Source organism: Sycon ciliatum, chromosome 13 (assembly GCF_964019385.1).
Source record: "Sycon ciliatum chromosome 13, ocSycCili1.1, whole genome shotgun sequence".
Taxonomy (NCBI): Eukaryota; Metazoa; Porifera; class Calcarea; order Leucosolenida; family Sycettidae; genus Sycon; species Sycon ciliatum.
In genome coordinates this window covers 2,369,152-2,440,746 of record NC_088655.1, presented here as the reverse complement: position 1 = coordinate 2,440,746, position 71,595 = coordinate 2,369,152, and the positions used below count along the sequence as shown (strand labels likewise).

The window sequence follows — 71,595 nt, the reverse complement described above, 5'->3', positions numbered from 1 at the left end:
TGTGACTCATGATGCTCTGGTCTATATGCCTATAACTCTTCGCTTGGCGAGTTTTTCGTACTTCAAAAACGAAGTAGTAAAGCATGGTTCCTGAAGCCTAGCAAATGCTGAAGCTGCCGATGCCTTAGTTTTCTGCCTTATTCCGATGTATTGCTGACAATAAGTTCGGGCTACAGCGCTGGCTCTCTTCCAAGGCGCATAGCGCCATTATCTAGCTATGGCAAGAAGTCTTGTGCAGCAGGTCTGCATTCACCGCATGTTCAAATGGCTGCTGTGTGTAATAGAGCTGTGTGTAATAGAGCTGGGTGTGCATGCTGATGCTCGTGCAAACAAATTTGGAGCAGAGAATGTACTAGTCTAGGAGACTGTACTAGTCTAGGAGACTGTACTAGTCTAGGAGACTGTACTAGTCTAGGAGACTGTACTAGTCTAGGAGACTGTACTAGTCTAGGAGACTGTACTAGTCTAGGAGACTGTACTAGTCTAGGAGACTGTACTAGTCTAGGAGACTGTACTAGTCTAGGAGACTGTACTAGTCTAGGAGACTGTACTAGTCTAGGAGACTGTACTAGTCTAGGAGACTGTACTAGTCTAGGAGACTGTACTAGTCTAGGAGACTGTACTAGTCTAGGAGACTGTACTAGTCTAGGAGACTGTACTAGTCTAGGAGACTGTACTAGTCTAGGAGACTGTACTAGTCTAGGAGACTGTACTAGTCTAGGAGACTGTACTAGTCTAGGAGACTGTACTAGTCTAGGAGACTGTACTAGTCTAGGAGACTGTACTAGTCTAGGAGACTGTACTAGTCTAGGAGACGTGTACTTTCATAGTTTCTGGAAAGATTGATTGCCTTGGTTGGGTGGCAAACAACTTGTGATTATCATACTGTAAGGCTGTACATGCATACCATCATTGTGAGAAACAGTGTACAACTGCCTGCACAAGTCCATTCACTAGTATATAAATGAATAATCATTTTCACTGTTAGGAGATCTCCCCGATAGGCTATGCCTTTGAGAAATCCTTTAAATAATTAATACAAATACAAAGACACAAAGAAAAACGAAGTAGGGTGAACGCTGGCATCTGTAGAGGGGACGGTTTGAAATAGGAACGGTTTGACAGCAATTTTGTGTAAACCCAAACCGATCATCAGCGTGAATTGTTCACTCGAAATATGTGTGTGGAAGGAAACTGGCATGTTGAAGTTTACTCTGAGGCCATAGTCGATTGGCCTGAGCCACTCCTTTGTGTTGGTCCGTTGCCTCCCCCCCCCCCCCGAGAAAGTTGCCCTAAAACGTTGGTGTTACAGAGGTGGCTCCAAACCGGAAAGGTGTTGGAGGGCATGTCAAGTTCACTCTGGGTTCTGAAATTAGGTAATTGCTATGGCCCCATGACGGCCGGTACAGAGAACCAATAAGCCCTGTGCGTGCTTCCATTACTTTTCATTGGTATACGGTGCTTTACTGGCGAGAGACGAGCCGCTGTTTTAATACCTGCCACAAGAAGTTGATTTTTCGAAAGACGTAAAACTCAAGTCGCGGTGCGAAGCAACATGTCAAAAACTCACCTGCTTGGTATGGCGTTTCTGGTCATCGCATGCCATTTAACATTTTTTTGCCCGGAGTAAAACAAATCATAGTCTCACTTTGACATAATTATTATGTGTTCTAATCAAAATACCAAGAGGGAAAGTGAATATTAGAGTGTTTAGACCGTTCCGGTTTGCAACCTATTTCCTATTTGAAACAGTCTCCTGTACCCAGTAAAGTCCATCACATCATTCCGGCATGCAACGGTACTATCACTACTAAAGACGTACTGTAGTTTGATATTGTTAGATGCACTCTGAACATGTACTACATTTGCACACGTACTACAGTACTGGAAACTGAAATCCGACCCCCTGACTGAGCAGTGCGCTCACATCGCAAAGACCCAACACGGGCCGGGATGGTAAAACTACGAAACAGAGGCCGCTAGAATGTGAACTCACCACTCAGGTGGTCGGATTTCAGTTGTCAGTACTGTAGTACATTTAGAGGAGACGTGTACGTTTAATAATAGAGAAAATGAAGTATATGCAGGAAAGCTGCCTTGTACAAGGGTTCGCGCCGTGCCTGAAAGGATTGAGCAGCTTTCTAGGCTTGGCCTTTTAGTTCCTAGTCTGAAGAGGGCCTTAGAACACCCTGCATGTACCTCATACCCAACAATGAAGTGGTCACTTTGCACTAAAGAGATCATCACTTCATTTTGTGTTGATGATCATGATATACATTGTATACATGACCAGTCAGTAGAGTTTCTGTGGTATGAAATAATTACTACTTGCTGCCGCCAGTTGAGCTTTCACGCCTTATGACTTGCTTCAGTGGTGTCCGTCGCTTGTTTCAAAAGCGCTCAAACGCGAAGAATAATAAAAATACAAGCCATTTGTCCAATACAATAAATATTATTACAGTGTCCACAAACCCCTCTGGTTGTAACAGCTGGTCATTCAGTGCCTGAGCTGTGCACTTCGCTTTCCGTCTTCAAGCACAGGCGAGTAAGACTCGGAGTCCAAGCTCGGGGGAAAGAGTGAGAGTCTATGTGAAAGAAATTCACTGAAGAATAAGATGGGGAACAAGACAGGAGCTGGGCCCTCAGCTCAACAAACATCGATCCTTGGCGCACTAGCGAAAGCAAAGAAAAAGCTACGTGAGTTGGCAGAAGAGTCTGGATTGCAAATCAGTGGTGGACTGGCTGGCGATGCAGTAATTCCATTACAAGAGATATTCGTCAATTTGGCATTGGTATCCGAGAAGGAATTGAAGTCGGAATTTGAAGAGACGTTGTCTTTCTCCACGTACGCCGAGAGACGTGAGCACGCAATGCAATTTAGCAAAGCAGATCGAATTGAATTGAAGAACCTGTTTCGTGCCGGAAGGTCGAGTGTTGATGCCGTTTCCCATTCAACAGGAAAGTCTGCACTACCAGCAGCAGCAGAAGCTACCGCCACCGACTCGAGACAGCTGTGTGGCAAGGTGTTACGGAATGTACTGGCGTACGGATCTGCTGGTAGTGGCAAGACCACAGTGTTTCTGCTCATGATTCTATACCTGTGGAGCAGAGGCGAACTATGGCAAGAGGAATTCGATCTGGTCTTGGGACTGGAGCTTCGTGAAAAAGAGGTGAGAGCTGCCACTAGTCTTGCTGAGCTGTTTGCTGTGAAATTGGCCAGCCAGGGCCTATCGCAGGCTGAGATATTGGGGCTAGCAAACTACTTCGAAGACTCTCCAAGCCGTCTATGTGTCGTCATGGACGGCTTGGACGAATGTGACTTCGCCAGCTGCAGTAAGTTCATGAGAGACTTGCTGAAACGTGAGGGCATGGTGAAGACACACGTGATCGTCACAAGCCGTCCATGCCAAGATGCATATCAACTATCGCAGTGTGGCAAATATCAGCAGAAGATCCAAGTACTGGGTTTCTCACCGGAGAACGTGAGAGAGTACGCAGAGAAGATTCTCGGCAAACAACGCGCTGATATTCTGCTGGAAGAGTTGCAGAGCAAGCAGGATGTGTCATATCTTATGGCAACTCCCATGTTCGCAGCCCTAACATGTGAGCTTTTCAAGAGCAGCAATGCCGGGTGGAAGTGCAGCGCATCCCTGTTCGAATCGTTACTACGTCGAGTCGTAGAGCGTGCTGGTGGTGCGGTTTGCGAGTCGATTTCACTGGCACCCAGCAAAGTGGTCCAGCCGCTACAGGAACTGGGGCGTTTTGCGTTTCGCATGCTACTGGTGAAAAGGATGGTGTTCAAAACGTCCGACATCACCAACTCCCAATTGAGCACGGATGCAATGAGCTTGGGTCTTCTGCAAACATACCAAGGCACAATGTCTACGGACGCTCGGCAATACCGCTTCTGTCATCTGTCACTGCAGGAGTTCCTGGCGGCATGGTTTCAGGCAGAATGCGTTGTGCAAGAAAGACATCACGCCATTGCCCTGGTACGGCGACTGGGCGCGTACGATGGCCATATGGCAATGTTCTGGAAGTTTCTCATTGCTCTATGCCCGGAAGACGTGTCGCTGACCATCATGGAGGAACTATGGCGTGTGCAGTGTGCGGATCCCATACCGCTGGATCCTAGCGGTGAGGCCGAACGATACATAGGTGCGACTTCCGACAAACATGCTGCTACTGTCGCTATACGTGCTGCCACCGCCGCTAAGCTAGCCGAGGACATGCGCAACGACTCAAGTGTCCTGACCGGTGAGATGGAGATGGCAAAAGTCCACAACCGTCTTTGTCAGATACTGAAGGCTGAGCACATGACAGTCCTCGCCGACATTCTCCTCATTCCTCGGCATGACCGTGGCAAGGGCCATGGTGGGCAACGTGTGCGCCGTTCCATGCCCATCAGCCGAGAGCCCACAGACGCGCTATTCCTAAAGACTCTCCTGACGGTGTGGATGGAGAACGGCAGTGTTGCAAATGGCACTGTGCTGCTGGAAGCGCTATCCCAGGTGGATGCCGAGCTGGCCCGGCTGTGCGAGAGTCTCCTTCATCCCGCTGCTATGCTGCTGAGTCATGAATCCCTGCAAGTTCCTCCTTCTCGCATTGTAAGTCTAGCTGATGCTGCTGTTGCTGCTGCTGAATCTTCTCCTATACGTAGGTTGTTTGTTCATCTTGTGGTGGCATATCATGAGCATGCAGAGTATCACCGTGTGTCCTGCAACTGGACACACCCCTTCTTTCGTTCTATGCTTGCATCAAAGCTCAATCTCCTTGGCATTTCTCTTTCTTCTCATGAAGTTGTTGCTCTCAGTTCTTTACTGTGTGGCTATACATGTTGCGATTTGCAGGGAGTCGGCTTTAATAGTTGTAGCATTGGTGATGAGTCATTTCACAACTTATCAGCAGGCTTACAGAGGTGTAGCAATGTACGTGTACTAGATCTACGTGTGAATGGTATTCACAATGGTCAGGCATTGTCCTCCGTGATCTCAGCCATGTCTGCTTGTCTTGTTGAGGTAGATTTCAGTCGTAACCATGTTGGTGTGAGTGGTTTTGTGTCGGTGTGCCGTGCACTTAGTCAGTGTAAGAATGTACACACTGTCTATGTCCAGTACATGTGTAGTGATGGTGCTGCACCGTTGTCTGTACTCTGTGATATGTTGGAGCAATGTACACAGCTGGAAGAGTTGTGGGTGGGTGGGAATGTGTTTGTGGGTAGTGAGGATGATGAATTGAGATTCATTGAAGCAGTGAAGGTGTGTACACAGTTACGTACACTGTGGGTGCATGGCTGTGGCTTAAGTGAGAATGTTTGTTCTCAACTTGTTACTGTGTTCTCAGGGAGGAAGTGCGGAGATGGATTGCGGGGTGTTAGGTAGATTGGCTGTGTGAGTGTAAGTTTGTCACAATGTATGTCGTGTCTTCACTGTTACTTGATCGTACAGTAAACGCACTAAATCGTTGTGACGTCTTGAGACAATGACTTGTAAAGTTTTGTATTGTTTTGTTCCCCTGTATACCCCTACCCCTAAACCCTGACCATGGATATGTTTTTTTGCCTGCTTTTCTTCTTGTACATATTATGTTTTTGCTTGCTGCTTGCCTGCTTACTACTCTAATGTTGAGGACTGTTGTGAATAGATTTCTGATGTTTTCATGCCTATAATCATATCTGCTGCTACTGCTATGCTATGTTGTTTTTCATCATTGATTTATGAACTGATAGTAATTTCTATGTGTGTTTATAATGTTGTGTGTGTATGTGTATAGTGTTGTGACCATGGAGAATAAGATGTGATGACGAGAATTGAAGTTACCCTGATGGTTATGTGTGTGCTCGGGTGTGTGTATGTGTGCTTGTGTGTGTATTTCTCTGTGTATGTGAGTGTTTGTGTGTGTTTGTACACGTGTGTGTGTGTGTGTGTTTATGTGTGTGTGTGCGTGTTTCGCAAGTTTGCATTTTCCAGGAAAGCTACTTTCCATTACTAGCGGTTTCATGAGTGTGCCTGTGGACGTGGGTGTTCTTTGATGTGTGTGTATGGGGGGGGGGGGGGGGGGGGGGCGGGCAGTGGGTTACATAAGTTTGCAAACTCTGGCAACCGGATATTTGTATGGGTTGGTGTTTGCCTCAGTCAACACTCAGTGTGTTTGACTGTGCGTGTATGCATACTTGCCAACTCCTGCTGTGTGTGTGTATATGTGTGGTGTTTGTGTCTTCTCGATTGCTCCCTGTAGGAGCAATTCTTGTACAGTCGACCTACCCTTATAACGATATTTGCATCACACCAAGAAATATTGTTATAAGGGTAATATTGTTATAAGGGTAACTGGTTCATTTCATACACATACATCAAAATGCATGAACTCTGTTCATTTTTTACACTCTTCATAGCATAAAAAACTGACGTACATGCACATTATGTGCACAGCAAGGTGCCCACTGGTGCCCCCATTTCACTTCGTCATGTCCCAGCGACGTATCAAGTGAAGCTTGCCCTACCTGGATCGTGGGCTCTACATGTTGCCTGCTAGCTATTGTTATAAAATGGAAAATGTCGATTGGTCAGCCCATTTTATATCGTTATAGGGGTAATATCGTTTTAGCAATATTGTTATAGAGGTAATTGTTGTTGTTGCTCTTTTCCGTTATCTCTGCTCACGCTGTATTAGGCCTCGACCATGTATGCTCGCGCATATTTCCGCAGATTTTTATGAGGCAGTTCATATTGAGCGACAAAGGGAATATTGGAATGAAGCCAGCATATAATTCAAATATTCTGAAGAAAATGAGAACAAAACATTCTTATTATGGCCAAAATGCGTTCAAAAATGCCTTTTATGGATGAATTTGGACTGGTTGAGTCCTTTGCTATATTTCCCCATGGATGAAAACTATCGCTACGGTTGTTGCTGGAGACACACCCCAGCCATACTTCATGTACTCCGCATGTGTTTTGATTTGCACCATAAGCATGATAGCAGTGAAGCCAATGAACATGCCACGAGGTGCAGAAATAAATAAATAAATAAATAAATAAAATAAATATTCCAAGGTTGTAAATTTACTGAAATGATCTACACCTTCTGCTTATGTCGAGCATATTTTGTCATATTTTGTCATATCTTTTGGCATATCTTGCTAAGCCTTTGGCATAATATGGACGTTTTCCCTGATATGCAATGAGCATAATAATTAGGCTCTTTCTAGAGCATATTTGGTCGAGGCCTACGCTGTATCCTATGATATCACGTACATGCAACTGCTGCTGCTGCCGGTCCTGGAAAGCATAACTACATACTCGTGATTGTCATGTAGACTACTGTAAGCAAGATCAAGAGCCTTGTCAAAGTGTTGGCAAAGAGAGGAGAGCTGCAAAGTGCAATGTCGTATTCACATCATACTATAGATTGGTATATACACAGTGCTAGCCACTACTGGCACTAGGCTTCAAGCAAGCAACACTCGGGCTTGGCAAAGTGGCCCCAGAGAGACTGGTGAGCTGGTATGCACGGTGTAAGATACTCTTGAGTCTTGACTGTCAGACAAGAGCAAGCAACTAGCAAGCAAGAGCAAGATACTTGGTTAATAAAGTTGTTTTCAAAGAGAGGTGAGCTGGAACAACATGACGTCCTGGTAGTGTAACTATCACTAGTACTAGCAGATTGCAGGAGAACAACCACTTTGCCTTTGACCAAGCACACTCTGCTACTACTACTTCTACTACTGCTACTACTAGTAGATGTACGAGCGCACATTCACCTCTAGCATGATCCACTGACAAACGTAGAGTCTGCTAATCTCCCATCCTGAACCCAGCCTCCTCGGCCCCTCGGTCTAGTCCACATCCTGTTGTTACTGTCCAGTGTATGACAGCAAGTAAAGAGTATTACATTTTGTATTTGTATCTTAATATATTTAAGAGAGCATGTCTGAGAAAACCAGAACATATGTGCAAGTCGATCTCTCAGATTTCGCTCAAATTTTGCAGGTAGGTTTGCTTTGGGGTGTAGATCGACATTCCAAAGCCCGCACAAAATCTTTTGAGGGGAACCATGAAATTGGCATACCCCTCAATATTGGCCCAATATTGGCACGATTTATGGGTCTACAAACGAGCCACGGCACAGCGTACAAGAACAAGCTACGAACAAAACTCCATCAAGCCAACATTACCTCACCTTAGAAGAGTTCTTGGGGCAGCACCACTTAGCCACGCCAGCATCCCAGAAGACGAGGGCAATCATCCCTTGACGCCACAAATGATCGTCTTGAAATTAGCCAAATTACAAGCGCTGATAAAACAGCGAGCTACGTCCTCAATTAGCAAACACTATACACCGGCAGATAGTAGAACACCTCTTCTAGCACTGAGGACATGTCCCCCATCATCCTTTTTGGGTTTTCTTGAAATAAACAATTTTGAATTTTTCCACTCGACCATTCTGAAATACGTCCAAACTCATACCTGCGCAGGAAAGCTCGCCCCTCCGCGACGTCTAGTCAGCAATTTCTACTCCAACACCACTCCCATCGCTGCAGAACAAAGTGTATTGTTGACTCTGACAAGGAAAAGCAGCGGTGATCACTTGTCATTCCAAACGACAAGCTTCTCCTTGCGCCACCAACATTTTTCAGTGCAACAGTTGATGCAAAAGTGACTGAATTTTTGCGTGTAGTTTTTGGATTTTACTGCAAGAGGAATGAAGAAATCACGTGGATCGTGACGTAGAATAATGCTTTCTGGTGCACGACACAATGCACACGATCACGATCGTTCCTGAGGCGCTATTCGAAACGGACCATGAGGGCGGAGGTAAGATGCATCATATGTCTTGCATGCTCTGCTCAGAACATGCAGAAACTATCGTTATAGCGCTAGCATTATTGCATTGGCAAGAATTCTTTGAGATATTTCCTCGTGCAGTACGAACAGGGATGCATTTTTTCACACTAACCTCGCTCATCCCGAACATGGTTCAACAGGAACTACGGCTAGTTTACATGCTGATGATCCACGTAGATCTGCAACAGCAAGGAATGAGCGTGGTCCATGCCATCAACTTCATCAAGGTCGCTTGGAGTTGACCAGCGCGCGGCGCGGCCTACACTGGTTACATGGGGTATGTGGCGCGCCCACATGGCAGATTTCTTACGTCATGAACAACGTGATTTGACCCTATTCGCCCTAGTCTCTGTGCTGCATGGTGAGGGAAAGTCCCGGCGGGAAGGCCTACAACACGACATGCGTGCTCTTGAGCTGGACATCAAGATGCACTTGATCCGATCCAGATCAACGGATGATCCATGTAAGTGCAGGTGCGCTTGATCAAGGTGACTCGGAACAACTGCTGAACCGTGATCTACGAGACCTGGCATTCTTGTGTCACGAGGCACGTGATTTCATCATTCCTCTTGCAGTAAAATCCAAAAACTACACGCAAAAATTCAGTCATTTTTGCATCAACTGTTGCACTGAAAAATGTTGGTGGCGCAAGTAGAAGCTTGTCGTTTGGAGTGACAAGTGATCACCGCTGCTTTTTCCTTGTCAGAGTCAACAATACACTTTGTTCTGCAGCGTCAGGAGTGGTGTTGGAGTAGAAATTGCTCGACTAGACGTCGCGGAGGGGCGAGCTTTCCTGCGCAGGTATGAGTTTGGACGTATTTCAGAATGGTCGAGTGGAAAAATTCAAAATTGTTTATTTCAAGAAAACCCAAAAAGGATGATGGGGGACATGTCCTCAGTGCTAGAAGAGGTGTTCTACTATCTGCCGGTGTATAGTGTTTGCTAATTGAGGACGTAGCTCGCTGTTTTATCAGCGCTTGTAATTTGGCTAATTTCAAGACGATCATTTGTGGCGTCAAGGGATGATTGCCCTCGTCTTCTGGGATGCTGGCATGGCTAAGTGGTGCTGCCCCAAGAACTCTCCTTAGGTGAGGTAATGTTGGCATGATGGAGTTTTGTTCGTAGCTTGTTCTTGTACGCTGTGCCGTAGCTCGTTTGTAGACCCATAAATCGTGCCAATATTGGTCCAATATTGAGGGGTATGCCGATTTCATGGTTCCCTTCAAAAGATTTTGTGCGGGCTTTGGAATGTCGATCTACACCCCAAAGCAAACCTACCTGCAAAATTTGAGCGAAATCTGAGAGATCGAGAGGTCGATCTCTCAGATTTCGCTCAAATTTTGCAGGTAGGTTTGCTTTGGGGTGTAGATCGACATTCCAAAGCCCGCACAAAATCTTTTAAAGGGAACCATGAAATTGGCATACCCCTCAATATTGGCCCAATATTGGCACGATTTATTGGTCTACAAACGAGCTACGGCACAGCGTACAAGAACAAGCTACGAACAAAACTCCATCAAGTCAACATTACCTCACCTTAGAAGAGTTCTTGGGGCAGCACCACTTAGCCACGCCAGCATCCCAGAAGACGAGGGCAATCATCCCTTGACGCCACAAATGATCGTCTTGAAAATAGCCAAATTACAAGCGCTGATAAAACTGCGAGCTACGTCCTCAATTAGCAAACACTAAACACCGGCAGATAGTAGAACACCTCTTCTAGCACTGAGGACATGTCCCCCATCATCCTTTTTGGGTTTTCTTGAAATAAACAATTTTGAATTTTTCCACTCGACCATTCTGAAATACGTCCAAACTCATACCTGCGCAGGAAAGCTCGCCCCTCCGCGACGTCTAGTCAGCAATTTCTACTCCAACACCACTCCCAACGCTGCAGAACAAAGTGTATTGTTGACTCTGACAAGGAAAAGCAGCGGTGATCACTTGTCACTCCAAACGACAAGCTTCTCCTTGCGCCACCAACATAATTCGGTACAACAGTTGATGCAAAAGTGACTGAATTTTTGCGTGTAGATTTTGGATTTTACTGCAAGAGGAATGAAGAAATCACGTGCATCGTGACGTAGAATAATGCTTTCTGGTGCACGACACAATGCACATGATCACGATCGTTCCCGAGGCGCTATTCGAAACGGACCATGAGGGAGGAGGTAAGATGCATTATATTTCTTGCATGCTCTGCTCAGAACATTCAGAAACTATCGTTATAGCACTAGCAGTATTGCATTGGCAAGAATTCTTTGAGATATTTCCTCTTGCAGTAAGAACAGGGATGCATTTTTTCACACTAACCTCGCTCATCCCGAACATGGTTCAACAGGAACTACGCGTATACGGCTAGTTTACATGCTGATGATCCACGTAGATCTGCAACAGCAAGGAATGACCGTTGTCCATGCCATCAAGGTCGCTGGGAGTTGACCAGCGCGCGGCCTACACTGGTTGCATGGGGTATGTGGCGCGCGCACATGGCAGATTTCTTACGTCATGAACAACGTGATTTGACCCTACTCGCCCTAGTCTGTGTGCTGCATGTTGAGGGAAAGTCCCGGCTGGAAGGCCTACAACACGACATGCGTGCTCTTGAGCTGGACATCAAGATGCACTTGATCCGATCTTGATCAACGGGTGATCCATGTAAGTGCAGGTGCGCTTGATCAACGTGACTCGGAACAACTGCTGAACCGTGATCTACGAGACCTGGCATTCTTGTGTCACGAAGCACGTGATTTCATCATTCCTCTTGCAGTAAAATCCAAAAACTACACGCAAAAATTCAGTCACTTTTGCATCAACTGTTGCACCGAAAAATGTTGGTGGCGCAAGGAGAAGCTTGTCGTTTGGAGTGACAAGTGATCACCGCTGCTTTTCCTTGTCAGAGTCAACAATACACTTTGTTCTGCAGCGTTGGGAGTGGTGTTGGAGTAGAAATTGCTGACTAGACGTCGCGGAGGGGCGAGCTTTCCTGCGCAGGTATGAGTTTGGACGTATTTCAGAATGGTCGAGTGGAAAAATTCAAAATTGTTTATTTCAAGAAAACCCAAAAAGGATGATGGGGGACATGTCCTCAGTGCTAGAAGAGGTGTTCTACTATCTGCCGGTGTTTAGTGTTTGCTAATTGAGGACGTAGCTCGCTGTTTTATCAGCACTTGTAATTTGGCTATTTTCAAGACGATCATTTGTGGCGTCAAGGGATGATTGCCCTCGTCTTCTGGGATGCTGGCGTGGCTAAGTGGTGCTGCCCCAAGAACTCTTCTAAGGTGAGGTAATGTTGGCTTGATGGAGTTTTGTTCGTAGCTTGTTCTTGTACGCTGTGCCGTGGCTCGTTTGTAGACCCATAAATCGTGCCAATATTGGGCCAATATTGAGGGGTATGCCAATGTCATGGTTCCCTTCAAAAGATTTTGCGCGGGCTTTGGAATGTCGATCTACACCCCAAAGCAAACCTACCTGCAAAATTTGAGCGAAATCTGAGAGATCGACTTGCACATATGTTCTGGTTTTCTCAGACATGCTCTCTTAAGGATTTCCAAAGGGCTTTGGGCCTGTCGAGGGGATCTCCTGCAAGAAGAGCGCAATGACAACTTTATGTAGAGGGAGCAGGTAATCGAGGATAGGCTAAGGGAATAAATCGAGGCATACACAGTCTGGTAATTAATGAGTTGAGTGTGATTGTGCAGCTGCCTGCTTGAGTTCTGAGGGTGCGGGGCTGTGCCACGCAGTCTGTATGTATGACCCTGGCCACAGGCACATGATGTGTGACTGCACTATCTGTACATCTACCGCACAAATACATAAACATGGTCCATGTGCCTTTTTGCCAGCTGTTCCACACAATGAATGTGACTGTGCCGCGTGTGCCTGTGTGACTGCACCGCACAGTCGCAGTACAACTGATAGGTTATGCACTCTTCCCGTATGTCACGTGATTGTCGCCTTGGAGTTGACCGATGACAGATCAAACAGCGCGGGCTGGAAAGCGCGGTCCTGCCTGCTCAAAGGTGATGGAACTGGATCCACTTGCACTGACGACGGGCAGGAACGGATTCCACTGCCCGTCGTCACTTGACGACGGGCAGTAGCCACTGGACTGAGTGTCTACTTCATGGTCTTTCATTGGTTACTAAAAAAATAACTACAAAAGTCTAAAGCAGAAGAGCGATTGTTTGCAACCACAACTGTCATCATGGCGCTCCAACATTTCATCTGGAACTGGGAGAAAAGAAGCCACTTTGTTGAACGATATACGGCGATGTGAATGAGCTCCTCCGAAAAGTTGAGGAAGAGACTGAAACTTTTATTGCGGAGTCGCTCGCGAAGGAGATCTTGGGCCTCAACCAAAGCGCGCAATGCTCAGCAACCTGCAGGACCCGTGCAATTTGTCGAGGTTTCCGATCAAGATGTGGGAAAAATCCGTAGGAACAGAACAGCCAGAATACCCGATGCCAAGTCGACAATGTCAATGGTACTTACGAGAAAAAAAGCACTACGACGTATGGACTACTACAAAAAACTGTAGATGTACCAGAAAACAATCACAAAACACAATGCAGGTGTGTGTCTGTCATGATCTCTTCATTTGGCTTGGGTGCACACGGGAAACACGTTCCAGTCAATCATACTCGGCCAGTAGATCTACCGCTGTTGTTGTTGTTGTTGTTGTTTATTTATTTTACATCGCAAGGCAAACGGGCAGTTCTGCCCAATATTATGGAAGCGATGACAACCAGTAAGAAGAGTCAGAAATGAAGAGAAAAATAAATGAAAATAAAAATACGAAAATGGAAGTAGCAATCAGGGGAGGCAGGGTCAAGACGAGCAGAAAAAAATGGATCTCAAATTTACAAGTCGGGTCATCGTAGCATGATTCTATCGAGCCTCATCAGCAGGTTACGAAAGCCATTACAAATTTACATTTAACCGAAGTAAAATACGCGTAGCATGCGTTTGAATTCACGGACAGATACTATGGACTTCATACAGTCGGGCAGGCCATTCCAGAGTCGGCAGCTAGCTAGAAGCGGTCGGCATGCGCCAGAAGCACTGTGGGCCAGGGGGAGGGGAAGGTTGCGTCCCAATTGACCTCGAGTGGTCATGCCTGTCGGCGGGCCTTGCAATACAATTCGGGACGACAACAGCTCACTGACGATTCCAGAACGGATTCTAAATGTCAGGAGTCGGAGCTTGCATTCTCCTCGTTCCAGCACTGGGCAGACACCCAGCCTGGTGTACAGGGGAAGAGTGTGGGCCAATGGGTGCTCATCGGCCACGCAAAAGTTCATCCAGCCCTTGCCGCTATCGCCGCGCGAGCTGGAGTCCGCGGTACTGCCCTCGTACTCGTACAGGAACCTGTACTTGCTACTACCGGAGTACAATCATTGGGTAGTCAGAGTGTTGCATGCACAGCTGTATGACAGACGTTACAGATAAGAGTCAGAGTGAGCGTTGCACGCATCATGTAACACTGAACTGAGAAACTGCACTGAACAGTAGTAGGTCTACGGAGAAACTGCACTGAACTGACAAAGTAGGTTTTCGCTTTTCACGCACGAAGATCTACCTTGCTCAGTGCAGTTGTTGTTGTTGTTTTTATTTTTAAAATTCGCAAACCACCTGTTGTGCTGTCGAAGCTTATGGCTGAGGGGCCTGGTGCAAAGCCCAGGGCTCTGCTGCCTTCACTGGTGAAAGCTAAAAAGAAGTTGTTGGAACAGGCCGAAGAGTCGGGAGTTCAGCTGAGCGGCGGCCTCGCTTCTGATGATCACATTCCGCTCGAACAGCTATTCGTGAGTTTGGCCTTTGTGTCTGAAAAGGAATTGAAAAGAGACTTTGATGAAGCGTTCTCAACGTATGCTGAGAGACGTGAACACGCAGTGCACTTTGGCAAAGCCGATCGAATTGAATTGAAGAACCTGTTTCGTGCCGCAGGTTCGAGTGTTGACGACGTTTCCCATTCAAAAGGAAAATCTGAACCAGCAGCTACAGCGACCGAGCGACCGAATCTCTGTGGCAAGGTGTTACGGAATGTACTGACATACGGATCTGCTGGTAGTGGCAAGACCACAGTGTTTCTGCTCATGGTTCTATACCTGTGGAGCAGAGGCGAACTATGGCAGGAGGAATTCGATCTTGTCGTAGGACTGGAGCTTCGTAAAAAAGAGGTGAGAGCTGCCACTAGTCTTGCTGAGCTGTTGACAGTGAAACTGGACACCCTGGGCCTGTCGCAGACTGAGATATTGGAGCTGGCAAACTATTTCGAAGATTCTCCAAGCCGTCTATGTGTCATCATGGACGGCTTGGATGAATGTGATTTCGCCAGCTGCAGTAAGTTCATGAGACATTTGCTGAAACGTGAGGGCATGGTGAAGACACACGTGATCGTCACAAGCCGTCCATGCCAGGATGCATATCAACTATCGCAGTGCGGCAAATATCAGCAGAAGATCCAAGTACTGGGTTTCTCACCGGAGAACGTGAGGGAGTATGCAGAGAAGGTTCTCGGTAGACAGCGCGCTGAAATTCTGCTGGCAGAGCTGCAGAGCAAGCCGGATGTGTCATGTCTTATGGCAACTCCCATGTTTGCAGCCCTAACATGTGAGCTTTTCAAGAGCAGCAATGCCGTGTGGAAGTGCAGCGCTTCCCTGTACGAATCGTTACTGCGTCGAGTCGTAGAGCGTGCTGGTGGTGCTGTTTGCGAGTCGATTTCACTGGCACCCAGCAAAGTGGTTCAGTCGCTACAGGAACTGGGGCGTTTTGCGTTTCGCATGCTGCTTGTGAAAAGGATGGTGTTCAACACATCCGATATCCTCGATTCCCACTTGAGCAAGGATGTCATGAGCTTGGGTCTTCTGCAAACATGCCAGGGCACAATGTCTACGGACGCTCGGCAATACCGCTTCTGCCATCTGTCAATGCAGGAGTTCCTGGCGGCATGGTTCCAGGCAGAATGCGTTGTGCAAGAAAGACATCACGGCATTGCACTGGTACGGCGACTGGGCGCGTACGATTTCCATATGGCAATGTTCTGGAAGTTTCTCATTGCTCTATGCCCGGAAGACGTGTCGCTGACCATCATGGAGGAACTATGGCGTGTGCAGTGTGCGGATCCCATACCACTGGATCCTAGCAATGAGGCCGACAAATCCACCAAAGAAGCAAACAAATGGGCCAGCCAAGGGCGAGAGGAGTGGGCTTCCGAAGCGAATACGAAGGCTACCAAACATGCTGCTACTGCCGCTAGACGTGCTGCAACCGCTGCTAAGCTAGCCGAGGACATGCGCAACGACTCAAGTGTCCTGACCGGTGAGATGGAGATGGCAAAAGTCCACAACCGTCTTTGTCAGATACTGAAGGCTGAGCACATGACAGTCCTCGCCGACATTCTCCTCATTCCTCGGTATGACCGTGGCAAGGGCCATGGTGGGCAACGTGTGCGCCGTTCCATGCCCATCAGCCGAGAGCCCACAGACGCGCTATTCCTAAAGACTCTCCTGACTGTGTGGATGGAGAACGGCAGTGTTGCAAATGGCACTGTGCTGCTGGAAGCGCTATCCCAGGTGGATGCCGAGCTGGCGCGGCTGTGTGAGAGTCTCCTTCATCCCGCTGCTATGCTGCTGAGTCATGAATCCCTTCAAGCTGCTCCTTCTCGCATTGTAAGTCTAGCTGCTGCTGTTGGTGAAGCTGCACATTCTCCTATGCGTAGGTTGTTTATTCATCTTGTGGTGGCATATCATGAGCATGCAGAGTATCACGGTGTGTCCTGCAACTGGGCACACCCTTTCTTTCGTTCTATGCTTGCATCAAAGCTCGATATCTATGGCGTTTCTCTTTCTTCTCATGAATGTGTTGCTCTCAGTTCTTTACTGTGTGGCTATACGTGTAGTGATTTGGAGGAAGTCGACCTCGCATATTGTAGCATTGGCAATGAGTCATTTCACAGCTTATCAGCAGGCTTACAGAGGTGTAGCAGTGTACATGTACTAGATCTAGAGTATAATGCTATGCATGATGGTCAGGCATTGTCCTCCGTGATTTCAGCCATGTCTGCTAGTCTTGAGAATGTGAGTGTCAGTGGTAACCCTGTTGGTGTGAGTGGTTTTGTGTCGGTGTGCCGTGCACTTAGTCAGTGTAAGAATGTACACGATGTCCATGTCATGTACATCTATAGTGATGTTGCTGCATCGTTGTCTGTACTCTGTGATATGTTGGAGCAATGTACACAGCTGGAATGGTTGGTGTTGAATGGGAATGTGTTTGTGGGTAGTGAGGATGATGAATTGAGATTCATTGAAGCAGTGAAGGTGTGTACACAGTTATGTGTACTGGGGGTGGATGGCTGTGGCTTGAGTGAGAATGTTTGTTCTCAACTTGTCACTGTGTTCACAGAGAGGGAGTGTCGGCATAGCTTGTATGGTGTGTGAGTATGTGGACTGGTTGTGTGAGTGTAATGTGATTGTGACAATGTATGTTGTGTTGTAATTTGACCACACAGTCATGTAAACTCAGTAAATTTGTTGTAAATTCTTGAGACGATGTAAAGTTTTGTATTGTTTTGTTCCCCTGTATACCCCCTACCCCTAAACCCTGACCATGGATATGTTGTTTTTGCCTGCTTTTCTTCTTGTAGATATTATGTTTTTGCTTGCTGCTTGCCTGCTTACTACTCTAATGTTGAGGACTGTTGTGAATAGATTTCTGATGTTTTCATGCCTATAATCATATCTGCTGCTACTGCTATGCTATGTTGTTTTTTCATCATTGATTTATGAACTGATAGTAATTTCTATGTGTGGTTACAATGTTCTATATGTAATTTTGTTTATTTTTTGTCATAGTTTGTGTAATCTTGGAGAATTGGATTTAAAACAGGTTGCTATGACGGTTATGTGTGTGTGTGTGTGTGTGTGCGTGTGTGTGTGTGTGTGTGTGTGTGTGTGTGTGTGTGTGTGTGTGTGTGTGTGTGTGTGTGTGTGTGCGTGTGCGTGTGTTGCAAGGCCCACTGTGGGGCATGTGGTCGGTGCTACCGCTCTACTCGTGGCATCCAAATCCATAGCTGCCAGAGATGGGTCTCTCGTGGTGCCAATTTAACATGGGCCACGACCACTCGGCGGACTTCCGACTTTCTGCCGTAGCTCGTCGTTTCCATGTTGTCGGCCCCGCAAGGGGCCCACGTGACCGTAATGGCAGTGTTTACCTGGACCAGGGCCAGATGTGTATGTGTGTCTGCACAAGTGTGTGTACGTGCGCCAGCACCCTCACTTTGTGTGCTTGCGCGTGTGTGCGCCTGCGAGTGTGCATGTGTGCGATCATGTGCGCGTCTGCGTGTGCGATTGTGTTTGCGCTTGTGTGTGTGTTTAAGAGCACGTTTGCGCCAACACCTTGTTAGCATGTGTGTGTGTGGGTGGTCAATCGCCTACACTTTCTTCGTGTGGTTGTTTTTGCTCATGGACATTGTGTGCCTGTGGTGTGTGTGTGTGTGTGTGTGTGTGTGTGTGTGTGTGTGTGTGTGTGTGTGTGTGTGTGTGTGTGTGTGTGTGTGTGTGTGTGTGACCAACGGCCAGAGAACGGGACAAGTTCCGGCATATGTGTATCTGCTCTCGCCGGTTCCGACTAGTGTTGCATCTGGAGCGTGTGCGTGTGTGTGTGCGGGGGGGGGGATTTGGATTTATTTTTGGATTGGATTTTTATTTATAGTGGTGACTATAACAGACAATTGCCTAATAACAATAGACCCACTCGAGGGAAAGATGCAAAAAGATATGAATAATAATTAATGTAATAGACTATCGGTATTGGATAGATGATCATGTTCGCATTTTGCATAGCTGAAAGTCATAATTACTAGCGTGAAAAAGCAAGGCATTGGGGTAACAGTTTCTCAGAACGGGTGGAGTTATCCACACAGCGAGCTAGAGGGTGCAAATCATTCCACAGCTTAGCACATTGGAAGGAAGCGCCATGACGGGCAAAGGCAGTTTTGAGCATGGGCAACTTAAGAGTGCGTGATACAAGGCTGCGCGTTGCAAGACCATTATTTAAACGCTCGAACATTTGACTCAATGTGACACTACAGCTGGCTTCCAAACAGCGCCACGTCAGATACAGTAATTTCTTGCAATACATGGATGCCAAACGATCTAGACCAAGTCTCGCAAATATAGGGCTTGATGGGCTACAAAAGCCAGTATCGTACACTGAACGCAAAGCTCGCTTTAGCATTCGTTCAAGCCTACCTAACTGGGTTAAGGAAAGGCCAGCAGAGAAACAATTTTATGCATATAGAAAATCTGGCAACACTAGGAACTTTACAAAGGTTTCTCGGCAAGTCAGCGGAATATTGTGTCGATTTCGGAACAGAATACCAATTTTACTGGCAAGTTTGGTGACCATAGAATCAACTTGAGTCCTCCAAGAAAGATCCTGGTCCGAATGTATTCCAAGATACTTTGCACATGTCACTTGCTTGAGCTGCACTCCATGACAGTAGACTGCAAATTGGTGGTCAGTAATATGTGGCGTAGACAGGAAGAGCACTTGTGTGTTCCGGGCATTTAGAATTAAATTGCGGTTTGACAGCCAGGTACTAATGGCTGAGACAGCTGCAGACAGGGAGTTGCTGAGCGCATTCTTCTGCGTACCGCAAACATACTTCAAGTACAATAGAATATCGTCAGCAAATTGAATAACTTTCACACAAAACTCGGAGACAATGGACTGGATCGAACGAACATAGAGTGCAAAAAGCAGCGGACCAAGAACAGAGCCCTGGGGAACGCCACACATGCAGGGGAAAGGAGGGCTACAGTTCTCACCAATGTGCACTATTTGGCGACGATTGGACAAATAGTCGGCAAACCAAACTAATGCTGAACCAGATATGCCAAGCTCAAACAAATCATTAATGAGCACTTGGTGCCTGACCTTGTCAAATGCTTTGGACATATCCACGAGCACAGCACCAGTAATTTATCCGGCATCGCGAGCGCGAACAAGCGTGTCCGTGACGAAAACTAGAGCGTCTTCCGTTGAATGTTGACGTCTAAAGCCAAACTGACAGGGAGGGTACAAATTCTCCTTGTCCAGAAATGAGGATAGTTGTCTATGGACAATTCGTTCTAACAGCTTCGACACAATTGGCAGGAGAGACACAGGGCGATAATTTCCCGGATCTTGAGGATTTCCAACCTTGAATACCGGCGTGACATGTGCCAACTTCATGCCATCCGGCACAGAACCAACAGCAAGAGATGCATTAAATATCAATGTTAAGGAGGGAGCTAGCAAATCAGCGCAGGACTTCAGAAGAAATGCGGGTATTCCATCACTGCCTGTCGCTTTGCTGGTGTCCAAGGAGCCCAACAGTTTACGTACACAACCTATTGACAACGAACTGAAGGATGTAAAACCCTTAGGTCCCACTGGGCCCTGTGGAAGACACAGGTCAGGTGCTCGTTGTTGATCACTGACAACATCAGCAAATACACACCCAATGTTGCTTGCAGAGCATTGTGGAACGGATTGAACACGTTGTCTTCCGGATAACTCGTTCAAAACCTTCCACGTTTTCCTGGGATTACCTTGAACACTGGTGAACTTAGACGGGGGGGGGGGGGGGGGGGCTGGCGGGGGTTGACGTTGACATTATTATTATTATTATTATTATGCACTTACGCGTCAATGTCAGCGGTGGTAAACCGCCCACAAATTCGCACGTGCTGAATGGACTTGGGAATTGGGAAATGAAAAAATAAAAATGAAAAGAGCAACGACAACAGAAATAGAAATACAATACAAGACGTACCTGCTAAGGGGCACATGACAGCATTGCTCAGATTGAACAGAGGACGCAGACACAGGATAAAGGGCATTGTCGACTCCGTTTTGAGAATAATCCAGTAAAATGGTGGCAGGTGGATGCAGATCCACGCACTACGTTAAGAGAGGAATTTTGTTGGTATTTAAAAAAGATGTTAATTATTATTACCGCAGCAGTTATGAAAAGCAGTACTGTGATATTTCGGAGCAATATTATTTGGTTTTAGTCGTAGACGCCACTATTGGACTTGCAGACGTCCTTGCAAAGGTCCTTCCACTCCCCTCTGCCCTGTGCAATCTCCCGGAGGGAGAGGAGATCAGACAACGTCTTGAGTCCCCTCCGCCCCACTCTCTGCAGGTCACGGGATAGCACGATAGGCAGAGTCGTTCTTGGCCGTCCCCTCCACACTGTTTCCTTCACCTGGTAATAGTTAGTCATAGCCGCCACAGCAGGACATCCGTCAGGCATGCGCAGTATATGGCCAAAGAGTCTCCATCTGGCTAGGCGAACAAAGTTAGATATCGGTTGTGCTTTGCACCTCTTGTAGAGAGCAGCATTGCTTATTGTTTGTGGCCAACTAATACCGATGAGACTACGCAACTGCCTGCGGTGAAACGAATCCAGTGACGTTGACATGGCACGCAAAATTGGTCAGTATGTCCATAACTGTCTCCGCATTTACTAAGGTGAAATCAGTCAGGGTGCTCGTTGTGGCAGCATCTGTCGAAGCAGGTATCTGCAGTGGTTGTGGCCGGGTTGGGTCATGAACAACTGCTGCAAACGTATCTGTGAGTTCTGGAAGTGGTGCGGCGGGAGTAGACTTTACAATGGCTCGGCCAGATAACTTGTTTAGGAGGGACCACTGTCCACGGGATCACGCTTCATATTTCTAAATTGCTGCTTGAGGTACTCTGACTGCAGGCGCCTGTTGAGGAGTGTCCCTGCCCTTCTCACGGCTCGATACTGTTGCACTAGCTGTTGATCCGAGGGATGTAACCGGACCTTTCTGTGGAAATGCTTGCTCCTGCCGAATGTATCGCAGGTGAGGGGTTAAAGGGGAAGTTAAGGCAAAAATTAAAATTTCACGTTGTAGTCTTCGGGGTGCTGAGTCGAATGGTCTTGGTCCGAGAAAGCGGAGACGCTCCTTTCCTACTTGAATCCCAATCGAACTCGCGCACTTCCACCGAAACTGGGTGACTGCGCCGTACGAGATGGAGATTTGTATGCAAAATGTCACTAAAAGCGCCATTTCGTTCTTATAAAAGCACGGATGACCGCGATTGGCCCATATGTTGTAGTCTTTTGGACGCTGAGTCGACTGGGTTTGGTCCGAAAAGGCTGCGATGCAGCGTTCCTCCTTTATTCCCAATCGAACATGGTTGAACAAGCGGTCACGTGCTCCTGGGTGCCCAAATCACCTGGTCACCACGCCAGCAGGCGACAACTTTCACACCAAGGTTCAACTCGAGTGACAGGACTGCACCCAAAAAAGATCAAACAGGCTAGTAAGTTGTACTCTGCAGGCACGGTGACCAGGTGACTGGCGTACGCAGGAGCACGTGACCGCTTGTTCAACCATGTTCGATTGGGAATAAAGGAGGAACGCTGCATCGCAGCCTTTTCGGACCAAAACCAGTCGACTCAGCGTCCAAAAGACTACAACATATGGGCCAATCGCGGTCATTCATGCTTTTATAAGAACGAAATGGCGCTTTTAGTGACATTTTGCATACAAATCCCCATCTAGTAGGGCGCAGTCACCCAGTTTCGGTGGAAGTGCGCGAGTTCGATTGGGATTCAAGTAGGAAGGGAGCGTCTCAGCTTCCTCGGACCACGACCATTCGACTCAGCACCCCGAAGACTACGACTGGTGAATTTTTAATTTTTGCCTTAACTTCCCTTTAACCAGGGTTGAGGCTTGGGCTTCGTGAAGGACGGCAGGCGAACACGGCGTATGGGGCAGAGTTTATCATAGGTTGTGGTCAGTGCAGTTGATAGACTATTTGCCATCTCGTTGACATCAGTTGCACAATGGGAAGACAGCAGTTGCCCTTCCAGGTCTACTTGCAAGATATCCTGGTCTACCTCGTGGACACGAGGCTTCCTGATAACCTTGTAGATTGGAGAGGCTGACTTAGCATGCAGTGGCACCGTGTATGCGAACTGGTTGAGGACAAGGTCATGGTCACTGATACCCTCGACACATACCACAGTTGTGTCACGATGTGGTGCAGTGGCATATACTAATGCCAAGTCAAGGCATGTCTTGGTCAGTCGACTTGGCGTGGCCACAACAGTGATGAGCTGTCGAGTGTCCGTACCTGCATTACCATGCCACTAAACTGCCAGTAAAGTAGACGACGTAAAGCTCGCACGTCTGCCAGTTACAACCGACTATAGGATTGCGTCGAGCTGCCAGTTCTCAAGTTCAACTGCCTTGCTAACCCGGCCACGCTCAGCTTTTATCCCTAGCACAACTGTAACGTCACGAGTAGACGCAAGACTAGACGTTACAGCCAATAGCTATCATAGAATATCGATTTGTTGTGGTCACGAAATCGGCATTGGTTGAGGAGCAACATGAGATGTTCTTGTAGAAGACCCAAACGAAAATACCGACCGCAGGTATTATAAGGAGGCCCAGAGAAGCGCGAGTGGATTTCTCCGTTTCTGCATGCGATGTTTGTGATGCTATTCCTTGCTGGCCGTGCATGGCTACAAATCATTACTACGACTGCAGACAGGACATAGGTAGTGTTGGGCATCACATAAATGAGCGCTAATGACATCCGTGACATTAGATTAGCGGTTTTAGGCTAGCAGACACTAGCGTAGCAGTGCAGCGTGTCTACTGCCTACTGACCTCAGTAAGGCTCATGATGATCTAGCGAGCAGGAATCTGCCTTCCTCACTCACCATCCCACTCATCTACTGTAACTGCGCTGGAGTTGTGTTGGAACGCACGGCCATCTTCAGGGTTACGAAAACAGTTACTAACAATGACACCGCCATGTAAATGTGGCTACCCGTCACCATCTCTATGGCGGTAGACACACCTGTTAGGTGGTCGCTCATCCACGGAAAGTGGCTCCAGAGTAAGAAAGTCACACTGATGTTCGTGACTTGCTAAGTCGTTCCTGGAGTGACGAGCCAAGCAGCTGCCCAGGATCTGCACTGAAACGTTGTGTGGTAACTCAAATCAATGGTGTACTGACACGGCCTAATAGATATTTCGTATGCACTGACTGAAAGGGAACTATGGTGTTCGAATACTTATGATAACATTGTGTATGCATTTACAATATTATTATTCACGATTTGCTAGAGTTACTTACGTGGTTTGTTATATTCTTGCTCAGTGAAGTCCCTCTGCAGAATAACTCTACGATGTGTCACTATCTGACAGGGTTTACTGTCACCCCGTATCGGGTGCAAGCACCCACTGACAGATCAAACACTTTTCTTTCCTCATCTTTGATCTTTCTGTCTTCGTCCTGCTCACTACTGTTTGTCGTTCGAATTTCTGATTTATTTATTTATTTTGCTTCTGCATTTCTGCATTTGTTTTGCACCATGTTTTCAATGGATACGCGGGCTGTGCGCAGCAGCGCACCTTTCTGGGGAGACTGGTATCGTTTTAGGTTGCGTCCCCCTACCCTTATTTGTTGTGTGTAGTACGCTGGTCTCGTTTGTGCTGCACTTGTGCGTGCACGTTTTGCCAGGGACAGCGGTTTTGCATTCGCTCTTCTTGGCGCAGCCAGTTCTCTCTCGCTTCTCTTTCATTTTCTCTCTCCTTTCAACCGTGCATAATTTGTTCCTTAACTGAAGAGGCTGTGATCGTTTGTGTGACGGTGTGCACGGGGTGCATTACTGAGTGCCTGGGAAAGTTTAGATAACAAAGTGGTACCGAAACCCTGTGAGAATGTCCAGGCGTATCGAGGCGTTTGTGAAACCCTATCGTGGTAGTGGCGATGATTTCTAGGCCTTCTAGTCTAAGTTTTTAGTATTAGCGAACCTCCAGCAGTGGAGTTCGAGCACAGACAAAATGAAACATTTTCCGTTGTTTCTGGAGAACGAGGCCTACCTGGTGTGGGACGAGCTTTCGTCAACCGAAAAAGCTGACCCGGATGCAGTGAAAGCAACTTTGAGGAGTACATTCAGTACGACGCCTGCTGAGTCTTTCCAGAAATTTCGTGCCCGCACGTTGCGGACCGATGAGAGCGTCGAAGGTTACGCTGCAGACTTGAAGAAACTGCTAGTTGGTGCTGGCCAGAAAGTCGCGAGTGACGGCAAAGACCGTGTAGTCATCGAGCAGTTCGTTGCTGGTTTGCCCTGGGAGTTTCAAAGCCAGTTGTGAATAAATTGTTCCATGGAGTCTGTATCTGACTGTATTGAGTATGTCCGTCGCTTGCGGAGCGCGGAGGGTACATCTCGTCCGAAAGAACCGGTTGGCGCTGCGGCTGCTAGCTCCCAACGCAGCCGGAATATTTTATGTTTTCGTTGTAATCAGGCTGGACATATTTCCCGCAATTTTCCCGCAAACCGGAGTTCTGGCAGCAGCAGAAGTCATGGCAATGGTGGTGGGCGGCCACCTTTGACCTGTTTCTTCTGCGATGAGACAGGTCACGTGAAGCTAAACTGTCCGGAGTACAAGAAGTGGCGCTAGTCCCGCCAGCAGTCTGATACGTCCTGGCGTGCAAAGGAGTCTGAGGTGCAGGCCGCAGCACCTGAGCGCACGCCTGATCCATGCCTCTGTGTGCCTGATGCGAATGCATACTGTTTGCCACATCTCCATGTGGATATTGCTGTGGGAGAACAGCCCTAAGGCAGTCGTGGACACCGGATCCAGCCGCAACCTGGTGAGCCAGCAGCTGGTGGAGGCCCTGAATGTGGATGTTTGTCCGTCCGAACTGGCAATTTCGGCTATTGACGGCAACAGTGTGCCTATACAGGGTGAAGTTTCGCTGCAGGTGGCCAGACTCGATGATGCTGTTTATCTGCCATGCACTACGAGTCGGTTTCTCGTCGTCCCAGATTTGCATGCCGTTGGCTCAGATCTTGTCATTGGCCTGGAACTGATTTCCGCACTGGGCGGTGTTGACGTCCAGTATGATCATGGCGTGCTCACTGGTGTGACGTTTGGCACGAAACCGCAGACCATTGACCCAGTTGCAGCTCCACCCGAGAGGTCGACCCATGACCATCCATATGGTCATGTGACAGTTACCAGAGATGACGAGGGTAATGTCACCCTAGCAACGGATGATGGCCAAGTGTGCTGGGACGCTGCTCGTAAGAGATTGGAGCTGACCTGGAAATGGCAAAGTGGGAGCGAGCCTCAGTCGCCCGTTGGCTGTGGCATAGGCGAGTACTCTCGCTCGAAACTGACTGATGAGCAGGAGACCCTGTTCCAGCAGGAGGTCCGGACTTGGATTGACAACGGCTGGCTGCAGCCGTATGATGTGGACCAACATGGCCAGCCCAAGTGTGTGCTGCCTTTCCTTGCTCAAGTCCAGGAGCACAAGTCGTCCACTCCAGTTCGCCCGTGCTTGGACTATCGCAGGCTGAATGCCTGCATCATCTCACATCCTGGCTCAGAAGCACCTGCCTGTGGTGAGAAATTACGGAAGTGGCGGCAGGCTGGACCTGCATCTGAGTACGTTCTCCTGGACATTCGCAAGGCCTACTTACAGGTCCATGTGGCATCATCATTGCTGCCATACCAAGTTGTCCTCGTCGACGGCCAGCGTTACGTGATGGAACGGATGGCGTTCGATCTATCCATTGCCCCCCAAGTTCCTAGACATCATAGTGAAGTGGGTCTTGCGTGACGTGGCCGATACCGACAACTACGTGGATGATATCCACGTGCCGCGTGACCATGCTGCCGAAGTGTTCTCTCAGCTTGCTGCGTTTGGTTTTGAGACCAAGCCTGCAGAGCCATTGCCTGATGCCCGTGTTCTGGGCTTGCAGCTCCATTCTAGCGCCACGGGTGAAGTCTTGTGGACCCGTCGTCAGGGTGTTGATCTGTCTGTTCCACCCACGGCTACGAAGCAGGAACTCTTCAGTTGGTGCGGTCGGGCGCTCAGCCATTATCCCGTCTGCTGTTGGCTTCGTCCGGCCTGCAGCTTCTTGAAGCGCCTCGTGTCTGGCCAGTCCGCATGGGATAAGCCTGTCTCTCCTGAAGTACAGCGGTTCCTCCAGGAACTGTCCGATCGCTGTGTGCGAGAGGATTCTGCTCATGGTACGTGGCATTCTTCCTCTACTGGTTCTGGTTTTGTTGTTCATTGCGATGCCTCTGATGTTGCTATTGGTGTTGTTTTGGACTGTGATGGTTCTGTTCTGGAAGATCGTTCTTGGCTCCGGCCAAAGGACGACCGGCGTCATATCAATCTTGCTGAGTTGAATGCTGCCTTGAAAGGCCTCGAGCTGGCTATTGATTGGAATGTCTCTTCTGTTATGCTCAAGACAGACTCTAAGACTGACTCTAAGACTGTCTTTGGTTGGCTCCAGGCTGTGTTGCGCAATACTGAATGGATGCGAGTTAGTGGTTTGCAACATGTCTTGGTTCAACGCCGTCTGCAGATCTTTACAGATTTGATTGAGGCATCCGGTATATCGGTCACAGTGGAATGGGTGCAGTGTGCTGAGAATCATGCTGATGTATTGTCTCGTGTTCCGCAGCCGTGGGTTGCTCATGCTAAGAAGTTGTGTTCTTCTGCTGATGTCGCTGCTTCTGCCCCCCTCTTCTACACTTTCACATCCATTGGAGTTTGACGTGTTGAAGTCTGGTGAAGCTACTGATGATGCTATCCAGAGCGCTATTCGCGATTTGTCTCGTGACGTCTCTGTTTCTGATCCGTCGTTCTGCAAGTTTCGTAAGCAGTTGTGTGTTATTGATGGTGTATTGTGTCGCACTTGGCGTGACCCCGTCGACGGTGAGGTACTGGTTCCTGTTGCTCCGCAATCCACCGTTCCCGCTTTGATTACTGCTGCTCATGCCAATACAGGTCATGGCAATTGGGAAACTATGTGGCGTTCTCTGTGTCAGTCTTGTTTCTTTCCAGGTATGTCTTCGCTATGCCAGGCCTATGGGCGTAATTGTCAGGCCTGCCAGGCTGCCAGTCCCCGCAGTGGTCCACCTGCTCCTGCTGTTCAGAATGAAGTTCCTGTCAAGCCGTGAGACATTGTCCAGATCGATACACTGGAACTCGGTCTCAACGAGACCGGTCAGTACCATTGTGTGTTAGTGGTTGTCGATATGTTTTCCCGTTGGGTCGAGGTGGTACCCTTGCGGCGTTATGATGGTCGCTCTGTTGCTGAGGAATTTCTGCGTCTCTGTTTGAAGTTTGGTCCGCCGCGTGTGGTGCGTTGCGACAATGGTCATGAGTTCCGCAATGCTAGTGTGTTTTCTTTGTTGGATGTTTTTGGTGTTTGCGTTCGTACTGGTGCGGTTCGTCACCCTCAGTCGCAGGGTGGCGCCGAGAGACTCAATCGTACTATTCTCACTCTTATTCGCAAGGTGTTGGATACTGCTGCCGATTGGCTAGCCGAGCTAGAGATTCTCCTCTTCTTCTACCGTACTCGTCCGCATAGTGAATTGAAGATTTCTCCCATGCATGCTATGTTTGGCTGGGAGCCTCGTGCTCTATTTGTGGACGGTATACCATCTACTCTTTCGTCCTCTCTTTGGGTTGATGGTGTGCGTGATAAGGCTGCTCAGGTTCACGACTATTTGACGGCGGTTGTTGCAGAGCACGCCCCTGCGCCTGTTGTTGAGTCGCCTTCTTGTCCGTATGTTGTTGGTGATCGTTTTCTATTGCGTAACCCTGATCGTTGCCAGAAACGTCAGCCCCCGTTCGATTCTGGTTGGTCAGTTAAACATCATGTTATTGGTCCTGCCAGTGTTGTGATTTGCCGTGTGCATCCTGAGTCAGGTCTTCGTCAGGAAAGGGTGGTCAATGTCGAGCTCTTGAAGCGTGATGTTGGTTTGGTTGTTCCTGATGTGGCGTGTGCTCCTCTAGTGCCCCTGCCTGATGTTGGCGATGTTCGCGTTGATGGTCCTCGTGATGATGGTGATGATGATGTTTGGGTTTGCTTGGACATTTTCCCCCATCTGATCATCTGGTTGGTGGTCATTCATTACGTCCCCGTGGTTCTCTGCAGCCCCCTGCTCGCTATCGCTAGGCATCTGTCTTCCCTGCTGTATGTCATGACATGTATGCCCCATCCAATATTATCAGGTGGAGGGCTGAAAGGGAACTATGCTGTTCGAATACTTATGATAACATTGTGTATGCATGGAGAGCTCTGTGCCAGAACTTTGCAGCCTAGAGAGCGTGTGTGGGCAGGCGTGTGTTTACCGCCATAATGCCAGGTGTGTCTTTACCACCACATTTATCAACCATAAGTACAGCTGCAGTGGTGTCTTCAACTTCATTCTATTGTGTATGCATTTACAATAATTATTATTCACGATTTGCTAGAGTTACTTACGTGGTTTGTTATATTCTTGCTCAGTGAAGTCCCTCTGCAGAATAACTCTACGATGTGTCATTATCTGACAGGGTTTACTGTCACCCCGTATCGGGTGCAAGCACCCACTGACAGATCAAACACTTTTCTTTCCTCATCTTTGATCTTTCTGTCTTCGTCCTGCTCACTACTGTTTGTCGTTCGAATTTCTGATTTATTTATTTATTTTGCTTCTGCATTTCTGCATTTGTTTTGTGACGCGGGCTGTCCCTTTCTGGGGGGACTGGTATCGTTTTAGGTTGCGTCCCCCTACCCTTATTTGTTGCGTGTAGTACGCTGGTCTCGTTTGTGCTGCACTTGTACGTGCACGTTTTGCCAGGGACAGCGGTTTTGCATTCGCTCTTCTTGGCGCAGCCAGTTCTCTCTCGCTTCTCTCTCATTTTCTCTCTCCTTTGAACCATGCATAATTTGTTCCTTATCTGAAAAGGCTGTGATCGTTTGTGTGACGGTGTGCACGGGGTGCATGACTGAGTGCCTGGGAAGGTTTAGATAACATGACTGAAAACTGACTCCAGTGTGTTCCACGGCATACCGCATGATGGTACATGATGGTACATCGGTGGTTAAGTGTCATACAGCAGTACATGTAACACTGAGTGTCATACACCCATGCCCACTGACAGTACTGTGCAGTGTGGTACTGTTAGGTGTGCAAGACCAGCGTTACGTACACGTGTAGAAACGTTAACCCTGTCTTCGGAGCGTGTCCTGGCGACACTCACACACCGCTAAGTTCCAGTCGCCAATGCACAGCCGTTCTAACTGCACAGGCAATGTGCCGATGAGGCTCCATTGTTCACGCCATACCGTGTACACGTTGTGACGTATTTGATGATTATTATTATTATGGGGGTGGCTTTATTGGTTTTGTGTCTGGATTATGCAGCATCCCGGGTGACTTCAGACCATGGGGTGTACTGCTGTTGTATGTGAAGAAAATATAGTGAGGGAGACTGAGAAAAGAAGAAAAAAAAAAGAAAGAAAAAGAGAGAAAAACTGTGAACAGCAAATCCACAATGATGCATGTACAATCTATGATACAACTAATCTGCTTCTTTTGAAGTAGATAAAAACATAACCCAAGCAGGTACAGAAATAACAAGAAAACTAAAGCAGAAAACAAAATTAGTTGAAAAGGAACACGACATTAAACCTGAAATCGAGCCCTTGAGCGACACAATAGCACTGAAAGCAGCGATATAATTCTTCTCATTCAACAGCAGGGAAGAAGGTGCGACGAAGGTTGGGACTTCGGCGATACTTGGGGAATTGTGTTTTGTTCCCTACATGGGAGCTCGCGCGTTTCCTGCAGGTTTGAATTCTCACTTCACAGACTCACGACTGCCATCCAGAGCACAGGAGAAGTACATGTACATCGAACCTTCCACTCGGCAAACCTGAAAGAAAGCACCACTCCCTGCTCAATACACAGTGTTTCGGGGAATTTAGCCCTCATCAGTTGAGCTTGAGTAGGCTGAGGAAGATTGTGCCTGAAGAGCACCACTTATATAGTGCTCTCCAGGCATAAACATCACCAGGGATACACACTTACAGAGTCGCTCCATTCCAGCGCGACAAACAGGGCGAGCTCACACGTAGGGAGCAACACACGATTCCCCAAGTATCGCCGAAGTCGGACTAACCTCTTCTTCACATTGTTGTCCCCAGCGCAGGCTTGCCAATTAGATGGTTTGGAGGCAACAACGTTGTAAATGACCAAGGGCCCTCAGCGCTTTGTTCAGCACCTCCATGCGCGACACTGAGTCACGCTGTTGTCTGGTGTTCACGAGGTAAATGGAACGGATTACCTGGAGACGTCCGCTTCAGCTTTAACCCTTTAGGGCCCACAATTATTTCAAGAAATGCACTGCCGCATACGCGAGCCCGGGTACTTATCTGGTCGTAACTTTGGTGTCCTTTGGCCGATTTTGGTGATCTTGGGCTTTCTGGAAAGCTCTTGGCCAGAGGAATACAGCGATAGCCAGCAATACATCACTCGATCCACAGAACCAGCGCCGCAGCGCGATACGGCGCTCCAAAGCCAGCATTGCGAGCGCCCAACTCAAATTCTCTGCCATTTCAACAAATTGCATCGCAGATCGCTCAAATTTTTTTTACTGGAGAGCTGAGAAACATGCCTTTGCGATGACGTGAACTATCTGTAGCTGCGTGGGCCGCGAGTCAGGGAAAACCCCTAAAAACGAGTTCAAAATGCACGCGCTCGAGTTGACTCTGCTGGCGAATTTAGTTCGAGTCTCGTATCTCCGCTCTCCGAACTCGGATCGCTTTCGGGTTTTTTCGAGCCGATAGCTGAGACAATTCTAATGTCGATAGCCCTTTCGATTGTCCGATTTGGTCAAGGGACGGCCGAGTTACGCCAGGTTGCGCTTTGAAAAGTATGCACTGTACACTGGTACGGATATATCCGTACTATGGGCCTCAAAGGGTTAAAAGGCTGGAGACCTACGTTCAAATCAGCAGCAGTACCTTACGCAATAGGTCATTGCCGGTGTCTGTTGTGTTCCTTGCCAAGTTCCGCACCAGTAACTAATGCTATGTTAGACAATGGATCTGTGCTATTGATCTCCAGCTAACTATCATTTTCAGTGCATGCACACTTTTTGCCCTCTTTTTTTACCTTCCCTTTTCGCTACCTTGCGGATCTACTCACCTCCCACCGCTGTAAGAGCTGCATCTGCGCCTTGATCCTTGAAGGGTGGTGGCGTTAATACGGATGCGGAAAACTCGGCCTCTAGCCGAGTCTGACGCGACCCGTGAAATTTTTCCGTACCTTGTTATTGAGAAGAAATTCCCGTTTGGAATTTGTGAAGTAACACGAAGTAAAAATGTCAAATAAAGCGTTCACTGGGATAAGTGTTCAACGTGTGTCCACTGGACAACACCATTCACCACAGAGAGTGGACAAATCAAGGTAGTCTCTCTCTCTCTCTCTCTCTCTCTCTCTCTCTCTCTCTCTCTCTCTCTCTCTCTCTCTCTCTCTCTCTCTCTCTCTCTCTCTCTCTCTCTCTCTCTCTCTCTCTCTCCCTCTCGCTATATCTCTCTCCCTCAATCTCCATCGGACAGTCTCTTGATGTTTCTCGTCAATCTTCTCCCTTCTATTATTCATCCAGGGTAGATGTTTGTTTGGTCGTGGTTGCAATCTTTCTTAATTTCGTGTCCTTGTCTACATGTCGTATATACAGCCTGTCATGGGCAAACCCTATATATAGGGTTTGGCCAAATCAAACCCTATATACAGGATATCAAGATTTATATATAGGGTTTGGTACTGTAAGTCATACCTGAGCACCATTGGGGTTTGCTGGATCAGTTTTCCTCATCAAAACACACCAAAACTTTCTCCTACTTCACGTTAGTGATATTTCCGAGTGATTAACGACATCGGAAGACGTGATATTCCAGTGTAAATCAGGAGCACAGCCCAAGAGAAAATGACTAAGGTGGTGTAACGGTAAAACATACCAAAAACAACTGCTACTACTACGGCAAGAGGCAAAGCAAGGTGTGTGGATTTCAAGCCATCGCAAGAGTCACTACAAATGAAATGAATCGCGATTGCACATCCAAAAACAAGCGAAAGAAACGGGGTGAAGAACTAAAACTAAAGCATGGGGAAAGGAGCATGGGGATGCACTGTATCTACACACTGTGACATGATACACCACGTCTTGCACAAAGAGTCAGCACGAGTAACTCAAGTGGTGTGATACTCCTTGAAGCAGACGGGGTGGAGGCCGACGTTGCACGCGCTGCACTCGTACACACTGCGCGACCCCTTCTTCCCCTTCTCCTTGCAGAGCATACAATCTCGTTGGGGCTTGGTTGTGGCAACCTCACTTGTCACTCGGACAATGAGGTGCTGGCCGACGGTGCGGTTCTGCGGTCGCTCAACGGCTGCCTGGGTAGACGCTCTCCTCTTCCTGCCACTGGTGCAGCCATGTTGGCGCTGAAACAACTGCACCAGCTGCTCGGCGAGCTTTGCACGGAAGTCGCTGTGCGACATGACTTCGGCGGCATGGTCGGCGATACCAACCTTGTAAAGGAGGTATGCATTGCAGATTGATGTGTTGATGAGAGACCAGAAGATCGGATGCCACCACTTGTTTGACTTGATTTTGATCTCGTAATTTGTACGCAGTTGATCAGCAACATCTACGCCGTCCATGAACCGGTTGTAGTCGTCGATGACATTGAGACGCTTTGCAACCGCCACCACCATCTTCCACTTCCCTGCCTCCTGATCAAACTCGGGATGTTTGCGGGTAAACTCCACGTCGGCAATCTCACGGTGCGCAGTGGTCAGCATTGGCACGACTTTGACGTCGACGACGGTCAAAGCGATGACGTCACCACGCGACGCCCACTTCACTTTGCCCCTGGCGTTGGCTCTGTCCACAGTGGAGCGAGGAAGTTCTTGTTTCAAGCTCTCCGGTACCCTGTTGGATCGGGCTGTGCACGTGTACATGTGGCCTCGACGGAATAGCTCTTGGGCTAGCCCAGCGTTAGAGTAAAGGTTGTCGGCGAACACATGGTGACCTTTGCAAGGGAGCTTGGACGCTAGATACAGGACAGCATTAAAGGGGAAGTTAAGGCAAAAATTAATATTTCACCAGTTGTAGTCTTCGGGGTGCTGAGTCGAATGGTCGTAGTCCGAGGAAGCTGAGACGCTCCCTTCCTACTTGAATCCCAATCGAACTCGCGCACTTCCACCGAAACTGGGTGACTGCGCCCTACTAGATGGGGATTTGTATGCAAAATGTCACTAAAAGCGCCATTTCGTTCTTATAAAAGCACGGATGACCGCGATTGGCCCATATGTTGTAGTCTTTTGGACGCTGAGTCGACTGGTTTTGGTCCGAAAAGGCTGCGATGCAGCGTTCCTCCTTTATTCCCAATCGAACATGGTTGAAGAAGCGGTCACGTGCTCCTGGGTGCCCAAATCACCTGGTCACCACGCCAGCAGGTGACAACTTTCACACCAAGGTTCAACTCGAGTTCAACTCGAGTGACAGGACTGCACCCAAAAAAGGTCAAACAGGTTAGTAAGTTGTACCCTGCAGGCACGGTGACCAGGTGACTGGTGTACGCAGGAGCACGTGACCGCTTCTTCAACCATGTTCGATTGGGAATAAAGGAGGAACGCTGCATCGCAGCCTTTTCGGACCAAAACCAGTCGACTCAGCGTCCAAAAGACTACAACATATGGGCCAATCGCGGTCATCCGTGCTTTTATAAGAACGAAATGGCGCTTTTAGTGACATTTTGCATACAAATCCCCATCTAGTAGGGCGCAGTCACCCAGTTTCAGTGGAAGTGCGCGAGTTCGATTGGGATTCAAGTAGGAAGGGAGCGTCTCAGCTTCCTCGGACCACGACCATTCGACTCAGCACCCCGAAGACTACAACTGGTGAAATTTTAATTTTTGCCTTAACTTCCCCTTTAAATGTCTTGGCTAGGCCCTCCTTCATCACCGGGATCTGGCTGTCGAATAGAAATACCATGAAGCATGTGTAACCGTTCGACGGGTCACACAACGAGTAGGTGAGGAAACCATCACCGGCCCGCTTGTATTTAATTCTTGACTTTTGTTGCGAGCGACCCTTGAATGCGATATCCATCTCATCAATGGATACCATTCGACCAGGATGATACAATGTCGTAAACTTCTCTTGCAATGTCGATAGGAGTGGGCGCACCTTGAACAGCGGGTCGTAGCCTTCCGTTCTTGGTGCCTTCTCCTTACAACGGTCGGCAAGATGAAGGAAACGCTTGATTTGTTCAAATCTGGTCATACTCATCACATCTCTCATTTGCGGCATGCTGAAAGCAAAGTCCTCACGAAAATAGTTTTTCATGGAGGGGTACGGATGTAGCGAATTGCTGACAGCCATTCCAAGCCAGGCATAGAGCTCATTAGGCTCCAAAGAGTGCCAGGCACGAGTGTGCGGAGAGTCGATGTCCACAGCCACCTGAGCAGCATAGAGATTCGATTGTTTGCAAATGCTTTTAACTAGATCGTCGTCAACAAATAGCTTGAACATGTGCAGCGGATCCATCAGCTGATCGATCGTCAGAGCCACCTTGAGGCGACTCCCATCAGACTCAAATGCTGGCAACTCGCTATTTGGCATCAGGTCGTGGGTCCAGCCAGAATTTATTGGAGCAGAATGAGGATCAGCAGGAGCAGGAGCAGGAGCAGGATCTGCAGCTGTCGTTCCAAATATCGTTTCTGGATCCTCAAACTCATCGACAGTGTCCACAAGCGCGACAGGCGCAAACTCGTCGTCAGAATTGGTAGCAGCATGATCGCCCTCCATCACAGAAACAAACCCTATATATAGTGAGCACTAATTTACAGGAAGGTGTAGTGTTCACACATACATATATGGACTGTCACACGCATATATATACACAGTGCCGTTTGTACTCCTATCCCCATTTACATAGGCCGCTTTCCACACCTGTGCTGACAGTCGGTACGCACCGACTGTGTACTCATGCACGCACACCATGACATTCTGTTGGCATCATATTGCGGAGCTTTCCGGAGCTCCGGGTTAGCTGTTGTTGGAATAAAGTAAGAGACCAACATTACATTGGCGCTGCGAGCAAACGCCTGATCCTCGCCATGTCCCTGCTGCCACTACCGCCTCCGGAGCCATTCCCGATCTACAGCAGTCTCTACGACGCTGCCGCCCGTTTTCCTGCTTGGGAACGGAGTTTCCGACTCTATGTCACAGCAGCCGGCATCTCAGACGACACTCGCCAGAGACACACTTTCCAGTATGTGGCTGGCAAGGACATCCAGCAGCTCGTCCCTACATTAGCCGACACTGGCGACGATCTGGACGATCTTATATCCGCCGTCGCCGAATATTTCCAGTCGAAGCAGAGCCCTAGCATGGCCCGCTTCCACTTCCGTCAGGTCACGCAGCAGCCTGGCGAAACGTTCGACACTTTCTATACTCGTTTGCTGGCATCGGCAACGACCTGCAGTTTCGCCGACGACGACCAGAAGAACGTGGCTCTCTGTGATCAAATTGTGGCAGGATGCACGTCAGATCCACTCCGCAGAAAACTGCTGGAGACTGCGGCCCTTGATCTCGACAAGGCACTCAAGGCCGCCAGAGCATTTGAAGCGTCTGTGGAACAGACGACGGCGTTCCGGCGCACAAAAGACTCGGTCAATGCCCTCCGTCATCAGCCGCCGTTCTACAACAGGGCACAGCCGCCTCCTGCTACTGTTTCAGCTCCGTCGCGTCGACCGATGCAGTCTTCGCCACATCCAGCTGCAAACTTGTACCACCAGCCACCTGCCCCAGTCGCCACTCGCGCTCCAGGCCAACGGGATCGGGAATCCAGCACATCGCGCTGCTACCGCTGTGGAGAGCCAGGCCACCGGTCCTGTGATGCTGCACGGGGCCTGCGCTGCCCCAAGTGTGGCAAGTGGGGCCACTTGGCCAAAGCTTGTTTGTCCACACCAAGTACTAGTAGTAGTAGTGGTCCAGCTTCAGTACACATGATGTCAGACCCACTGTACTCTCTGTCTCATGCTCACAGCATGGACACCAGCCACACTTCAGCTGATGCTCATCCATACACTGCACCTACTAGTACTAGCCCAGCAGTGGCTCCACAGGACCCAGTTTACCTCTCACAGGCAGCTCATTTCCTCCCTGACTATGAGTATGAGGCATTCACAACTTACCGTGATGATGCTGCGGCCACCAGTGCACACGTCACAGCCACTATCAATGGCACAGAGTTGCCAGTCCTAATCGACTCTGGTGCGTCCACAAACATCATGACACGGGCCGACCTCATTCGCATTGCACCTGCCGTGCAGATAACACCAGCCGCCGCCAAAATCTACGCCTTTGGCGCGTCCGCTCCCCTGCCTCTTGCAGGTCAGGTTCACCTGCCCGTGGCGCATGGCCAGCATAGCCTCAGCTGTACATTTGCCATAGTTGACCTACCACGGTCCGTTACGCTGCTCGGCCGTGACTCCGCCTCTCGCCTCGGCCTGCTGCGCATCGGCCCTGCCACTGACCACGCCTCTGCTACCACAGACGCCGCACCAGATGCGCCCACAGCTGCAACTGCGGCCATTCTGAGCCGCTTCGACTCGCGCTTCCACGGGCTCGGCTGCGTCCAGGACGTCCAGGCCCACATCTACGTCCAGCCCGACACCGCACCAGTGGCCCATCCTCCATCCCGTGTACCTGTCCATCTGCGGGAAGCCACCATCGAAGAACTACGTCGGCAACAGGACCTCGACATTATCGAGCCTGCTACCGGTCCGACTCCCTGGGTGGCACGAATGGTCGTCGTCCCTAAGTCGCAACCGGGCCAGGTCCGGATCACCCATGACTACCGTGACGTCAATGCCGCTGCCTGGCGTGAGCGCCATCCTATTCCCACTATTGAGGAGATCACTGACACCATGGCTGACGCACAGTGGTTCTCAGAACTCGACCTGAACATGGCATTCCACCAGATCTGTCTACACCCTGAGTCACGTCGCTACACAGTTTTCTCCACTCCTCTGGGTCTCATGCGCTGTAAACGTCTGCCCATGGGCGTATCGTCCGCATCCGAGATCCTACAGCGCGCACTGGACGCCATTCTCGCTGGCCTCGACGGTGTGAAGAACGTCCACGACAATATCTTCATCTTTGGTAAGAGCGTCGAAGAGCACAACCTACGACTCGTCGCCTGCCTCCAGCGGCTCCAAGATCACAACGTTACACTCAACCGAGCCAAATGTCACATCCTCAAGTCTCGGCTCGAGTTCATGGCTAGCGTCTACTCCGACAAGGGCATCCGCGCCTCTCCCAGCCACCAGCAGTCTGTGGCTGCATTCTCTACGCCATCTTGCGTCAGCGACATACAGAGTTTCCTGGGTCTCACCAACTTCCTCCGCCGTTACATTCCTAACATGGCCGATCTCACCACGCCACTCCGCGCTCTCACTAAGAAAGGTACTGTTTGGCGTTGGACTGATGTTGAGCAGCAATCATTTGATGCACTGAAGGAGGCCATCGCCGAAGACCGCATGCTGCAATACTTCGACCGCAAGCGGTACACATCACTGTATGTTGACGCATCGCCCACCGGCCTCGGCGCAATCCTGTGTCAACGCCAAGACAACGGCCACGATGCACCCGTAGCGTTCGCCAGCCGTGCACTCTCCGATGTCGAGCAGCGGTATTCCCAAACTGAACGGGAAGCATTGGGCGTCAAGTTTGGTGCCTTCGTTTTCACCACTACTTAGCAGGTGATCCACAGTTCACCGTTGTCACAGACCACAAGCCGCTCCTGCAACTCATGGCCGTCGGATCGAGACCTCCGCCACGAATTGAGCGCATGGTCCTCCGCCTGCAGGATCTCAGCTTCCAGCTCCAGTACAAGCCTGGCCCAGAAAACCCGGCCGACGTCCTCAGTCGCAACCCGCAGCCTCATCCCGACTTGCCAAACGTCGGCGCACAGGAAGACACGGCGTACATACATGCCCTAGCTACAGCAGCTAAGCCGAATGCGTTGGCTCTGAAGGAGATTGCGGACGCCACCACCACAGACACCACCCTGCAAGCCGTCCTTTCCTCTCTGCAAACTGGCCGCTGGGATTCCAACCACACCACGGTCCGCCCATACTTTGCCCTCCGCCATGAACTGTCTGAGAGTGACGGTCTACTACTCCGCAACGACCGTCTCGTCATTCCCACGGCCCTCCAACGGCGTACCCTGCAGCTTGCACATGCGGGCCACCAAGGTATCGTCCGCACCAAGCAACGGCTCAACAGCAAGGTTTGGTGGCCCAACATGGCTACTGAAGCCGAAGCACTCTGCCGGCAATGTATTGCGTGCCAAGCAACTCTCTCAACGACACCGCTACGTCCGGAGTCAGTGCCCACACCACCGTCCACCACGCCGTGGCAACGAGTCTTCGTCGATTTGTACGGACCCATGCCGAACGGTCAGCACCTGCTTGCCACTATCGACCAGTTGACTCGCTACCCGGTCATCAACGTGTTCAGCACGACACCCACTACGGCCGGTGTTGTTAAAGCTCTGCGCTCTACATTCTCCATGTTCGGCTTGCCCGAAGAGCTAGTCTCGGACAACGGTCCTCAGTTCCGTTCTTCGGCTTTTGCTGATTTCCTCGCGCAACACGCTATCCAGCACCGCCGCACCCCTCCTTTGTGGCCACAAGCAAACGGAGCAGTCGAGCGCCTCAACCGTACCATTGGCAAAGTTCTGCAAACTGCCAAACTAGCTGGCGAAGACATCAATGTTGCATTAGACCAATGGCTTCTAGCGTACCGCAACACGCCACACCCTGCCACCCACGAGGCACCGGCAACACTCATGTTTGGTCGCCCCATCCGCGACAGCATACCCTGCATTACGCCAACGGCACCAGACTTGCCTTCAGCTGCCCACCGTGACCAGCAATTCCGCCAATCCCAGTGCGACGCTGCCAATGCCACCCGCCGGTCAAACGCCCCCATCCTCACTCCTGGTCAGCGCGTCTTACGCCGCAACGAGCAGGCACACAACAAGCTCTCACCACAGTGGGATCCCAACCCCTGGACCGTGGACCGGACCTCCGGGTCTACGGTGACGATCTCCAACCCGGCAACTGGCCAAAGATCGACTCGCCATATGTCGTTCGTCAAGCCCGTAATTGTTGTCACGCCACCAGCCCATCACCCACTACCAGCTGACAGTGCTGCCACCACACCAGCTCCCGGTCCACCTGCCGTCAACACTGGAACCCAGGCAGTACCTCGCCAGCAGCCGTCCCGAGCTGCCAAGTCTGCCCACAGCACTGTGACCCCTCCACCACCCTGATCTGCTGGGACACTCATGCATACCCAGTTCATTTCCTGTTGGGAAAGGAAGGGCTCTAGTTTGCTCTATCTGTCTAACTCCCTTCGTGCATTCTGGTTTATGCCTTTCCCTTACTGTTCGTTCGTTCTTTCCACCATATCCGAATCTTCTCTTTACTAGTCTTTAGCGATAGAACATTCCTTCTGCGTTGGGAGGGATGTAGTGTTCACACATACATATATGGACTGTCACACGCATATATATACACAGTGCCGTTTGTACTCCTATCCCCATTTACATAGGCCGCTTTCCACACCTGTGCTGACAGTCGGTACGCACCGACTGTGTACTCATGCACGCACACCATGACATTCTGTTGGCATCATATTGCGGAGCTTTCCGGAGCTCCGGGTTAGTTGTTGTTGGAATAAAGTAAGAGACCAACATTACAGAAGGCAAAGCAAAAGTCGATCATAGGAAAACAAAGAAACTTCAGAAACGACAAAATCTTTGTGTCAGGAGGGCCTCAGGACTTCCGCGGAGGGATCGGAGGCCATTTTGTGTTGCCATGGTACCTCGTTTGCATGCAGCACGGGTACGCGTTTTGGCAACAGCCCACAAACCCTATATATAGGGTTTGACAGGCTAAGAGATGGGCCTGCAGTAGACCATAGCGTTCTCGAGATGAATGAATGGAATGTTGCTTTCGCGTGGCTTGTACGCCAGTACACCTAAGACGCTGGTGTTGATGCCAGCCTGCAACACTTTCTTAGTTTGTAACAAGCTGATCTAGCGAGCTGTCAGAGATTGCCAGAGCAGCAGTGTCACGTGCAAACGACAGTGACATTGTGGTGACAGTAACTGTTGTCTGATGATGAGCTGAGAGAGTGACGTCATGGGGCCAGGAGTTGGAAAATGAGTATAAAAAGAGAAGTAAGAAGAACAATTCAGATCAGAAGCTACAAATTGTATGAGGACTGAGTATCAAGAATACATCCAGGGGCGAACAACGAATACACGACTGACGGTAGAACAACAAGAAAACTAAGACCACCCTTAGAACAAGCAGTGTCAGACCCGAGTCTAACACTCATACGGTTCAGATGGTCGCAAAGACCAGGGTTGCACCAACCGTGGATGGTTGTAGTAAGGTCACTGTTTCCCAACACGGTGGTCTCCTCCTTCTTACATGCTATCAACCAACAGGAGAAGATGGGTAGTAGTTCATTCACATCATATTACATAGTGTGTATATCAGATAAAGTAAAACCTGGTGCAAGCGACCTCTGGTGTTAGCGACCACCTACCTTTAACGGCCATTTTCTATTTACGGACAGTTCTACACAGAACCTGCTCCGGATTCAGAGACCTCCTGCCTTGCGCGACCAGGACCGACTTTTAGTGCACCAAGTGACATTTTGGACCTGCACACGGCGACCAAAAATAATCAAAAGTGCCATATTGGCTGGCAAGGTTGACTGCAGCAGGGCTGAAGTGCGCTCTGAAGCAAATGCGTGCAGTCAACAGAAGTAATACGTGACCAGTGTGAACGTGCAGGTCAGGATGCGCTGCATGTGATCCAGCGAGGTGTAGTTTGCCTGCAGGAAAGTATTCCATGCTCCGCAACTGTCATTATGAGCACACTGTGAAGAGAATGTTGGTCTTGAAAGTCATTCTATTGTCATAAATTATTTTAAACCTACTACATAATTATATCAAGTGTCGTCAAGTAAATATTATAGTCAGTAAATGAAGAGTGGGACAGCAGTTCGTGAAGATTGTGCTTGAAAAGAACCACATGTATTGCGCTCTTCCCGCCAAACCATCACCAAGGGTACAAACTTACAGAGGCGCATCGTTTCCATCGTGCCCAAGCCATGACAAACGTAGAGCATGTCATGCAAAGATCTAACAAACCTGACAGAACAACCTGTTGACACTGGTCTCCATCATCTCTTCTCTTTCCCATGTCCAGAAGGCTGTCTTGGTATGCTTGATCCAACTGAACTGGGTACGTTGTATCGTTCCTCACCATCCCTCACCTCTACAACATCATGTCTCAATGTCCACAGCTTAGAACTTCGCTGTCCACTGTCAGTCATATGAAGACCAAGGAAGGTAGACAGTGAAGATAGGCCATATTCACGGTGCTGCTGCTGCTGCTACGGTGACGTTGTGTAATCAGCACATTCTCTGAAAGTCTGCATCGTGCCATGCAGCAGGTCCGCGAGTCTGGAGTGTTCAGCTGACTAACCATGCACCTGCCGTCCACTGAAGGCTCATAGGTTCTAGCTGTCAAACAGTGAATGCAGAGATGGTCTTGTTCTGCGATATGGCAGCCCAGCTGACTACCATTACATCAAGTCATTAGAGGTACATTGTATGTGAGTTCGTCGAGTCTAGCGTGTGTTTCTCAATAGACATTGTTAACCATTTTACCGTTCACGCTATTTTCCACTGTCGGCCTATACCGTCTTGTGTGTGTGTGTAGACATGGCATTTTACCGTTCACGCTATTTTCCACTGTCGGCCTATACCGTTTTGTGTGTGTGTGTAGACATGGCATTTTACCGTTCACGCTATTTTCCACTGTCGGCCTATACCGTTTTGTGTGTGTGTATAGACATGGCATTTTACCGTTCACGCTATTTTCCACTGTCGGCCTATACCGTTTAGTGTGTGTGTGTAGACATGGCATTTTACCGGTCACGCTATTTTCCACTGTCGGCCTATACCGTTTTGTGTGTGTGTATAGACATGGCATTTTACCGTTCACGCTATTTTCCACTGTCGGCCTATACCAATTTGTGTGTGTGTATAGACATGGCATTTTACCGTTCATGCTATTTTCCACTGTCAGCCTATACCGTTTTGTGTGTGTGTATAGACATGGCATTTTACCGTTCACGCTATTTTCCACTGTCGGCCTATACCGTTTTGTGTGTGTGTAGACATGGCATTTTACCGTTCACGCTATTTTCCACTGTCGACCTATACCGATTTGTGTGTGTGTGTATAGACATTGCATTTTACCGTTCACGCTATTTTCCACTGTCGGCCTATACCGTTTTGTGTGTGTGTGTAGACATGGCATTTTACCGTTCACGCTATTTTCCACTGTCGGCCTATACCGTTTTGTGTGTGTGTGTAGACATGGCATTTTACCGTTCACCCTATTTTCCACTGTCGGCCTATACCGTTTTGTGTGTGTGTATAGACATGGCATTTTACCGTTCACGCTATTTTCCACTGTCGGCCTATACCGTTTTGTGTGTGTGTATAGACATGGCATTTTACCGTTCACGCTATTTTCCACTGTCGGCCTATACCGTTTTGTGTGTGTGTAGACATGGCATTTTACCGTTCACGCTATTTTCCACTGTCGACCTATACCGTTTTGTGTGTGTGTATAGACATGGCATTTTACCGTTCACGCTATTTTCCACTGTCGGCCTATACCGTTTTGTGTTTGTGTATAGACATGGCATTTTACCGTTCATGCTATTTTCCACTGTCGGCCTATACCTTTTTGTGTGTGTGTGTAGACATGGCATTTTACCGTTCACGCTATTTTCCACTGTCGGCCTATACCGTTTTGTGTGTGTGTGTGTATAGACATGGCATTTTACCGTTCACGCTATTTTCCACTGTCGGCCTATACCGTTTTGTGTGTGTGTGTAGACATGGCATTTTACCGTTCACGCTATTTTCCACTGTCGGCCTATACCGTTTTGTGTGTGTGTATAGACATGGCATTTTACCGTTCACGCTATTTTCCACTGTCGGCCTATACCGTTTTGTGTGTGTGTAGACATGGCATTTTACCGTTCACGCTATTTTCCACTGTCGACCTATACCGTTTTGTGTGTGTGTAGACATGGCATTTTACCGTTCACGCTATTTTCCACTGTCGGCCTATACCGTTTTGTGTGTGTGTGTAGACATGGCATTTTACCGTTCACGCTATTTTCCACTGTCGGCCTATACCGTTTTGTGTGTGTGTATAGGCATGGCATTGTACCGTTCACGCTATTTTCCACTGTTGGCCTATACCGTTTTGTGTGTGTATGTAGACATGGCATTTTACCGTTCACGCTATTTTCCACTGTCGGCCTATACCGTTTTGTGTGTGTGTATAGACATGGCATTTTACCGTTCACGCTATTTTCCACTGTCGGCCTATACCGTTTTGTGTGTGTGTGTAGACATGGCATTTAACCGTTCACACTATTTTCCACTGTCGACCTCTACCGTTTTGTGTGTGTGTGTAGACATGGCATTTTACCGTTCACGCTATTTTCCACTGTCGGCCTATACCGTCTTGTGTGTGTGTGTATTCATGGCATTTTACCGTTCACGCTATTTTCCACTGTCGGCCTATACCGTTTTGTGTGTGTGTATAGACATGGCATTTTACCGTTCACGCTATTCTCCACTGTCGGCCTATACCGTTTTGTGTGTGTGTAGACATGGCATTTTACCGTTCACCCTATTTTCCACTGTCGGCCTATACCGTTTTGTGTGTGTGTGTAGACATGGCATTTTACCGTTCACGCTATTTTCCACTGTCGGCCTATACCGTTTTGTGTGTGTATAGACATGGCATTTTACCGTTCACGCTATTTTCCACTGTCGGCCTATACCATTTTGTGTGTGTAGACATGGCATTGTACCGTTCACGCTATTTTCCACTGTCGGCCTATACCTTTTTGTGTGTGTGTGTAGACATGGCATTTTACCGTTCACGCTATTTTCCACTGTCGGCCTATACCGTTTTGTGTGTGTGTGTAGACATGGCATTTTACCGTTCACGCTATTTTCCACTGTCGGCCTATACCGTTTTGTGTGTGTGTGTAGACATGGCATTTTACCGTTCAAGCTATTTTCCACTGTCGGCCTTTACCGTTTTTGTGTGTGTGTGTAGACATGGCATTTTACCGTTCACACTATTTTCCACTGTGGGCCTATACCGTTTTTGTGTGTGTGTGTAGACATGGCATTTTACCGTTCACGCTATTTTCCACTGTCGGCCTATATCGTTTTGTGTGTGTGTGTAGACATGGCATTTTACCGTTAACGGTATTTTCCACTGTCGGCCTATACCGTTTTGTGTGTGTGTATAGACATGGCACTTTACCGTTCACCCTATTTTCCACTGTCGGCCTATACCGTTTTGTGTGTGTGTATAGACATGGCATTTTACCGTTCACGCTATTTTCCACTGTCGGCCTATACCGTTTTGTGTGTGTGTGTAGACATGGCATTTTACCGTTCACGCTGTTTTCCACTGTCGGCCTATACCGTTTTGTGTGTGTGTATAGACATGGCATTTTACCGTTCACGCTATTTTCCACTGTCGGCCTATACCGTTTAGTGTGTGTGTGTAGACATGGAATTTTACCGGTCACGCTATTTTCCACTGTCGGCCTATACCGTTTTGTGTGTGTGTATAGACATGGCATTTTACCGTTCACGCTATTTTCCACTGTCGGCCTATACCAATTTGTGTGTGTGTATAGACATGGCATTTTACCGTTCATGCTATTTTCCACTGTCGGCCTATACCGTTTTGTGTGTGTGTATAGACATGGCATTTTACCGTTCACGCTATTTTCCACTGTCGGCCTATACCGTTTTGTGTGTGTGTAGACATGGCATTTTACCGTTCACGCTATTTTCCACTGTCGACCTATACCGATTTGTGTGTGTGTGTATAGACATTGCATTTTACCGTTCACGCTATTTTCCACTGTCGGCCTATACCGTTTTGTGTGTGTGTGTAGACATGGCATTTTACCGTTCACGCTATTTTCCACTGTCGGCCTATACCGTTTTGTGTGTGTGTGTAGACATGGCATTTTACCGTTCACCCTATTTTCCACTGTCGGCCTATACCGTTTTGTGTGTGTGTATAGACATGGCATTTTACCGTTCACGCTATTTTCCACTGTCGGCCTATACCGTTTTGTGTGTGTGTATAGACATGGCATTTTACCGTTCACGCTATTTTCCACTGTCGGCCTATACCGTTTTGTGTGTGTGTAGACATGGCATTTTACCGTTCACGCTATTTTCCACTGTCGACCTATACCGTTTTGTGTGTGTGTATAGACATGGCATTTTACCGTTCACGCTATTTTCCACTGTCGGCCTATACCGTTTTGTGTTTGTGTATAGACATGGCATTTTACCGTTCATGCTATTTTCCACTGTCGGCCTATACCGTTTTGTGTGTGTGTGTAGACATGGCATTTTACCGTTCACGCTATTTTCCACTGTCGGCCTATACCGTTTTGTGTGTGTGTGTATAGACATTGCATTTTACCGTTCACGCTATTTTCCACTGTCGGCCTATACCGTTTTGTGTGTGTGTGTGTAGACATGGCATTTTACCGTTCACGCTATTTTCCACTGTCGGCCTATACCGTTTTGTGTGTGTGTATAGACATGGCATTTTACCGTTCACGCTATTTTCCACTGTCGGCCTATACCGTTTTGTGTGTGTGTAGACATGGCATTTTACCGTTCACGCTATTTTCCACTGTCGACCTATACCGTTTTGTGTGTGTGTAGACATGGCATTTTACCGTTCACGCTATTTTCCACTGTCGGCCTATACCGTTTTGTGTGTGTGTGTAGACATGGCATTTTACCGTTCACGCTATTTTCCACTGTCGGCCTATACCGTTTTGTGTGTGTGTATAGGCATGGCATTGTACCGTTCACGCTATTTTCCACTGTTGGCCTATACCGTTTTGTGTGTGTATGTAGACATGGCATTTTACCGTTCTCTCTATTTTCCACTGTCGGCCTATACCGTTTTGTGTGTGTGTTGACATGGCATTTTACCGTTCACGCTATTTTCCACTGTCGGCCTATACCGTTTTGTGTGTGTGTGTAGACATGGCATTTAACCGTTCACACTATTTTCCACTGTCGACCTCTACCGTTTTGTGTGTGTGTGTAGACATGGCATTTTACCGTTCACGCTATTTTCCACTGTCGGCCTATACCGTCTTGTGTGTGTGTGTATTCATGGCATTTTACCGTTCACGCTATTTTCCACTGTCGGCCTATACCGTTTTGTGTGTGTGTATAGACATGGCATTTTACCGTTCACGCTATTCTCCACTGTCGGCCTATACCGTTTTGTGTGTGTGTAGACATGGCATTTCACCGTTCACCCTATTTTCCACTGTCGGCCTATACCGTTTTGTGTGTGTGTGTAGACATGGCATTTTACCGTTCACGCTATTTTCCACTGTCGGCCTATACCGTTTTGTGTGTGTATAGACATGGCATTTTACCGTTCACGCTATTTTCCACTGTCGGCCTATACCATTTTGTGTGTGTAGACATGGCATTGTACCGTTCACGCTATTTTCCACTGTCGGCCTATACCTTTTTGTGTGTGTGTGTAGACATGGCATTTTACCGTTCACGCTATTTTCCACTGTCGGCCTATACCGTTTTGTGTGTGTGTGTAGACATGGCATTTTACCGTTCACGCTATTTTCCACTGTCGGCCTATACCGTTTTGTGTGTGTGTGTAGACATGGCATTTTACCGTTCAAGCTATTTTCCACTGTCGGCCTTTACCGTTTTTGTGTGTGTGTGTAGACATGGCATTTTACCGTTCACACTATTTTCCACTGTGGGCCTATACCGTTTTTGTGTGTGTGTGTAGACATGGCATTTTACCGTTCACGCTATTTTCCACTGTCGGCCTATATCGTTTTGTGTGTGTGTGTAGACATGGCATTTTACCGTTAACGGTATTTTCCACTGTCGGCCTATACCGTTTTGTGTGTGTGTATAGACATGGCACTTTACCGTTCACGCTATTTTCCACTGTCGGCCTATACCGTTTTGTGTGTGTGTATAGACATGGCATTTTACCGTTCACGCTATTTTCCACTGTCGGCCTATACCGTTTTGTGTGTGTGTGTAGACATGGCATTTTACCGTTCACGCTATTTTCCACTGTCGGCCTCTACCGTTTTGTGTGTGTGTATAGACATGGCATTTTACCGTTCACGCTATTTTCCACTGTCGGCCTATACCGTTTTTGTGTGTGTGTTGACATGGCATTTTACCGTTCACGATATTTTCCACTGTCGGCCTATACCGTTTTGTGTGTTTGTATAGACATGGCATTTTACCGTTCACGCTATTTTCCACTGTCGGCCTATACCGTCTTGTGTGTGTGTATTCATGGCATTTTACCGTTCACGCTATTTTCCACTGTCGGCCTATACCGTTTTGTGTGTGTGTGTATAGACATGGCATTTTACCGTTCACGCTATTCTCCACTGTCGGCCTATACCGTTTTGTGTGTGTGTAGACATGGCATTTTACCGTTCCTGCTATTTTCCACTGTCGGCCTATACCGTTTTGTGTGTGTGTGTAGACATGGCATTTTACCGTTCACCCTATTTTCCACTGTCGGCCTATAGGCTATACCGTTTTGTGTGTGTGTATAGACATGGCATTTTACCGTTCACGCTATTTTCCACTGTCGGCCTATACCGTTTTGTGTGCGTGTATAGACATGGCATTTTACCGTTCACGCTATTTTCCACTGTCGGCCTATACCGTTTTGTGTGTGTGTGTAGACATGGCATTTTACCGTTCACGCTATTTTCCACTGTGGGCCTATACCGTTTTGTGTGTGTGTGTAGACATGGCAATTTACCGTTCACGCTATTTTCCACTGTCGACCTATACCGTTTTGTGTGTGTGTATAGACATGGCATTTTACCGTTCACGCTTTTTTCCACTGTAGGCCTATACCGTTTTGTGTTTGTGTATAGACATGGCATTTTACCGTTCATGCTATTTTCCACTGTCGGCCTATACCGTTTTGTGTGTGTGTGTAGACATGGCATTTTACCGTTCACGCTATTTTCCACTGTCGGCCTATACCGTCTTGTGTGTGTGTATTCATGGCATTTTACCGTTCACGCTATTTTCCACTGTCGGCCTATACCGTTTTGTGTGTGTGTGTAGACATGGCATTTTACCGTTCACGCTATTTTCAACTGTCGGCCTATACCGTTTTGTGTGTGTGTATAGACATGGCATTTTACCGTTCACGCTATTTTCCACTGTCGGCCTATACCGTTTTGTGTGTGTGTAGACATGGCATTTTACCGTTCACGCTATTTTCCACTGTCGACCTATACCGTTTTGTGTGTGTGTAGACATGGCATTTTACAGTTCACGCTATTTTCCACTGTCGGCCTATACCGTTTTGTGTGTGTGTGTAGACATGGCATTTTACCGTTCACGCTATTTTCCACTGTCGGCCTATACCGGGTTGTGTGTGTGTATAGGCATGGCATTTTACCGTTCACGCTATTTTCCACTGTCGGCCTATACCGTTTTGTGTGTGTGTGTAGACATGGCATTTTACCGTTAACGGTATTTTCCACTGTCGGCCTATACCGTTTTGTGTGTGTGTGTGTAGACATGGCATTTTACCGTTCACGCTATTTTCCACTGTCGGCCTATACCGTTTTGTGTGTGTGTGTAGACATGGCATTTTACCGTTCACGCTATTTTCCACTGTCGGCCTATACCGTTTTTGTGTGTGTGTGTAGACATGGCATTTTACCGTTCACACTATTTTCCACTGTCGGCCTATACCGTTTTTGTGTGTGTGTGTGTAGACATGGGATTTTACCGTTCACGCTATTTTCCACTGTCGGCCTATATCGTTTTGTGTGTGTGTGTAGACATGGCATTTTACCGTTAACGGTATTTTCCACTGTCGGCCTATACCGTTTTGTGTGTGTGTATAGACATGGCATTTTACCGTTCACGCTATTTTCCACTGTCGGCCTATACCGTTTTGTGTGTGTGTATAGACATGGCATTTTACCGTTCAAGCTATTTTCCACTGTCGGCCTATACCGTTTTGTGTGTGTGTGTAGACATGGCATTTTACCGTTCACGCTATTTTCCACTGTCGGCCTATACCGTTTTGTGTGTGTGTATAGACATGGCATTTTACCGTTCACGCTATTTTCCACTGTCGGCCTATACCGTTTTGTGTGTTTGTATAGACATGGCATTTTACCGTTCACGCTATTTTCCACTGTCGGCCTATACCGTTTTGTGTGTGTGTATAGACATGGCATTTTACCGTTCACGGTATTTTCCACTGTTGGCCTATACCGTTTTGTGTGTTTGTATAGACATGGCATTTTACCGTTCACGCTATTTTCCACTGTCGGCCTATACCGTCTTGTGTCTGTGTATTCATGGCATTTTACCGTTCACGCTATTTTCCACTGTGGGCCTATACCGTTTTGTGTGTGTGTGTATAGACATGGCATTTTACCGTTCACGCTATTCTCCACTGTCGGCCTATACCGTTTTGTGTGTGTGTAGACATGGCATTTTACCGTTCACGCTATTTTCCACTGTCGGCCTATACCGTTTTGTGTGTGTGTGTATAGACATTGCATTTTACCGTTCACGCTATTTTCCACTGTCGGCCTATACCGTTTTGTGTGTGTGTGTAGACATGGCATTTTACCGTTCACGCTATTTTCCACTGTCGGCCTATACCGTTTTGTGTGTGTGTGTAGACATGGCATTTTACCGTTCACCCTATTTTCCACTGTCGGCCTATACCGTTTTGTGTGTGTGTATAGACATGGCATTTTACCGTTCACGCTATTTTCCACTGTCGGCCTATACCGTTTTGTGTGTGTGTATAGACATGGCATTTTACCGTTCACGCTATTTTCCACTGTCGGCCTATACCGTTTTGTGTGTGTGTGGACATGGCATTTTACCGTTCACGCTATTTTCCACTGTCGACCTATACCGTTTTGTGTGTGTGTATAGACATGGCATTTTACCGTTCACGCTGTTTTCCACTGTCGGCCTATACCGTTTTGTGTGTGTATAGACATGGCATTTTACCGTTCACGCTATTTTCCACTGTCGGCCTATTCCGTATTGTGTGTGTGTGTAGACATGGCATTTTACCGTTCACGCTATTTTCCACTGTCGGCCTATACCTTTTTGTGTGTGTGTGTAGACATGGCATTTTACCGTTCACGCTATTTTCCACTGTCGGCCTATACCGTTTTGTGTGTGTGTGTAGACATGGCATTTTATCGTTCATGCTATTTTCCACTGTCGGCCTATACCGTTTTGTGTGTGTAGACATGGCATTTTACCGTTCACGCTATTTTCCACTGTCGACCTATACCGTTTTGTGTGTGTGTGTAGACATGGCATTTTACCGTTCACGCTATTTTTCACTGTCGGCCTATACCGTCTTGTGTGTGTGTATTCATGGCATTTTACCGTTCACGCTATTTTCCACTGTCGGCCTATACCGTTTTGTATGTGTGTATAGACATGGCATTTTACCGTTCACGCTATTCTCCACTGTTGTTGTTGTTGTTGTTGAAATTTTATTTTGTATCGCAGACCAAACGGGCAATGGTGCCCAATATTATGATGGCGATAAAGTAACGGCCGAGAGCCAAGGATACAACAAGCAAGCTTCCACGAAAGAGAGAAAAACACAGAAAACACAGACTGCAAATGACTCAAAGAGAAAAAAGAGAAGGGGAAAAAAAAAAAAGAAAGAAGAAGAAAGCACAGTTGAGTCACAGTTGAGTCACGACTCCAAGTCCAAGCCTAGATGCTGGCTAACCATAAAAATAAACCTTTAAAAGTCTCTTGAATGATCTATGGCAGGCGAGGGACTTGAACTCTTGGGGCAGGGCGTTCCATAATTTAACAGCAGAAACGAGCGGCCGACAGTCACCAGAGACTCGCCTGGTGGCAGGGACAACATACGCATTTGGATCGTTGATCCGAGTGACGCCTTCAGTCTGGCGACGTAGGCGCTTGGACAGGAGATTACTAATTCTGGCGGTGTGGATACGAAGCATGAGGAGGCGGAGTTTACAGTGGGCGTTTTGGATGATGGGGATGAGGCCTAGACGGGTGTAGATGGGATCTGTGTGGGAGGGGAATGGCTGGTTGGCAACGCAGCGGATACATCGCTTGTCGAGGACCGAAAGCTGATGCCGTTGGTGCGCAGAGAGAACCGAGAAGAAGGCATTAGATCCATACAACATGTCCGGTAGTATTAACGATCTGTAAAATAGTAGGGCTTGTTGCTCAGTTAAGCAGGAGCGAATGGCTCGCAGCGCCGTCAGTTTCTGGGAGGTCTTCCGTGTAATAGTTGCAACTTGAGTCTCCCACCGAAGCTGGGTGTCGAGATGTAGACCTAGATATCGAGCATTTGTGGTCTGAGCTAGGGGATTTCCATTGCATTCTATGTTAAGTAACAAGGGCTGCCTGCGAGACGCATGAAGGGCTAGAACGTGGGTTTTGGAGGGATTTAGTATTAAGCCTCTTTCTTCCAGAAAGTTGGCCAGGTTGGAGACTGAACGGGAGAGGGTTAAATTCAAGAATTCGACGGATTGACTGATGGCGTCTAGCAGGATATCATCAGCAAACAGCTGTGAGTGGGCTGGAGCTGTGATCTGTTCTATTTCCATTGTGTAGATGGAGAACAAAAGAGGACCCAGCACACTTCCCTGAGGAACACCACACTCACAGGGAGAGAGGGCGGACGACTGGCCATTGCTCAGGACGACTCGCTGACGGCGGTCAGTTAGGTAGCTCATGAACCAACTGAGAGCCGTTGAGGTAATACCAAGCTGAAATAGATCTGTAACCAAAATTTGGTGTTTGACCTTATCGAAGGCCTTGCTCATATCGACAAGTACAAGACCTGTATGGCGCTGCTGATCCGCTGCCTCCAAGTATCTGTCTACAGCCAATGTCAGGGCATCTTCTGTGGAGTGAAGTGGGCGATATGCGAACTGGTTTGCGGGGAACAAGGAATTTCCGGAGAGGAACTTACAGAGTCTCGTGTGGACTACCCGTTCTAGGACTTTGGAAACTATTGGTAATAACGATATTGGTCTATAGTTCTTAGCGACAGCTTTGTCGCCTGACTTGAAGAGGGGACGAACATCCGCAATCTTCAGAGATGCAGGAACAACACCAGAAGCCAGAGATGCATTGATTAGTATGGTAAGGGACGGTGCAAGGACAGGAGAACAGTGTTTGAGGATTGCAGCTGGAACCTGGTCGCTGCCTGCAGCTTTGCGCACGTCAATGTTGGAGAGCAGCTTAGCAATCTCTTGCACACTTGCTGGAGCAAATTCTTCGAGGCATTCCTTCTTCGTGGGACCCAATGGGGCTGAGAGACGTAGTGGTCTAGTTGGGTCTGACACAACACCGCTGAATTGGTCACTGAGCTGTGAGACACTGACGGCTGGTGGAACTGAGGACTTGTTACGACCGCTGAGGTAGTTGATGGTCTGCCAGGTTTTTCGTGCGTTGGCCTGACTAGCAGCAAGAAGGTCCCTAAAGTAGGTGGCTCGGAGATGTCGTGACATACGCTTGGCTTCGTCTCGGGCAGAAGTGAAGACATTGCGTATTGCCGGGTCTGCAGGTGATGCTTTCCACCGTCGATGGGCCGCGTCACGTCGCTGGACTAGGTCATGTAGAGCTGGCGTCTTCCAGGGGAAGGATTTCCGGGTAGGAGCTCTTGGGCGGTGTAGACGGATAGGAGCATGAGTGTTCAAGGCCGCGACAAGTTTCTCCAGCCACATATCCCACATTTCATCTTCTGTCCGCGCAAAGCAGAAGTTCTCTAGATCGCTATTTAGAAGGTGGTGTGCAAATTGACCCATATCAATTCTTGCAATGTTACGGCCACGTCGCACGGTCGGTGTGCAGGACGTTGTGAGTCGCAAATCAAGTGCCAGAGCGAAGTGGTCACTGATTGTACAAGGTAGTACGACACAAGAGTTCACATGATCGTCTCCGACCAGAGCGAGATCCAGGGTTGTTTGGCTGCCTTGGGGTCCAATTCTGGTAGGACAGTCCACTTGGTTCTTGATGTCGAAAGAATTACACAGGTGCAGCAAGCTGTTTAGCTGGGGGCTGTCGCGGGAGCTTACATCGACATTGAAGTCTCCAACAAGGACCAGAGGTGATGTAGGAAGTGTGGAGATGACAGTGTCTAGTGCATTCGTCAAGTCTTGCCAGAATTGCACAGGAGTGCCTGGAGGACGGTACACACCACCAAGGAGAACCTTGGAACGCTGCCCACTGACCTCTAACATGAGCATTTCCACCTGGGTGTCAGCCTTCACAATTCGGGCTCGGAGATGATCTCTTACATAAGCTGCTAAGCCTCCGCCATGAGTTGGCCTGTCGCGTCTGACCAGGGTGTAATTCTGTATGCGTAGGATGTCATCGGAAACGGAGGTTGTTAAGAAAGTCTCTGCCAGCATCATTATATCAACTTTATGGGAAAGAATATAATCTTCAATTTCATGCTTTTTATTGAGAAGATGGCAAACATTTAGGAATCCTATTTTGAGGTTACTTTTAATTAATTCATGCTGTAGGGGATTTACAGTGGGGCAAATATTTCGTGGCTGAAAGATAGGTGCATGAGGGTTCAAGGGTTGAAAGGGGGCTGCGTGAGGATTTAAACAGAACATTTAGTGCTCCTCTGCAGCTCGACCAGTTGCTACACTGTCAGCCTTGAAGCGCCATTCTCTAACTCTGACGTTTGAAGGCCAGAATTCCGGTTCCAGAACAGTAGCTTTGTGTTGTATTGGCAGAATTACGTGAGCAAAGGCCAGCCCGAAGTACTTTGTCTCAGACACGGAGCACTTGATGACAGGTATATTTCGGCGTTCACACCATTTGGCGATCGATTCTGATGTGCACCCACTATTGACATTGCCCACATACAAAGCGCAACATTTTGTGCGGGATCCTCCCTGTAGTTGATCAGAGCGCTTGGGCCGGTTTTCATAGTACGACGTGACCTGAGTGCCTGGGTGACTTGTTTGGGGTCGTGTAGTACTGGCCTGCTGGCTGGGGCCTCCCCATGTGTTATCCCGTGCTCGCACCTGTGACGACTGTGCACGTGCCGCCGCGCTGTACAACCTGACGCTGTCAGCAGGCGGTTGTACACGTACGGGTTGAGGTTCAGGTGTGCTAGTTTGTACAGGGTCATGATCAGAGTTCCTTTCTTTGAGAGCCGCCAATTCTCCTCGAAGGGACGACACCTCCAACTGCAAGGCAGAAATTAGGGCTACCTTGGCGGCCAATTCTTTAACATTTTTTGCAATATCGGCCAATGCCTGCTGAACAACATCGCGCACCTTGTCAGACTGACCTGCTGAGTTTGTCGACGAACCAATACCGTTGTCGCGAAGAAGCTTGACTATCTGGGTACGGGAAAGTCCCGAGTGTTCCAGTCTGTGACTCTTGGCGAGATGCCGGATCTCCTGATTGTCCATCACAGCAAGGTCTACATCTGCTGGTGCGGTGGGTGACTCCTCAGACGACATTGTCACATCAAGGGGCCTGTTATGCCTACCTCCAGACCGGCCTAGTGCCGGTTGGGCTTGAAAATTTGCAGAGCTCAAAAAGTCACAACTGCCCCGCACTTGTCCCTCCGAGAGGATGTCGGCCTATACCGTTTTGTGTGTGTGTAGACATGGCATTTTACCGTTCACGCTATTTTCCACTGTCGGCCTATACCGTTTTGTGTGTGTGTGTAGGCATGGCATTTTACCGTTCACGCTATTTTCCACTGTCGGCCTATACCGTTTTGTGTGTGTATAGACATGGCATTTTACCGTTCACGCTATTTTCCACTGTCGGCCTATACCATTTTGTGTGTGTAGACATGGCATTGTACCGTTCACGCTATTTTCCACTGTCGGCCTATACCTTTTTGTGTGTGTGTGTAGACATGGCATTTTACCGTTCACGCTATTTTCCACTGTCGGCCTATACCGTTTTGTGTGTGTGTGTAGACATGGCATTTTACCGTTCACGCTATTTTCCACTGTCGGCCTATACCGTTTTGTGTGCGTGTGTAGACATGGCATTTTACCGTTCACGCTATTTTCCAGTGTCGGCCTATACCGTTTTTGTGTGTGTGTGTAGACATGGCATTTTACCGTTCACACTATTTTCCACTGTCGGCCTATACCATTTTTGTGTGTGTGTGTGTAGACATGGCATTTTACCGTTCACGCTATTTTCCACTGTCCGCCTATATCGTTTTGTGTGTGTGTGTAGACATGGCATTTTACCGTTAACGGTATTTTCCACTGTCGGCCTATACCGTTTTGTGTGTGTGTATAGACATGGCATTTTACCGTTCACGCTATTTTCCACTGTCGGCCTATACCGTTTTGTGTGTGTGTATAGACATGGCATTTTACCGTTCACGCTATTTTCCACTGTCGGCCTATACCGTTTTGTGTGTGTGTGTAGACATGGCATTTTACCGTTCACGCTATTTTCCACTGTCGGCCTATACCGTTTTGTGTGTGTGTATAGACATGGCATTTTACCGTTCACGCTATTTTCCACTGTCGGCCTATACCGTTTTTGTGTGTGTGTTGACATGGCATTTAACCGTTCACGATATTTTCCACTGTCGGCCTATACCGTTTTGTGTGTTTGTATAGACATGGCATTTTACCGTTCACGCTATTTTCCACTGTCGGCCTATACCGTATTGTGTGTGTGTATAGACATGGCATTTTACCGTTCAAGCTATTTTCCACTGTTGGCCTATACCGTTTTGTGTGTTTGTATAGACATGGCATTTTACCGTTCACGCTATTTTCCACTGTCGGCCTATACCGTTTTGTGTGTGTGTATAGACATGGCATTTTACCGTTCACGCTATTTTCCACTGTCGGCCTATACCGTTTTGTGTGTGTGTGTAGACATGGCATTTTACCGTTCACGCTATTTTCCACTGTCGGCCTATACCGTTTTGTGTGTGTGTATAGACATGGCATTTTACCGTTCACGCTATTTTCCACTGTCGGCCTATACCGTTTTTGTGTGTGTGTTGACATGGCATTTAACCGTTCACGATATTTTCAACTGTCGGCCTATACCGTTTTGTGTGTTTGTATAGACATGGCATTTTACCGTTCACGCTATTTTCCACTGTCGGCCTATACCGTATTGTGTGTGTGTATAGACATGGCATTTTACCGTTCAAGCTATTTTCCACTGTTGGCCTATACCGTTTTGTGTGTTTGTATAGACATGGCATTTTACCGTTCACGCTATTTTCCACTGTCGGCCTATACCGTCTTGTGTGTGTGTATTCATGGCATTTTACCGTTCACGCTATTTTCCACTGTCGGCCTATACCGTTTTGTGTGTGTGTGTATAGACATGGCATTTTACCGTTCACGCTATTCTCCACTGTCGGCCTATACCGTTTTGTGTGTGTGTGTAGACATGGCATTTTACCGTTCACGCTATTTTCCACTGTCGGCCTATACCGTTTTGTGTGTGTGTGTAGACATGGCATTTTACCGTTCACGCTGTTTTCCACTGTCGGCCTATACCGTTTTGTGTGTGTATAGACATGGCATTTTACCGTTCACGCTATTTTCCACTGTCGGCCTATACCATTTTGTGTGTGTAGACATGGCATTTTACCGTTCACGCTATTTTCCACTGTCGGCCTATACCGTTTTGTGTGTGTGTATAGACATGGCATTTTACCGTTCACGCTATTTTCCACTGTCGGCCTATACCGTTTTGTGTGTGTGTGTAGACATGGCATTTTACCGTTCACGCTATTTTCCACTGTCGGCCTATACCGTTTTGTGTGTGTGTGTATAGACATGGCATTTTACCGTTCACGCTATTTTCCACTGTCGGCCTATACCGTTTTTGTGTGTGTGTAGACATGGCATTTTACCGTTCACGCTATTTTCCACTGTCGGCCTATACCGTTTTGTGTGTGTGTGTGTGTAGACATGGCATTTTACCGTTCACGCTATTTTCCACTGTCGGCCTATACCGTTTTGTGTGTGTGTATAGACATGGCATTTTACCGTTCACGCTATTTTCCACTGTCGACCTAAACCGTTTTGTGTGTGTGTAGACATGGCATTTTACCGTTCACGCTATTTTCCACTGTCGGCCTATACCGTTTTTGTGTGTGTGTAGACATGGCATTTTACCGTTCACGCTATTTTCCACTGTCGACCTATACCGTTTAGTGTGTGTGTATAGACATGGCATTTTACCGTTCACGCTATTTTCCACTGTCGGCCTATACCGTTTTGTGTGTGTGTATAGACATGGCATTTTACCGTTCACGCTATTTTCCACTGTCGGCCTATACCGTTTTGTGTGTGTGTATAGACATGGCATTTTACCGTTCATGCTATTTTCCACTGTCGACCTATACCGTTTTGTGTGTGTGTAGACATGGCATTTTACCGTTCACGCTATTTTCCACTGTGGGTCTGTACCGTTTTGTGTGTGTGTATAGACATGGCATTTTACCGTTCACGCTATTTTCCACTGTCGGCCTATACCGTTTTGTGTGTGTGTATAGACATGGCATTTTACCGACACGCTATTTTCCACTGTCGGCCTATACCGTTTTGTGTGTGTATAGACATGGCATTTTACCGTTCACGCTATTTTCCACTGTCGACCTTTACCGTTTTTTGTGTGTGTAGACATGGCATTTTACCGTTCACGCTATTTTCCACTGTCGGCTTATACCGTTTTGTGTGTGTGTGTAGACATGGCATTTTACCGTTCACGCTATTTTCCACTGTCGGCCTATGCCGTTTTGTGTGTGTGTATAGACATGGCATTTTACCGTTCACGCTATTTTCCACTGTCGGCCTATACCGTTTTGTGTGTGTGTGTAGACATGGCATTTTACCGTTCACGCTATTTTCAACTGTCGGCCTATACCGTTTTGTGTGTGTGTATATACATGGCATTTTACCGTTCACGCTATTTTCCACTGTCGGCGTATACCGTTTTGTGTGTGTGTATAGACATGGCATTTTACCGTTCACGCTATTTTCCACTGTCGGCCTATACCGTTTTCGTGTGTGTATAGACATGGCATTTTACCGTTCACGCTATTTTCCACTGTCGGCCTATACCGTTTTGTGTGTGTGTATAGACATGGCATTTTACCGTTCACGCTATTTTCCACTGTCGGCCTATACCGTTTTGTGTGTGTGTAGACATGGCATTTTACCGTTCACGCTATTTTCCACTGTCGGCCTATACCGTTTTGTGTGTGTGTATAGACATGGCATTTTACCGTTCACGCTATTTTCCACTGTCGGCCTATACCGTTTTGTGTGTGTGTAGACATGGCATTTTACCGTTCACGCTATTTTCCACTGTCGGCCTATACCGTTTTGTGTGTGTGTGTAGACATGGCATTTTACCGTTCACGCTAGATCCAACGGTACTCGTACCCAACACCCAAAATAACGTCGGTTTGGTAAGGTTTCGACGATGGAAAGCCCTGTTCAGCGGGAGAACAAAACGGTGAGGTTCCAAGTAAGGCTAACGTCACAACTCACAAGTCGATCGTTGCATCAGGAGTCAGGACTCAGAAGCCGAACCGCTAACCGTGTCTTGAAAACACACAAAAACCAGTAGACACGCCGACCGTCGAAAATAATTGCGTGAACGGTAAAATGCTAACCATGTCTAATGTATGGGTTTTCAACTCTTTCGCACAGTCGAATCGGGCACATGCACATCCTTTGCGACTTTGGTCACTGGAGAGTGGAGTGAAGTGCATGCATGCGCAGCCGCGCAGCCGCTACAATGTCAATGATTATGTAGATCTACCAGGGAGTCATAAATTAATATTCTAAATTAATATTTTTACGACTCCCTGCTTGCCATGTACACAACTACCAAGAGTCCATAACCATGATAACCAAGAGTAGATAAACAAGAGTGTGCAACTCCGGATCACTTCTGCACAATACATAACATCATTCAGCTGCTGTCCGCGCACTGCGTAATATCAAACACCGCACTTTCCCTCTAGTTTGAAATGAACTTTCGTACGGAACTGGAGTTCACGCGCCATAATTCAGAGATTGTGTAGGTACTGGAACGAATCGAGCAAAAACGGATGGGCTCGTGCGAGAAATTGAGAGTTTGAATACATGCTTTCAGAGCGTGATGAAGGCAAGTTACGTAATGAAGGCAGCGCGCCACGCATGCACCCATAATCACAGTTGCATACTCTTGGGTTATGGACTCTTGCACACCAGCGAAAATGAAAAAGCGAAAAACTGATAATGCGCGCGGGGAAAGACCGAGTCGCCGGCCTGCACGGCGCAGCCCCTGCCCCCGGGGCCCCGGCCGCGGCCCCGTGTTCACCCTGATGTCAGTTTGATTGTACCACACAGTCCTGCACTCAGAGTGGACCGTATGCGTGTTAAAACAAAATGGCGTCACGATTTATTGAAAGTGGTATAGTTGGTGGTACGAGTGTTCAAAACCAGGGAGTCGTAAAAGCCCGGGAGAGGACACGGGATGCGCGCACGCGGACGATGTTTGCCTCGGCCAGAAAGTGAAGCACGCTAGGCCGACGCGGCCGGATCTGCTCGATCCACGGCGCTGTGCTCGTCTTCAGGGCAGGAGTCCTAAAATACCAATATTTTACAACCCGTTGTTGACACCATTATCCGAAACTGGTGGCGAAGGAAGGATAAACATTATTGTGTGTATGTCTGTCAGACTCAGTACACATGGTACAGGGGTGGGGAGTGGAGTGTGTGTGCGTGGGGGGGGGGGGGGGAGGCGTGTGTATGTGCACATGTGCTTGTACTTTTGTGTGTGTTTGTACAGTGTTTGTGTGTGTGCGCGCGCACGTGCGTGTGCATTTTTGTGCACAATTCCGTTATGAAGTACAAATGATAGGTTTACCTTTTGTACACTCGCCAAGACTTCCGTTTCCTAAACGGCTCAAGTCACCGCGTACTCAGTATACGAGTAGAAAAGTGTTGAAATTATCAAGATTTATAAATAACGACCTGCAACCATGTACAATGTAGATAGATAGGGAACACACATTGATTGTTTTTAAAAGAATCCAGGCATTATCATGAATCATGGAACGAGTGCGTAATAATGCTCTATGTTGCGTTTTGACGATGCTGAAGGAAGGAAGCCGTTGCGATTCACTCACAACACACGCACAGAAGTCCACTCGACTGCAATTTCAGTGCAATTTCTGACACAAATTCATAAATCCACGAGTACGCCGAGGAAGCTCAGCGGATCTCCACAAGAACTTTCGCCCATCACCTGCAATGGAATATGGGCTGTATGATACGACCAGCGGCTAACAAGGGAAGTGGCGTCATTTTCCACAAATCTCGTTTCATTCACAACCATTTGACTGCAATCCAGTGCAATTTCTGCCGCAAATTCAACTCCACGAGTACGAGGAAACTCAGCGGATCTCAACACGAACGTTCGCCCATCACCTGCAATGCAATATGGGCTGTATGATACGACCAGCGGTTAACACGGGAAGTGGCGTCATTTTCCACAAATCTCGTTTCATTCACAACCATTTGACTGCAATTCAGTGCAATTTCTGCCACAAATTCAACTCCACGAGTACGAGGAAGCTCAGCGGATCTCAACACGAACGTTCGCCCATCACCTGCAATGGAATATGGGCTGTATGATACGACCAGCGGCTAACACGGGAAGTGGCGTCATTTTCCACAAATCTCGTTTCATTCACAACCATTTGACTGCAATTCAGTGCAATTTTTGCCACAAATTCAACTCCACGAGTACGAGGAAGCTCAGCGGATCTCAACACGAACGTTCGCCCATCACCTGCAATGGAATATGGGCTGTATGATACGACCAGTGGCTAACACGGGAAGTGGCGTCATTTTTCAAAAATCTCATTTCGTTCACCCCAACTCAAATAAAAGTGAAGTACAATTAGGGATTTATCTTGCATTTCCATCGCCTCAGAATAAATTAAAACTGAGAGAGAATGAGTGAGGCAGCTGGAAGAATTGAGGATGAAAATAGAGATCAGAAGACTCGACGAAGCAATCGTCTCCGTGCTCTAAGAGAGATCGGAGAATGTCCCAATTAGTATTTCAAGAAGACATCACAATTTTCGAAAATAATAATTTCCTTGCCTCGCAACACCGTTCCCTGGCAGCGTTCCCCGGCAGCGCGAGGCAAAGATGTTTTCTGGGAATGTGTGCCGTGTCCTCTCCCGGGCTTTTACGACTCCCTGTTCAAAACCATTTGAACTTCATACTGTTCGTCTTCTTTTTGACATGCTCTCTTTCCATCTTCCTTAGCTTTTGTTTGTTGAGAGCTGTTTTGGCTTTCTCCTATACCTCTGGGGGATGCCAAGTGATGGTTTTGAGAGGCTGGTGATGGCTGTGAGCGAGAGTTTGCCGATCGGCGTCGTCCTCGCTATGGCGATGAAAATACTAGTTACTACGCACCTGGCAGATATCACAACACGTCGGAGCGTCCAGGAGCAAAGGAATCTTGGGTTTTCACTGGAATCTAGTTCCTCCAGCATCGTGTAGCCCACCGTCGGTGAATGGCCGTCCAGAAAGGTCGAACCTGGTCTTCGGCAGCATCTCGCAGTCCTGCGAGGCACACTGAATACGCCTGTCATGTATTCTACAAATAAAAATCACGAAGTAGTGGACTTTATAGTGATGAGTCTATCCTGTATGCTGCAAAAGACGCAGGAAATGTGACTGGTGTCCGTACACTGGACGCCAATATCATTCCAGTCTTCTCCTGCAGGATCTGTTTGACATTGACATACCGGTATGCAGTGGGTCGACATTGGCCTGGTTTGGCAGCTATCTGCCTGGGTGGATGTAGCAGGTTGGCATTGGCGCGTCGTCCAGTCCGACATTTTCTTGTAACTGTGGAGTACCGGCAGGGTTTGAGTGGTTGCTCGTGCTGTGAACACATCTCTACTGCCTGTCTCGTCCTGGAAGTGCCGTCTCGCCGATTCCTTGCTCTACAGTCACGCCGTTATTTCGCTTTGTTTCGTGGTGCAGCTCAAACCTGCCCAAACAACTGTGAGCTCGCAACATGGTATGGACAAATTGCACCACTCATGCTGGTGAACTAAAACCGGGATAGTCGAGTAAGCGAGTTCACTCCCTGGGCCATGGCAAGATCTGTTCAGCGCGGGCTATTCCAACCTCCAAGTGCATAGTCACCGATCGATCCATGCGATGGTGGTTGACCTACAAAGAGCCAAGGTCTACGAGTACTACTATTGGATGCTGTCTACATGCAGTCAACAAAATCAAAGTACCTCAGTATGCCCCAGAATAGGGCATGTGCATCTATAGCATGACACAACAGGGGTTCTGGCGGCACCTGTCAAACAAGCAGTAGCGACTAGTGCCAGCTACCTATTAGAGGCTAGCCGCTACAGTCTGTCACTGGAGATAATTATTATGTTCGCTGTTTAGACTGAGCACAATCAATGATGCCCAATCAATCTGCCCAATGTGTGTTCTGTTCCACCTAATTATAACGTCCCATCGCATCAACCCTACTACACGCACATGTCGTCACTCTAGCATGACTTGTGTTATTATTGTTTATTTTGATTCGCACGGTAAATAGAGCACAATAAACGTTAACTTGACCGAAGGAAAAAGGGGACTGCAGATAGAGGAACACATCGAGGTACAGGTACCGGCATCAATACAGTATCAGAGAGAAACAAACAAAAATGAGAGATACGCAGAAAAAACTCTCGTAAGCCCAAGGGGAAGTGGTTGATGAGGGATGAATGCACTCTCCACGCTCATCTACACTGTTCGTGGAAATGCACACATACATACAATAATATACAACATAGCAATAGCATGCACAGAACCGAACAATTTAATGTTCACACATGCATGCACAGACCTGAACATTAGTACCAAAAGCCGATACAGACAATATCCCCCATACACACAGACGCACACACACACACAATGTCCCATGTATGCGCCCGTGGCGAGAAAAGCACGCAAATCTACAAATGCACTGGATGTGAACCCACAGATTTTCTCTTATATAGCAACGATAGCGGATCTGATTCTGAATGAAACACACACACACACACACACACACACACACACACACACACACAATACAATCATTGAATGCCCATCCGCAGATGATGGCAGGTCATGAAAGAACAGGCAGTGTTCCAGTAATGGGGAACAGAACTTCAAGTGGCGAGTGAGGTATACACACACACACACACACGTGCGTGCGCGGGCACACACTAAAGTATTCAGAAATAGAATCGACATTGTAGTATTCATTGGTTGGGGAATGGAAAGGAAAATAAAACATTGCTGTAGGTTATTGTTGTAAGGACACTGGGAGCACAACAGAAAGGTAAGCAACTTGCTTTGAAGCAAAGAAAGTTATTATTCCACGGATCTCAGAAGGAAGGAACGTTCCAGAATGCTGCACTGGCAACAGGCGGCCTGCATGTGCGCGGCCCCTGCAGTCGGTCCAGCTGCCGGCCTTGCAGTGCTGAAAAGAATGTGCAGTACAGCATGTCACATAGTATCGCAGCCTGGACAAATAGGCGCTGGGAAGTCCTAGTTATGTGCTCACCTACACCACGATGCACCAATCTTCTGAGCTACTTTGGCAAACAACTTTGTCCACTTGAGACTCCCATGGGCTGAGCCAGTTGTTGAGGGCTGCACCAAGGTGGACGGCAATGACCGCTGATGGCAAGGCAATCCATGACACACAGTCACTAGGGCATCGTCAATATGGCGCTGAGGCTGGATCGATAAAATCAACCTTTAGGCTGTCGCGGGGTTGACAACGAGGCCGCTGTCTCGAAGCTAGTCAGTCAGCCTGGTCACCGCCATTGACGAACCAGTCGCCACCGCCAGCAGTGGCGGTAGGTTGTGACAAGTGTGGTGCAATATTGTCAGCAAATTCAGTACTTAGGATAAGATGACTCATCTTGGGGACGTTGTGTTTGATAATATTGAAGTGAACAGGGATGATCACAAACCCTGCGCGTACTCCACCGTGAGTTACAAGAAAATTCCGGACTGGACGACGAGCAAACACCAACCTGCTACATCCAACCAGGCAGATACTATTACGATAGCTGCCAAACCAGGTCAATGCCGACCTACTGCATAATGTCAATGTCAAACAGATCCTGCAGGAGAAGACTGGGGTGTTGGCGTCCAGTCACTGAGTGTACAGACACCAGTCACATTTCCTGTGTCTTTTGCAGCATACAGGCTGAGACTCATCACTGTAGAGTCCACTACTGCATGAGTTTTATTTGTGCAATACATGGCAGGCGTACACGGTGTGCCTCGCAGGACTGCGAGGTGCTGCAGAAGACCAGGTTCGACCTTTCTGGACCGCCATTCACCGACGGTGGGCTACACGATGCTGGAGGAACTAGATTCCAGTGAAAACCCAAGATTCCTTTGCTCCTGGACGTTCCGACGTGTTGTGATATCTGCCAGGTGCGTAGTAACTAGTATTTTCATCGCTACAGCGAGGACGACGCCGATCGGCAAACTCTCGCTCACAGCCATCACCAGCCTCCCAAAACCATCACTTGGCATCCCCCAGAGGTACAGGAGAAAGCCAAAACAGCTCACAACAAACAAAAGCTAAGGACGATGGAAAGAGAGCATGTCAAAAAGAAGACGAACAGTATGAAGTTCAAATGGTTTTGAACACTCGTACCACCAACTACACCACTTTCAATAAATCGTGACGCCATTTTGTTTTAACATGAATATCGCGGGTTGTTCCGTTCACTTCATTCAGGTCATCAGATTTCCATCACTGAACTGAGAAACTGGGCTTTCGTCTTTCACACCCACCAGTGACCTGTTGTTGTGTTTTGAAAGCAATGGATGCGAAGGCTCAGGAGCCCGCCGCAAAGCCCACGGCTCTGCTGCCTTCGTTGGTGAAAGCTAAGAAGAAATTGTTGGAACAGGCTGAAGAGTCGGGAGTTCAGCTGAGCGGCGGCCTCGCTTCCGATGATCACATTCCGCTCGAACAGATATTCGTGAATTTGGCGTTTGTGCCTGAAAAGGAATTGAAAAGAGACTTTGATGAAGCGTTCTCGACGTATGCCGAGAGACGTCAACACGCAGTGCAATTTAGCAAAGCCGATCGAATTGAATTGAAGAACCTGTTTCGTGCCGCAGGTTCGAGTGTTGACGACGTTTCCCATTCAAAAGGAAAATCTGCACCAGCAGCTACAGCGACCGAGCGACCGAATCTCTGTGGCAAGGTGTTACGGAATGTACTGGCGTACGGATCTGCTGGTAGTGGCAAGACCACAGTGTTTCTGCTCATGGTTCTATACCTGTGGAGCAGAGGTGAACTGTGGCAGGAGGAATTCGATCTGGTCGTAGGACTGGAGCTCCGTGAAAAAGAGGTGAGAGCTGCCACTAGTCTTGCTGAGCTGTTGGCTGTGAAACTGGACACCCTGGGCCTGTCGCAGACTGAGATATTGGAGCTTGCAAGCTACTTCGAAGACTCTCCAAGCCGTCTATGTGTCATCATGGACGGCTTGGACGAATGTGATTTCGCCAGCTGCAGTAAGTTCATGAGACATTTGCTGAAACGTGAGGGCATGGTGAAGACACACGTGATCGTCACAAGCCGTCCATGCCAGGATGCATATCAACTATCGCAGTGTGGTAAATATCAGCAGAAGATCCAAGTACTGGGTTTCTCACCGGAGAACGTGAGGGAGTACGCGGAGAAGGTCCTCGGTAGACAGCTCGCTGAAATTCTGCTGGCAGAGCTGCAGAGCAAGCCGGATGTGTCATGTCTTATGGCAACTCCCATGTTTGCCGCCCTAACATGTGAGCTTTTCAAGAGCGGCAAAGGTGTGTGGAAGTGCAGCGCATCCCTGTACGAATCGCTACTGCGCCGAGTCGTAGAGCGTGCTGGTGGTGCGGTTTGCGAGTCGATTTCACTGGCACCCAGCAAAGTAGTCCAGTCGCTACAGGAACTGGGGCGTTTTGCGTTTCGCATGCTGCTGGTGAAAAGGATGGTGTTCAACACGTCCGACCTCATTAACTCCCACTTGAGCAAGGATGCAATGAGCTTGGGTCTTCTGCAAACATGCCAGGGCTCCATGTCTACGGACGCTCGGCAATACCGCTTCTGCCATCTGTCACTGCAGGAGTTCCTCGCGGAATGGTTCCAGGCAGAATGCGTTGTGCAAGACAGACATCATGCCATTGCACTGGTACGGCGACTGGGCGCGTACGATGGTCATATGGCAATGTTCTGGAAGTTTCTCATTGCTCTATGCCCGGAAGACGTGTCGCTGACCATCATGGAGGAGCTATGGCGTGTGCAGTGTGCGGATCCCATACCACTGGATCCTAGCGGTATGGCCGATGAATCCACCAAACTAGCTAACAGATACGCCGGCGACGGGCAAGAGGAGTGGGCTTCCTCCAATGTGACTACGGAGGCTACCAAACATGCTGCTACTGCCGCTAGACGTGCTGCCACTGCCGCTAAGCTAGCTGAGGACATGCGCAACGACTCAAGTGTCCTGACCGGTGAGATGGAGATGGCAAAGGTCCACGACCGTCTCTGCGAGGTACTGAAGGCTGAGCACATGACAGTCCTCGCCGACATTCTCCTCATTCCTCGGCATGACCGTGGCAAGGGCCATGGTGGGCAACGTGTGCGCCGTTCCATGCCCATCAGCCGAGAGCCCACAGACGCACTATTCCTAAAGACTCTCCTGACGGTGTGGATGGAGAACGGCAGTGTTGCAAATGGCACTGTGCTGCTGGAAGCGCTATCCCAGGTGGATGCCGAGCTGGCACGGCCGTGCGAGAGTCTCCTTCATCCCGCTGCTATTCTGCTGAGTCATGAATCCCTGCAAGCTGCTCCTTCTTGCATTGTAAGTCTAGCTGATGCTGCTGTTGCTGCTGATGAGTCTTCTCCTATACGTAGGTTGTTTGTTCATCTTGTGGTGGCATATCATGAGCATGCAGAGTATCACGGTGTGTCCTGCAACTGGACACACCCTTTCTTTCGTGCTATGCTTGCATCAAAGCTCAATCTCTGTCTCGTTTCTCTTTCTTCTCATGAATGTGTTGCTCTCAGTTCTTTAGTGTGTGGCTATACATGTAGTGATTTGGAGGAAGTCAACCTCTCTGGGTGTAGCATTGGTGGTGAGTCATTTCCCAGCTTATCAGCAGGCTTACAGAGGTGTAGCAGTGTACGTGTACTAGATCTAGGCGTGAATGCTATTCATGATGGTCAGGCATTGTCCTCCGTGATTTCAGCCATGTCTGCTAGTCTTGTGGATGTGGATGTCGGTAGTAACCCTGTTGGTGTGAATGGTTTTGTGTCGGTGTGCCGTGCACTTAGTCAGTGTAAGAATGTACACACTGTCCGTGTCAGGTACATGTATAGTGATGGTGCTGCACCGTTGTCTGTACTCTGTGATATGTTGGAGCAATGTACACAGCTGAAAGTGTTGTGGTTGGAGGGGAATGTGTTAGTGGGTAGTGAAGATGATGAATTGAGATTCATTGAAGCAGTGAAGGTGTGTACACAGTTACGTCTACTGACCGTGTATGGCTGTGGCTTGAGTGAGAATGTTTGTTATCAACTTGTCACTGTGTTCACAGAGAGGGAGTGTCGGGATAGCTTGTATGGTGTGTGAGTATGTAGACTGGTTGTGTGAGTGTAATGTGATTGTGACAATGTATGTTGTGTTGTAATTTGACCACACAATCATGTAAACACAGTAAATTTGTTGTAAATTCTTGAGACAATGTAAAGTTTTGTATTGTTTTGTTCCCCTGTATACCCCCTACCCCTAAACCCTGACCATGGATATGTTTTTTTGCCTGCTTTTCTTCTTGTACATATAATGTTTTTGCTTGCTGCTTGCCTGCTTACTACTCTAATGTTGAGGACTGTTGTGAATAGATTTCTGATGTTTTCATGCCTATAATCATATCTGCTGCTACTGCTATGCTATGTTGTTTTTTCATCATTGATTTATGAACTGATAGTAATTTCTATGTGTGTTTACAATGTTCTATATGTAATTTTGTTTATTTTTTGTCATAGTTTGTGTAATCATGGAGAATTGGATTTAAAACAGGTTGCTATGATGGTTATGTGTGTGTGTGTGTGTAGGTGTGTGTTTGCACGCGCGCTTGTGCGCGCGTGTTGCAAGGCCCACTGTGGGGCATGTGGTCGGTGCTGCCGCTCTACTCGTGGCTTCCAAATCCATAGCTGCCAGAGATGGTTCTCTCGTGGTGCCAATGGAACATGGTTCCTGATCTCTTGGCAGACTGCCGACTTTCTGCCTTCGCTCGTCGTTTCCATGTTGTCGGCCCCGCAAAGGGGACACGTGACCATAATGGCAGTGCTTTCCAGCCTAGGACCAGGACCAGGTGTGCGTGCGTGTGTGTGTGTGTGTGTGTGTGTGTGTGTGTGTGTGCGTGTGCGTGTGTTGCAAGGCCCACTGTGGGGCATGTGGTCGGTGCTGCCGCTCTACTCGTGGCTTCCAAATCCACAGCTGCCAGAGATGGTTCTCTCGTGGTGCCAATGTAACATGGTCCACGACCTCTCGGCGGACTTTCGACTTTCTGCCGTAGCTCGTCGTTTCCATGTTGTCGGCCCCACAAGGCGACACGTGATCGTAATGGCCGTGTTTACCTGGACCAGGGCCAGATGTGTATGTGTGTCTGCACAAGTGTGTGTACGTGCGCCAGCACCCTCACTTTGTGTGTGTGTGCATGTGTGCGATCATGTGCGCGTCTACGTGCGCGATTGTGTTTGCGCTTGTGTGTGTTTAAGAGCACGTTTGCGCCAACACCTTGTTAGCATGTGTGTGTGTGGGTGGTCAATCGCCTACACTTTCTTTGTGTGGTTGTTTTTGCTTGTGGAAACTGTGTGCCTGTGGGGTGTGTGTGCGTGTGTGTGTGTGTGTGTGTGTGTGTGTGTGTGTGTATGTGTGTGTGTGTGTGTGTGTGACCAACGGCCAGAGAACGGGACAAGTTCCGGCATATGTGTATCTGCTCTCGCCGGTTCCGACTAGTCTCGCATCTGGAGCGCCATCGGGTGGCGTGCTCTTTCTCTCTCTCTCTCTCTGCTGCCCCTAGTGGTAGTGGGTCTACAGGACAGGACTGGTGTGTGTGTGTGTGTGTGTGTGTGTGTGAGTGTGCGAGTGTATGTGTGTGTATGTCTGTGTCTGTGTGTGTGTGTGTGTGTGCGTACGTGCAAGCAACCACAGCCTGTGTTTATGGCTGGGTTTGTGCGTGTTTGTGCAAGCAACTATGCTCTGGGTGTATGAGAGTCTGGGCAAGCAACCACACTCTGTGTTTTAGTGTGTACGTGCGTGCGTACTTGCATGCGTGCGTGCGTGCGTCTGTGTGTGTGTGTGAGTGTGTGTGTGTGTGTGTGTGTGTGTGTGTGTGTGTTAGAGTGTATATGTGTTCGTGTGTGTGTGGGGGGGGGGGGTGCGTTTGTGTGTGTGTGTATGTGTGTTTGTGTGATTGTGTGTATGAGTTTTGTGAAAGCAACCGCACCCCGTCTTTCAATCGGCGTGTGTGTGCGTGATTGTGCAAGCAACCACAATTTGTGCTTTGTATGGTTGTGTATGAGTGCTTGTGCATATAGCCACACTCTGTGTGTCTGTGTGTGTTTATGTGTGTGTGTTTATGTGTGTGTCTGTGTCTGTGTGTTTATATGTGTGTGTGTGAGGGAGGGGGGTAGTTGTGTGTGTGTGTGTGTGTGTGTGTGTGTGTGTGTGTGTGTGTGTGTGTGTTTGTGAACGGTGGAGGCGAACCTCGCTGCTCGTTTGGCGCAGGCGTCCGGGCTGTTGGGTTTTCTCAGGTCTCCAATATTTCAGTGCGTAGACCCGGGTGCTCGAATCAGAAACGATTTGACAGGTGTGCAATTTCTCATCTGTAAATCTCAACAATGTCAGAATATACTTTTGGAGAGGCGATGGAACAGGGAAGAGAGTCTGGCTTGACCCACCCAGCAGGAATTCAGAACCTGGGTGCGCTACAACACAAGCTACAGTACGCAGTAAAATTGTCGTATTTCCTTCGGATTTTTTATTTGAAAATTGGGTGCTCGAATCAGAAACAGCGAACTCGTCAGATCGTCTCCGATTCATGCACACGGGTCTGCCATCGTCTACGCTTGGTGTGGCAGTTGAGGGCAGGGAGTAGTAACTTACTACTTCATTTTTGAGAGCAAGATGGTCAGTGGAGCCGCAGATTCAGCAGGTCTTTGGCAGCACCGTACAGGAGACCCATATCCTCGAATCAAGGACCCAGCAAAAAGTGGGTCGCGAGTATTTCAAAAAGTGTTTACCGGGCAGCGCTGAAATTTGGCATACCGTTAGCAGGCCGTATGTTGATGGTATTTGTGAAAACTAAACGAAATCGGAACAAGTTTAGGTACAATTTCAGGGTGTTTCTGTTTTGGTACCCTGTGTCTCATTCGAGCACCCGGGTCTACATGTCTCGGTCCACACCGGGCCAAGCTGCTGGTGTATCGTGCTATTGTCATTTCTGCTCTTCTCTATGGTGCGGAGACATG

At 48.2% G+C, this 71,595-nt stretch overlaps 5 protein-coding genes across 5 annotated transcripts; 3 read left to right on the top strand and 2 right to left on the bottom strand.

Moving 5' to 3' along the window:
• Nucleotides 1-27,940: 27,940 nt before the first annotated feature.
• On the top strand, nucleotides 27,941-28,866 carry LOC135829918 (uncharacterized). The gene is made up of 2 exons (XM_065342301.1): nucleotides 27,941-28,771; nucleotides 28,846-28,866. Exons 1-2 carry the CDS (start codon nucleotides 27,941-27,943, stop codon nucleotides 28,864-28,866), a joined length of 852 nt encoding a protein of 283 aa, XP_065198373.1.
• Nucleotides 28,867-32,929: 4,063 nt separating this feature from the next.
• LOC135829917 (piggyBac transposable element-derived protein 4-like) lies at nucleotides 32,930-33,700 on the bottom strand. The gene has a single exon (XM_065342300.1). It carries the CDS (start codon nucleotides 33,698-33,700, stop codon nucleotides 32,930-32,932), a length of 771 nt encoding a protein of 256 aa, XP_065198372.1.
• Nucleotides 33,701-35,863: 2,163 nt separating this feature from the next.
• LOC135829916 (uncharacterized) lies at nucleotides 35,864-38,509 on the top strand. The gene has a single exon (XM_065342298.1). It carries the CDS (start codon nucleotides 35,864-35,866, stop codon nucleotides 38,507-38,509), a length of 2,646 nt encoding a protein of 881 aa, XP_065198370.1.
• Nucleotides 38,510-38,562: 53 nt separating this feature from the next.
• On the top strand, nucleotides 38,563-40,089 carry LOC135829915 (uncharacterized protein K02A2.6-like). Its single transcript, XM_065342297.1, has one exon. The coding sequence runs from the start codon at nucleotides 38,563-38,565 to the stop codon at nucleotides 40,087-40,089; it is 1,527 nt and encodes a 508-aa protein (XP_065198369.1).
• A 1,499-nt stretch (nucleotides 40,090-41,588) lies between these two features.
• LOC135829914 (uncharacterized) lies at nucleotides 41,589-54,419 on the bottom strand. The gene is made up of 2 exons (XM_065342296.1): nucleotides 53,068-54,419; nucleotides 41,589-41,694 (listed from the first exon to the last, which is right to left on the bottom strand). The coding sequence occupies exons 1-2, from the start codon at nucleotides 54,417-54,419 to the stop codon at nucleotides 41,589-41,591; spliced, it is 1,458 nt and encodes a 485-aa protein (XP_065198368.1).
• Nucleotides 54,420-71,595: the final 17,176 nt, after the last annotated feature.

Excerpts from the sequence above, each read along its gene's own strand:
- LOC135829917 (XM_065342300.1), bottom strand. The coding sequence starts at position 33,700 with ATGTACACGTGCACAGCCCGATCCAACAGGGTACCGGAGAGCTTGAAA.
- LOC135829918 (XM_065342301.1), top strand. The coding sequence starts at position 27,941 with ATGTTTTCCCGTTGGGTCGAGGTGGTACCCTTGCGGCGTTATGATGGT. Across the intron at positions 28,772-28,845 it reads ATGGTGATGATGATGTTTGG|CCCCCTGCTCGCTATCGCTA; the intron begins GTTTGCTTGGAC and ends GGTTCTCTGCAG.
- LOC135829915 (XM_065342297.1), top strand. The coding sequence starts at position 38,563 with ATGGCCGTCGGATCGAGACCTCCGCCACGAATTGAGCGCATGGTCCTC.
- LOC135829914 (XM_065342296.1), bottom strand. The coding sequence starts at position 54,419 with ATGATGCTGGCAGAGACTTTCTTAACAACCTCCGTTTCCGATGACATC. Across the intron at positions 41,695-53,067 it reads GATGTTCGTCCCCTCTTCAA|TTGCGGAGCATGGAATACTT; the intron begins GTCAGGCGACAA and ends TCATAATGACAG.
- LOC135829916 (XM_065342298.1), top strand. The coding sequence starts at position 35,864 with ATGTCCCTGCTGCCACTACCGCCTCCGGAGCCATTCCCGATCTACAGC.